The sequence below is a fragment of the Polypterus senegalus genome, chromosome 3, assembly GCF_016835505.1.
Source record: "Polypterus senegalus isolate Bchr_013 chromosome 3, ASM1683550v1, whole genome shotgun sequence".
In the NCBI taxonomy this organism is placed as follows: domain Eukaryota; kingdom Metazoa; phylum Chordata; class Cladistia; order Polypteriformes; family Polypteridae; genus Polypterus; species Polypterus senegalus.
This window is the reverse complement of record NC_053156.1, coordinates 66,959,409-67,031,497: the sequence shown is the minus strand read 5'-3', so window position 1 is coordinate 67,031,497 and position 72,089 is coordinate 66,959,409. Positions and strand designations below refer to the sequence as shown.

Below are 72,089 nucleotides of genomic sequence, written 5' to 3'. Positions count from 1 at the left end.
GTGCAATAAGATCTATTTTTTATCACTAATAAGATCGTTGATAAAAACGTTTTGTTAGTTAAAGCTCTGACATTTAATAGTGCCATATTTAATGTTTGGAGGTGCAGAGATGAGTACTATGTGCGTTATTGTTATTTGGAATAGGAACTAAATTATTATTATTAGCGCTCTGTGTATATTTTTGTTTAATCTGTGATCTGTTTTATAGTTTTAATACATTGTTCCTCTAAAATAGTGATTTTAATTAGATTATTGGAGTTTATGCCGTATTTCCTAGGTTTTCTACGTGCATTGAGATTGCTTATTACAGTATTAATGGTGTGAACTTTAACGGAAGACTCTATTAAACATTCATCATGTCCTGGCACAGCAGTATTATTTCGGAAGGGGTTAAGAGCAGAGATAGATAGTCAAGAAAACGAATTACCTTCGATATGTTTTCGGAGAGGACCCGGCGCGAAACTGTTCGGATGCAGGCCATCACGCTTGAAGAGACGCGCCTTTCCAAAAAGAGATTCCAATTGTTGATGAAGCCGACATCCTTCTTCTTGCAGAAACCCTGTAGCCAGTTGTTCAACCCTAGCAGACGACTGTAGTACTCGTTGGATCGTCTGACGAGAGGTAGTGGACCCGAAACGAAGATCTTTGCCGATGGGGTCCTCTCCTTCGTGTCTCTAATCAGAGCTGCGAAGTCAGCCTTCAGGATTTCTGATTGTCGGTGCCTTATATCGTTTACGCCGCATGCAAGACGATTGATCCAACTGCCCTCTCCTTGTGTTTCTCGTAGACTGCTGGCGACGTTTCATTACATCTCGGACACGAGCACCGGGAAAACAAGAAACAAACGATTTTGCATTAGGGCATGCGACATTAAGGTTTCTAACGATGGAATCACCTACCACTAATACATCACCAGGTGCTGAAGGCGAAATGGGGACGCGTAGAGGGTCAAACCGGTTCTGAGATAAAATGCTCGCCTGTGCCGATGGAGGTGCTCTGGCCTTGAACCCCCGCCTGCATAGCTGAAATCCACCGAGGTCAGCAGCGGCGTCGCTCCTACGAGACGCGGGGTTGATGTTTCGCCGGTTCCAGATGGCAAGGACGGTTTATCCAACAGCCGGGCCTTCAGATTTCTCAGGTATTTCCGTCGGGACAGGAGTTTCTGAATCTTTTCATCAAGTGCTTGGAGTTCCTCAATTACGATTTCAACGCGAGTTACCCCACTGTCGGCCATTTTCTACTTCGTGCCCTAGGAGAAATGAGAGAGAGAGAGAGAGGTTAGAGATGGCGTGCGCCACACTAAAGTGTCTAAAGGCTACCACCTTCTATTGCCCCATGGTCCAGTTCTGATGTTCCTGTGCCCATTGGTGCTTTTCATGATGGTCAGCATAGATGCTCTGCCCAGGCTGTGGATATGCAGCTTCACAATTGCACTAACATCTTTCTCTCCTGACCATCATTCATTTTTCAGCAATTTGTGCTTCACTTGCTCTTCAATGGGATTAGATCATCCAGGTTAGCCTTCACTCCCCACACACATCAATGAGCCTTGCACACGCATGACCCTGCTGTTGGGGCACTTTTGGTAGGTAATAACTGTGGCATACTAGAACCACCCCACAAGACCTGCTGGAGTTGTCTAGACATCACAATTTGGACCTTGTCAAAGTCACTTGGGTCCTTGGACTTGCCCATTTTTCCAGTTTCCTACACGTCACCTTCAAGAACTGACTGTTCACTTGCTGCGTAATACTTCCCACCCTTTGAACAGGTGCCATTGTAATGAGATGATCAACATTATTCACATCACCTGTCAGTGGTTTTAATGATATGGCTGACTAGTGGGTGTATACGAATGAGAGATTTCAATTTTTGATTTTTAATGAATTTGAAAACCTTTCTAAAAATGTGGTCCTTTTCCCATTATGGGATTTGAGTGTTGATTGATGGTCAAAAATGGCAGGTTTATCCATTTAAAATTTAAATCCACAACAAAATAAAGTGAATTATTGTCACCCCCCGAACTTTAAAACTGTTTACTCCTTCTGACAATCTCGTAAGGCTCCAGCCCCAGAGACCTCCCTCATTGTAGCTCCACCACTTGACCTCCTTGCTTGTTGTAGTCAAATGAATTCAACAGCACAATGCAAATGATTTTTAATGGGTAAAATATGAATCATTTTAAAGACGTTCAACTGTACTCCTGTTTTGATCTAATTTATGATTTTATAATTTTAATATTAGTATATTATTTTATACTATCTTTTGATTTCGAAGAAAATAAGTTCTACTGTTTAACAATTAATGTGGTAGTATTGTGTGAATATTATTAAGTATCCAATAATAACTTTATTATTTAGACAAATTCTGAATATGATTGTAGAGTTCTGTTGAGTGAGATGCAGATGCTGGTCTTAAAACGAGGGGGGTCTGTGGGGCTCGAGCCCCACCCAGCAGTGCATGGCTGGCAGTGTAAGGTACCATTCAACTTACAGATTCAGTTCTTGTAAGGTCTGTAAACAGTTCATTTGAGCTACATTTCACAGGATTTCTATAAAATTAATGAAACGTGTGAGAGACAAAATCATATGGAAGTGGTACATCCATCCCAAATAAAAGCACAGGTGCCCCAAGATGCCCTCAGTACCTGTATGGGTCTCCTGGATCCATCCTGCAGGCTGTTGAACCATAGGAGCCAGTTCATCAAGCAGTGATGAGCCACTCTGGCTCTAAGCGAGTGTCCAGCATACATGGCCTGACATCAGATTACATAACTACAGATGGTTGGCCAAGCCCCCTGGCCCCCCTTCTTTTAGGGCTTGGCTTGGGTGGCCAACCATCTGTAAAAAAAAATACTTAAAAATAGAAGCTTGTTTAATTCTGTAAACATATTTGTCTGACTGTAAAAAAAAATTAAAAAATTGTTAAGACAGCAACATTTATTGCTAAAACAAGGCAATGTATATTCCGTAGTTTTCCTCTTTAAAATGTACAGATACATTTGGATGCGACTCTTCAATGTGCCTGTTAAGCTAATATTAGAGCGCCCCACACACTGTCAAGATGTAAATGTGAGTGCTTACCGTATAACAAATGACACCATGGACGACCAAATAAAGGCAGGCATTGCTCTTTCCAAATGGCTTGGACTAAAGAGCCAAAGAGTATGCAATGAATACGTGTAGCTAGAAGAAACAGTAAAAATGTGTATTGTCTGTGGTGCCAAATGACTTTTTCAGTTGCTTATGTTGGTCTTCTATATATTGAAGGATTTATAATCTTATTATATCCTTTATGTTATCAGACTACACATTTGAATTATATGCAATTCGTTTGTATGTTAAGTTCAGAAATTTTAATACTGCATACTGCTTTAAGGCATCACCAACAAAAGCAATAATATCGATTGTATTATTTCATATTGCTGGTGCAGTGCTCTTGGCTGTTAGGTGCCAATGAATTCTTGCTCTTTTCATTATTTAGGCAACACTATGTTCTTAAAAAGTGTTGCTGTTGCCACTGTAGTTGGAATTCTTATGCTCATTCGTCCTCATTTGCAACTTGCTACACTGCTCACTTGGCATGATTGAATGCCACTGCATTCTGTTAGAACAATCTCGACGAGAACAAGCTATTCAGCCCAACAAAGCAGCCAGTCCTATCCACTAAATTCTTCCAAAATAACAGAGTCCAGTTTTGAAAGTCCTTAAAGTCGCCTCATCTAAAATACTACTTGGTAACATAATCTAAGTGTCTATGGTTCTCTGTATAAAGAAAAACGTCCCAAAGTTTGTGTGAAATTCACCCCTAACAAGTTTCCAGCTGTGTCCCCGTGTTCTTGATGAGCTCATTTTAAAGTAACAGTCTCGATCCACTGTACTAATTCCCTTCATAATTTTAAACACTTCAATCATGTCACCTCTTAATCTTCTTTTGCTTAAACTGTAAAGGCTCAGATCTTTTAATCTTTCCTCATAATTCAACCCCTGTAGCCCTGGAATCAGCCTAGTCGCTCTTCTCTGGACCTTTTTTAGTGCTGCTATGTCCTTTTTGTAGCCTGGAGACCAAAACTGCACACAGTACTCAAGATGAGGCTTCACCAGTGCATTATAAAGGTTGAGCATAACCTCCTTGGACTTGTACTCCACAGATCGTGCTATATAACTTAACATTGTTAGTCTTCTTAATGGCTTCTGAACACTGTCACGAACTTGATAATGAGTCTACGACTCCTAAATCCTTTTGATAACGTGTACTTTTGATTTTCAGATCTCCCATTTTGCTTTCAAACCTAACATTTTTACATCCTATATGTAATACTTGACATCTACTTGCATTACATTTCATTTTGCTGCATATCTACCCAAGCCTGTATGCTGTCCAAGTCTAGATATCTAGAATGTAGATATCTGCTAATCCACCTAGCTTAGTATCATCTGCAACCTTAACCAGCTTGTTACTTATATTCCTATCTAAATCATTTATATATTGTCACGCTTGGGTTACACAGTTGCACAGATTCATTCAGGGTTGTCAAGAAACATAAACTTTATTCATAAACAGCAAAATAAAGCAGAGGATATCTGGGGTAGAAGAAAGACAAGGCAAAAAGACTAAAGGACAGCTGCTATACAGGCTTTTAAATGTTTGAAGCGCTGTGTGAGAAGCAGATCACGTGGTACAGCAGCAGCAGCAGCTGATTGAGCAAAGAGGAGGCAAAAAACTATTCGTTTCCCATTGTATCGCCATTTAAGAGGGTGTTTCGGAGGAGCAACTGCTTCTTCTAGGGGTGTGTTCAGCCCCCTCATCACACCATATTAAAAATAGCAGCGGCCCTAGCCCTGACCCCTGCTGGTCACTACTCTTATCAACCAATTCTAATAAGGTTCCTCACACCATCACCCTCTGCTTTCTGTGTCTGAGCCAATTCTGCACCCATCTACAAACATCACCCTGAACTCCCACTTCTTTTAATTTGATGCCCAACCTCTCATGTGGCACCTTTATCCAATGCTTTCTGAAAGTCCAGATAAATAATATCATATGCTCCACTTTGATTGTATGCTTCTTTTGTTTCCTTATAGTATTCTAGCACATTAGTAAAACTGTTCAATCTTATCCTTAATAATTCCTTCCATTAATTTTCCTGTGATGTACATTAAGCTTACTGGTCTATAGTTGCTTGGATCTGCAACTGTCACTCTTTTTACATAACAGCATGATATTTGCCATTTCCCAGTCCTTCAGAACTTTCCCAGAGTGCAGTGACTTCCTAAAAATATGCGCCAAGGTTTATATATGTACTCAGTAGGCCTCCTTAAGAACTCGAGGGTACACATGAGCTGGTCTAAGAGATTTGTTTTCTTTCAGCTTATTTAATCTGAGCAGCACTTCTCCCTCTTCATTTTCCAACTCCCTCAGTACTTCCTTAGTAGTCGCGTTTACCTCTGGCAGGTTATCCACTTGCTCACTTGTAAACACCTCAGAGAAATATACGTTAGAGCATATCATTTCACTGTCTGTATCTTTTAATTCCCCTTTACTACTTTGTATTTCTGATGCACTTCACCTCCTCTTTGACTGATCTTTTACTACTAAAATACTGAAAGAATCTCTTTGGATCTTCCTGCTGTATTCCTCTCCCAAGGCCTTTTAGCCTCCCAAATATCCTTCTTAATTGTTGCCCTCCTGTTCCCATATGCACTACAATTCACATTGCAGTTATTAATCTTATTATTTATAAAGCTGTTTTCTCTTTTGCAGCTTTGTTTTCTTCTCTTTATTAACTCACTGCAGTGTTCTTCCAAATTTAGTTTGTAACTGTCCTGCGTTACATGCGAAACATTTTTAAACTACTGCTCCTTGACTGTATTTAACATACAAGTGTTAAAGGAGAGAGATAACAAAAAAAATAAAAAGTAAATAAAACTAGACTCTGGTTCCTCTCTGGGCCTAGCAAAAGATATTTTGACCACCATGTCTGGCAGGCTGGGTGGGTACCACTAAAACACTCTTCAAGTCTAACCTCCCATTGTGCTCTCTTTCTCTAATGACCCTGACAGTTTTCAGAGCTCAGATAAAATGTGCCAGGGTCACGTTTGTGGATGGGCTGATTGTGCTCTGGCTAAAGGACAGTAAACTAAAAACCAATGCCGCCCCCTGGCAGACGGGGGCTCTGAGGAGAACCTTCTTCTTGGTCCCCCCTAAATCCACTGCATCATATCACAGCTTTATTTTGAACAGTAAATATATACATAAATAATAAGTAAACAAAGAAACACACATCACACAATTAACTATAACTTTTTAATTGGTTTATTTTATAAATGAAGGAATAATAATAATAACAACAACAGGCCGGGGCAGCAATGCACTGTTACTCTTTGTTACTTGATATAGCCAAGAGTATCACTTGTTACATGTGAGAAAAACAACAAAATCTTAATACTATTACCATTACTACTAATAATAATAACCATAAAAATAGCACTACTACTACTAATAATAAAATAAAACAATTACTATTAACAGTAATAAAAATACAACTACTACTACTAATAATAATAATAATAACATCAACACCTGTCCTTAATGTAGAGATGCCACTGCATAGAATTTGTTGAAGTTACTGAAAAAAAATGAAAATCACTGCAATGTAATTTTATTGATAAATCAGTGATGAAAATCATTGGCTGTGGCTGACACATCACACCGAGTCACGCAAGTATTGTGTCCCTATGACCCTGAACTTGATTAAATAAGAATGGCACTGTCGTATAACAAATGTCCTAACATATTGTTCAGAATACCTGGTACGTTATGGAAATTCAGAAATTGTGTAACAATTATATTTATTACACGTGGGATTTTTATCACAGTCAGAGGAGGTACGATCTACAGATGAACTATGTGATGGGAGTACAACACTGTTGTCATGTTTCACTGAATGAGACAAACTTCTGGAGATGTGCTGGGCACCTCTCAGTAATCAATTCTGTATTGAAACATTGTACTCAATAAATGATTATTTAATGGCATCACAGGAGGTGGACAAACTTCATCTTGGAAAGCTGTAATGGCTGCCCATTTTCCACAATGACAATCAAAATGCCTTACCTAGACATTAAGCCTTGGCTAAATGAACTTCTATGACAGAAAGTTTGAAGAAAAAAATTTCACACCAAATACCAGATCAGGTGCATCTTGTGGAGATCAGTGCCCAGTTCTTTTCCCTTTCAAACAGATTCCAACACTTCTTACCAAACGTTTCCTCCAAAAAAGTGTGTTTGTGATGGACACCTCTGTGATTGATCAAGTGTTCATGAATGTCAGTCATTGGTGCCATCCTGGAGGGCCGCAGTGCCCATAGAGTTTCACTTTAAATAACTTTTTAATTAGAACCTGTTTATTTACTACTAAAGCGAACTGTTGATTGGACTTATGTTCAATTCAACTTGCTTTTTACAATTCAGAGCCCTTTATTACCTGTTTTAGTTATAAACTGCTGCATTAAGGTTTTAATTTTGCCTGCTTTCTTAACCAGCCATCAGTTAATAATGAGGTGCTTCCATTTAAACCTCTGTATGTGCAGCATGAAGTATCCGTGTTTTGAAATAAATACGAAAGCAGGGAAGGACCAAGAGGAGCAAATCTATTCCAGGCCTCAAAACCATATGGATGATGTTCTCAGAAAGTGAAGCATCTTAAACGATTTGTCTCAGAAGAATGAAAGTGCCAACAAGCCATGTAATTAAATAACTAGGTCCATATCTGCCACACTTGACTTCTAATAACGAAACTGGTTGATGTGAAAACCTGCACCCACTGTGGATCTCCAGGACTGTAACTGAGGAGCCCTGGCCTACCTGATATGCCAGTTAGCATATAAATGCTCTTAGTTAAACTGACCAGTGTCAAGGCAGTCCTAAGACCTCAACATTGAGACAGCTGTACACTTGCAATTTGGAGAAGTCCACCAATAATCTTTTTTTTTTTTAATTCAGAGATGAAGATTTTCTGATTATCATTTTGATTTTGTCTGTTATAATTGACCATGCACCCATCAGGTTGATTTTCTCTATGATTTCTGCAGGCTAACGTTGGATATTCCTCTCATCTGTTTGTCAACTGGACAATTATAATGTTAATGGACTTGATTATTCATCTTAATCAAGCTGGTCTTGAGCTTTAGCTTGCATTCAGAGTTCTAAATGGCCAATCTGTGTTCTTGATATTCATTTTGGACAGGTGTTTCCTTGTTGTCACTTAGCATTGTTATACTCCTATCACAATGAAATATTCCCCTATAGACATCCCACCCACTAGACAACCCAGCTATATGCTGAAAGAAACTGGAATGCCAAGTACAGAATGACAAAGTGGGCCCAAAGGGGGTTGGCTCTTCACTGCATGTCACTTTCCAGGAATCTGAAATTGTTCTCCTTCTGAGCCTCCTTGTATAGAGCAATGACTGGAAGGACTTGTTTATCTAGAAATTCGGGGAATTTAGAACAAAAATATTGAAATGAGTTCTTCTTATTTTCGTATTGTTTGATCTCATCACTATCTCTGTCATAGTAGACTACGTCTATCTTTTTGATACCCCCAAACATCCACATGTAGTACTGCCACTTGAACCTGAATTCTGCACGTGGTTGTTCTCCTTTAGGAGTGAGGCACTTTGATGACTTTTCCAGCTCAATCAGTCTCTTCTCTCCAGTGGTAATGCAGGTATAAAGGATGCAGTCGTGAGCAACCAAGCATCTGTATGTCTTATGTTCCCACGTATCTATAAATTCCAAGTTGGATCTGATTTTAGTTCTTAATTCCTCTTTCCCTGAATTTGTTGTATTAGACGCCTTGTCCACTTCACGCTCCAGCCACTTTATTAATTTTTTTGCTTTTCTTTCATTTTCCTGTGCCTCATCTTTATATTTTCTGCCTTTTTTATTTCCTGCAGGACTCTCTGTTTGTTGCTCTTCCTGTTCTGTATGTGTATGCTGCTTGCTGCCCTGTCCAGAATCAACATCATTTTGAACATCTTGTGTGTATGTTGTCCCACTGCTCACTCCAGATTCTACATTTGAATTGGAGCTTTGATCGTTTGTCTCTTGCTTGTCACTGACAGCTCTTTCTTCGTCCTCGGTTTCTTGTTCATTTTCTTCTCTTGTTTTGGACTCAATAACCCTTTTTAAACAGTAATTTTTTTACAAGTTCCCAGTGAAAACCTTGTACTTTATCCAGCTTTGTGCTAAAATATTTGGCTTTTCTCCAGTTCAATAACCAATTGTCTTTTAATTTCACGGATTTCAGGAATTGTTTTTCTTCTTCTACTTGATCGGCTCCCACCATCTCCTCTAGCTTCTTGATCAGAGACACACTGTTCTTTCTTGCAAAATTCCTCCATCTGGGACAGACTGAATTCAGCTACAGAAGAACAGAAAGTCAGAATCATTATCATTCTGTACACGATTGCACAAATTCCACAGGAATACATTTACTTGCAGGGACTTTACAACTTGCATTGGGATGCATACTTAGGAAAGACAGATGCTACACTACTAGGACAAAAATGAAAAGTAGGACATTCCAGTGTAAACAACACGAATGACAATGGAAGTTGGGACACAATTGTTTGTGCAACTACGAGAACATTTCTAAGCACGACTGTAAGACTGCCTCATTTATCTGAACAGAAACAAGATGCTGTAAGTTTAGTTACAGGGAAAATGTGGATTGCTTTGTTGGACTTGCTTTACTTGATATCACAATTGACTGTGAAATGAAAATAAAATGAAACAGAGCTTAGACTCGTAGTGACGTCTGAGCATATGCTGCTGGAAAGCACTTGTGGTGCTGGAAAGAGCTGCTGCATGTGTTTGAGAAGGTAATGACAGAATAATTGTGCAGTGATTTCATCTGTAGGCACCATTTACAGTCACCCTGTATAACGCCACTTTACGCTCAGGCGATGTTTCAAGTACATCGGACGTGACAACAACTGATACTTGATGACTGCATTCAGCCTTTCCAATATGTTAACTGTGTGTTTGAGTGATTATTTACCTTATTCATTATCTTATTGCATGGAATCACCAAGGGTCTGAACCTATCTGGAAGCATCAATAAACCCTAGAGAGAGGAGCAGGCTACCACAGGACCACCTCATTCATAACTAAGCCAACATGTTTGGTTGAAGTTGGTGGAGACCAAGTTAAAAAGAGGACACAAAAGCATGCAAACCCCAAAAAATCCAGAACCCTGAGCTGAGCGGCAGCCATTAACCACTCACATCTGTTTTGCTGATGTATTTGTTACAAAATGCAGTCAGGATAGAAGGTGGTTACTTACTTAAAATGGTTCCATCCACTTGGCTTGCATTTGAAGGATCAGGAATGGAAGAACTCAATTTCATATGCTTGCTTTCTACAGGCAAAAAAATGTGTAAAATAGCTGTAGTATTTTCCTCATAATTTACTAGCTTGTAATGGGCACGTGTCTACCATGAACTGACACAATCAGCTATAAAACTGCATTTGAAGGAGCTGTTAGAATGATATAACAATACTGTATACTGTACCTTGCACAGATTCATCCTCAGTTTCAGCTTTTCTTTTTTTGAGTGCTATGAAGAAGAAATGTACAATTATTGAAAGCTGTCAGGATCGCTTTTAATTAATGCTTTGATAAGCTCAGTGGGTCTCAAACTAAGTACTGGGGCCTACTGTGGCTGCAGGTTTTTGTTCTAATCAGTTACTCAATCAGAGACTCAATCAACCCCAGACAGATTCTGAGAAACACATCAGTTTGATTTTTGCTATAGCTTTAAATGCCTAACTCTTTTTTTTTTTTTTTGCTGTTTTCCTATTAATTTGCTTTTTTTCTGTGTATTTTACTCCCTAAATTGTCTCCTAATAGTGACGATTAACAGCAAACAAATCAGAAAGCCAGGGAGATAACACAGAATCTTAAAAGGCTGCAACTACTTCAGCGTCAAACTCACAAATGTGTTCATTAGTAAGTAATGGAATAATTACCAGAATACTTGGAGAAATCAGACTGAAAAATCATAACAATGATCCAAATATTTAAAACCACATTAAAAAACAAAATACTAAATTACTCTCATTACATCTTGCCTGAAGAAGGGGCCTGAGTTGCCTCGAAAGCTTGCATATTGTAATCCTTTTAGTTAGCCAATAAAAGGTGTAATTTTGCTTGGCTTTTCTCTTATTTATCATAAATCAATGATTAGTAAATAAAATTAGTTTTCAGATTGCCGTATTGACCCCAAAACACAGAAACTGGGATCTAACAGCTTGTTTAGCTACATGAGTAGTCCAATTAAAACCAGAATTTGATTGCAACAAAAAAACTTGCAGTCACAATGAGCTCCCAGCAGCACTTGTCTACCTCAATGTATAATTTTCAGAAGAAATAGAACTGTAAACATTTGCCTCCATAGTAAAATGGCCCAATAAATCTTATCTGCAACTCTCTATTTTAGTTTTTATTTTGATGAAGATATCTATTCTGCTTTTCAAAGACAGAGTCATTTTAATAGCATTTGTCCCTAAGTTGACCAGTTGTGATAAACAATCCTGCCTGTATTCTTTCCTGAAGTCTCACATATTTTGTACAGTTTTCTTTTTTTAAGTAATTGTATTTGAAGAAAGTAACATAATATACAATCAATCAAATAAAACCTAACCAAAACAAGATTTTTCTATTTTCTTATGTCAATCACCCACATTCCCCTCCAATTTATTGGCTTTATTGCCAATAGCCTTCTGCAGTTTTTAAGTCCTTCATATTTACTGTGTGGTTACCCCTATAAAGGCTCTGCCTGCTTCACTTCTTTTTAATTCTCATAGTCCTGTTATTATCTTTTAAAACTTGAACTGGCCATTTGTCAATCAATAAAGCAATTGATAACTCTCTTAACCTAAACAGGAAAAAGACCATGTAAACAGTCTATATTCTTGCCTAATTTTCTTAAATAATTAAAATTACAAATTATTATTATTTTTATCTTTACTATTATCTGTTGTAGCCCTTCTTCCTTTTGTCACTGATAATGTTTTCAACCACATGATGTCAGTTTTTTAACCACATGAAGTCAGTTTTTTGGTGCTAAGTTTATAAATTTAATTAAAACTATTTATTATTTCAAACCTATTCCAACCCTTTCACAGGTGAGCTAGACAAGGGTGTCCTTTATCTCCTCTCCTTTTCAGTCTTTCCCTCGAGCCTTTGACCATTTCTCTTCAGGTTTAATTACCCCCATAAATATACATAAGCATTCCATAAAAATGCCTTTATACAGTACGTGTACAATGTCCTGCATTTCTTAAGTAATGCCCTTCCCAATAAACCCTGATCTTACTCAAGTACTCAGATTCTTCAGTGCCTATTGAAGTTGTCTCAGAGTACAAAATGAACTGGTTCAAATCTGATCCCTTTAAACCATCTCTGTCAATGCTCACCTCTCCTACCCCATGACAAATTCATTCAAATATCTCAACTTTGATATTTCTAATTTGGTAAAAAAAAATATATTCACCTCTAATTATTGTCATGCCATTAAATCATCAAAAATTCCATCTCTGCCTGGTGACATCTTACTACCTTTCCATTCATTTAGCCATTTATAAAGAAAACATTGTTCCTATATAAACTTTGGTAGCTCAACGCTCCCTCTCTCTCCTATCAAATACCTACCCTCTCAAAATTTCCTTGGACACCATATTAAGCATGCTGCCTTAATCTGAGATAGTTCTGACGGAGGAGTGTCACCTCGCCTGGCCAATACCCTTAGTCCTATCTGGAGTTTCCATGACACTCTTGCTATTTCTCCTTCTGGACGTCCAAGCAAACACAGGTTTCCCCCCTCATCTTCTTCATCAGTCTGCCGGACCTCTGCAAGTTCTTTCTTAAGTAATCCAGCAGAGGTGTTTTTTTCTGTGTACAATCAGACTGCCACCAGACTCTCGCTGGACAGCCCTACTTTCATTTTTGTTGATTCTTGGAAATCTTTAACTTGATTCTTCTTGAGATCTCAGCATTGAAGATCAGTTGAATATCTGTCCCCATTATCAGGCTTTTCTTCTTGTTATGCAGTCTTAATTGCAATAATCCCTAAGGATCTTTGAGATTCTTTAGGTTACTTTTTGAACAAATCACTTTTAGGTAAAGAAGAAACTAATGGTTTCAACATTAACATAACATTTGCTAGTTATACTCACTGATCTGACAAAAAAAAAACACATTACTTTAACATGGCTTTCTCATAACCTCATTGTAGTTTAATCCTGATGCTCTGTGTATTCAATTAATTATCATAACTATTCATGGTTGCTCCAAAATCCATACTAACACCTATTCTCTCTCCTGTTCTCTTTCTGGTTTTCTGTGGTGGTGACCTGCGCCACCACCACCTAATCAAAGCACCATGATGATGGATTAAAGCACTATTGATGGATTAAAGGCCAGAAGTCCACGTGACCATCATCATCAAGTCCTTCCATGAGAACCCTAAAAACAATGAGGATGGATCATTTATGTTAGGTAAAATGCCCGGGGGGGGCTGGGTGGTCTCATGGCCTGGAACCCCCGCAGGTTTTATTTTTTAACCAGCCGTCTGGAGTTTTTTTTTTTGTTTGTTTTTTCTGTCCTCCCTGGCCATCGGACCTTACTTTTATTCTAGGTTAATGATTTTTGTCTTATTTTAATTCTTACTTTGTCTTTTTTCTCTTTCTTCATCATATAAAGCACTTTGAGCTACATTATTTGTATGAAAATGTGCTATAGAAATAAATGTTGTTGTTGTTGTTGTTGATCTTGGCATCAAAGAGTATGTTGCATGGTGATTAAACATACAAGTAAGAATATTACCATACTTTATACTCATGACAATAAACTTACATTAAACTAAACAGTTCCTCTATTAACTAGCTCATATTTCACAATGACCACTAGATTCAGACCCTCACTGGTGAAATCTGCAACGGCTAGTTATCAGATACAGAACTGAGCTACTACAAGAAAATCCACAAGGGGTGCACCAGAAGTGGGTATCTTGGCCAGTTTTATGACCATTAAATAGGACAGGAACATCTGGCAGCTATATTTAATTGATCCACATTTTCTAAATTTGGGACACAGCTAATGAAAATATGAGGAATATCATCAATTTGCATATGGAGAACTGAAAATTGTTAAGGCTCTATGAAGTAAGTTTCACATTTTAACATTGTCTTGGATTTCTTTTGCATTAAGGTGTATTCTACCAAGTTCAGGTTTATTGTCATGTGTAAACAATACTGTACTATGTGTACATAGTACAATAACTTATTACTTGTCTGTCTTCTAAGAAAAGTTACAATAATACATAACATTCACAAAAATGTTGTTAGATACATTACCCCAGATTACCTTGTCTTAATACAGAGACTTTTCCATGTAAATTAGCAACCTCTAGAGCTTCAATGGTAACATCAACACCATCTTCACCATAGACATTTTCTATAAGGTTTTTGGTGTCTATGCAGTCTGCTTCCTCCAATGAATTGTAGGGTATTTTCTTTTGGGACAATATATCTTAAAACCGTTTGAAGTTTTCCTTCCCAAGATTATTTAGGCACTGCAAAATAATATCTCCATCAGAGCTCATCCTTAGATTATACCCTGCGGGGAACCAAAAAAAAAATACAATGATGAAACTTCTTACAAATAAAAAAAAGGATGCTTATGTCCACAACTATCAAGCACCACAGAGGAAAAATATAGCTTTAACTGCCTCAGAATTGTCAGAGTGATGCAAATGTGTTCCTATTCTTAGGAGGTTTAGCGTGTGTCTCAGTCTTTCCATCTCAGTTAAGATAAGAATTGTGTGCGCCATCCTACCTTATGTTTTCCTTCTTATTCTCCAGTTACTTTGAATATTATTATCATAATCGTTGTGATGATCGTGTTTTGATTAGTATCAAAAAACTACAAAACATCATCATGAGTGGCAATTTACAGCAAGGATTGCTATAACATCATGAAGGATTTCATTGTCAGATGTGAATTCCTACCCTCACTGGTGCTGGGACTAGGATGACTTCATAAATAATTCTTTATGTTCTACTCTGAGGCAGGACAAATTCTTATCCTAGTGTGAATTTTAGTGCAATTCCTAGGAGTAATTCTGAGATGTTTGATAAATACAAATCCGGATATAGTTTTTGAAAAACAAATTTGGAAGAATATAAACTTTCATATTTAGCCTTCCCACATGTAATATATTTAGAGATATTGCAACTTTATGGACTTTTCAGAACTACACCATTGCACTGTACTTGGTCCTGGCCCATATTTACTAAGCATCTCAATTCCTGGGAACTGCATTAAAAGTCACACTTGGATAAGAATTTATCCTACCTTAGAGTAAAGAAATAAGAAATATTTATGAAGCGAGGAGTGAAAGTTAACATTTGTGAATGAACGACTTCATGCAATACGTTTGTTTTACAATTAATGCTCCAGGGATTGATCCTGCCTTGTTCCCAGTGCTTACTGGGATAGACTCCAGCTTCCCTATGACCTTGCTCAAAATAAAGTGGGTTTAGATAATGGATAGGTAGATAATCCACAGCTATACTTTTAGATGAATTACCTTCTCACTGTTATGGCCAAAGGAAATGCCTTGTAAAGTAACAGTTACTGGAACTACAGCCACAGCTATTTTTGTGCCATTTCTGCAATCACATTCACTCTTCCAGTGTTTCTAATCGTCTTCCACTGTGGTGTGATGTGCCTCTCTCCATCACTACTGCTGATCTACTGTGAGGGTTTGTTTATTTTTTATGCCATGGATGTTTTCACCTGCCTTCTTGAATGTTCCAGGGCTTGTAAAGTGTAACACAAATGTTCCAGGGTTCGTGGAATGCAGAGCTCAGCATACCTGTGTGACATTTCTCACAGGTGGAGCAGTGGTAGTGCTGCTGCTTTGCAGTAAGGAGACTGTGGATGATTGTGGGTTCGCTTCCTGGTTCCTCCCTTTGTGGACAGTGCTTTAAGTACTGAGAAAAGCGCTATATAAATGTAATGAATTATTATTTCAATGTCATTTACCCATCCAGCACCACTTATCTTCAGGGTAATATGCTTTGCACTACAGTGCTGTTTTCACTAATGACCACCTGTGTATTGATACGGTGATACTGCTTAGGATTCACATATTTACTGAGCCATATTTGAGTCAATGATTTTTATGTGTGTGCCAATTTGCATGAGTCCAGCTTGCTTTAAAATTACTTTAGGTGGAATGGTAGGGAAATGTATAAATCTGCATATCACCTCACAAGTTTTAAGTGTATTTAAAGCTTGATGGAAAATTCAAGAAATGGCTGGTTGTGACATACCCAAGTCATCACTATTGCAAAGCTGCACTTTACACAAAACATTATCAACACTTTCATTTCGGCTAATAAGGCCTGTCTTCTCTCTGTACGTGTAGTGATCACATAATGTACAAGATTTGTTTCAAATATTATTCCATCTCTGTCAAATCAATATCTTTTTATGGGTCCATTGTTGTCCAGCGTTTTCCAAACATTCTACCTTTCCTGAGATGTGTGTGCCTATTTTTGCCTGAATGCCATCTTCTGGCAGCTCATTCGAAGATAGGACAGCTTACAAGCTCCCCTAAATCCTGGTGAAGTTAGGAGTAGTTTCCTAAATTAGGAAAGTTGATGAAATGATTTTACTCCTAATCCTGAGAGTGGACCAAATCTGTACCATTTTGAGAACTGTGAGGATCATTTTCCTACTCTGAAATACTTGATCAATAAGGGCATAGGATTGCTCAGACTTCACACATTCTCTTTGTTTAAACAGTTGTTTAATTTTTTTTTAATGTTTTTATTACTGCCTGAGTTGTTTTAGTTTGGAAGAGGGTTGATTGTGTAACATTTTTTGCTTCCATGCCTAGATAATGCCAAATACTAAAAGATGAATGTAGTTGGCATGCCAGTTCATCAGCCATGCTGACACTCATACTCACAATAAGGAAATCAAGTGGCATCAATCAATCTAAAAGCTTGTTGCCTTCAGACTGTGGCTGGGTCTACACCAGAAACCTGACTTCTGGTCTCCTCCAGGGCCGTCTTAATGCATGGGTACTCTGGGTATTTACCCAGGGGTCCTATGAGCATAGGGGCCACATGCTAATCTATGTATGTTGTGACTTGCTGTCAATAAATAAATACTATACTAAACTATAAATATTTGTTATCGTGTTACCAGTGGACTTGATTTTGTATCACGGTCACCTCTGCAGCCTCACGTAATGTATGTGTACAGATCTCACGCACTACATAACGTAAAAGCGTATATGTTAACGTCACTTCAACTCAATTCAAATGTTTGTGTTGAACACTTGATTAATAATAAATAATTCATAGTAATTTCATACTGTGCCATCACCGTCTGTATTGTTTACCAATTGAGCATCATTTATATGTTGAAATTTTTGTGTTGATTAATCTTTGCGGTATAGCATGTTTTTTAATGTTTAAACACTGATTTTATTGGAAGTACCAATACAGTAAATAAATATAGGTTTAATTTTATCGACCATTTACATTGTTATTCCTGTGAGTGGTTGTGTACAGTAGGTAGGGGTCTCAGTGCACTGTTTTGCCCGGGGGCCTATAATGCTGTTAAGACGGCCCTGGTCTCCTCCAGTCATGCAAATCTTCAAGCCCAGAGCCTGCTCCCTGGCGTAATACCTACTGCTTTGGTCCCCTCATTCCAATCATGCAAGGTGACATTACAGGTTGGGATATTTGAAGCATTTATAAAAACAGACTGCGCCTTAGTATTAGACAGCAAGTCGTAATGTACCAAGCCTAACATTCATGTCATACAGACCCATTGCCCAAACGAAATCTTAAGGTGGGCATAGACAGACAGACAGACAGACAGATTTGTCCCTAGGAGGAAATTTGGCAATTTCTGTGGGCTGGCACTTGTTACTATTTATTTCCAACATAAAATTATCACTCAAAGGCCAAACTTGAGTTAACCAAAGAACAGGACAATAACTGCAATAATGTTTTGAACACCACAGTGGATGCTGTAGTCATAATATGTAATATTAATTTTTGCTAAATATCATATTGAATTGAATGCTATACTGCATAGAAATTGTATACGCAACATCAGAGCAGACCATTCCCAAAAGAAAAGCAGAGATAAAGTATATAACTTGTAAGATGGTCTTTGCCCACATTATCCTCCGCTGTGAACAAACCTGGCACTTGTGATTTAGTCTGATTGTGTGTGTTTGGCATCTCCTTTGTGGCCAATACTACAGCAAACTGTGTTACCACTTATTAGCTGCAATCTGTCACCTTCAATGTGTGAATTTCCACTGTAATATCAGAAGGCAGAGTCATTTCTAGTCATCAAAAATGTATCCTGTTATTTTTGAAAAATAATAACCTCTGCTATGCAGTTATCAACTATAACACATTCCTGACTTTACACATATGCACAAGTTTCCACCTAATGTAATGCTGAGTAACTACCAGTGTAGAATAGCCAGTATGGACAGGACATCATGGTTGCTAAAAGGTTGTTAATCAACAACAAAGAAAATCTTATTTAATTCCTTATGAATTCACAAGTATTTGGGATTTTTAACATTATTTTTTTTTAAATACAAAAACTACTTTTCTCATTAAAAATAATCCTTAATGGACAGACTTAGCAGTCTGGTAGTGCAGGCACTGCGGTGGGTTGGCACCCTGCCCGGGATTGGTTCCTGCCTTGTGCCCTGTGTTGGCTGGGATTGGCTCCAGCAGACCCCCGTGACCCTGTATTCGGATTCGGCGGGTTAGAAAATGGATGGATGATAGTGCAGGCAAAGCCCCCTGAAGCCCACCTAGAATGACGGGTCTAGTGTGATGGTGGTGTAGAGCTGTAACAAAGGCTTGATACCAGACCAAAGAGGAGGACTTTAAGAAGTGTGTGTTAATGTGCTCAACTAACAACTAAAGGAAAAAAATCTTCAGAGTATAAATAATTATATGTCCTACATTGTCTCCCAATTGTTTTCTTTCTAGTAAAGGGAAGGAGAAAAAAATACAAAAACAAATAAACCACATTTACTTCTCTTCCTTACAGTCTCCTCTGCATGAGCCAGATACAGGATTTAAAGGGTTTCCTCCTCTAAGCTTTATACCTTATCACTTAATAATCCAAAAACCTTAACTAAATTTAAATCAATATATGCACACACATTAACAATAAATATATAATAATAAACACAAATTATAAATAAATTAAACAACGACAACAATGCAAAGCAACAAATACAAACACTCAAACTGTGTATTCCATGATTTTACAGTATATTAATCCAGAACTCCCTTGAAATTCTTTGGTCTGCTGTTCAGCCACAAATCAGTGGAACTGAAGACCAAGAAAATGAGAAAAAAAAAGTAGTAAAGCTTACATTTAACAGATAACCATAGTATAACATATCCTTTGTTTTATTGCTTATAAAAGCAGTGATGGTAGATCAAATCTTTATGGAACATTGAAACACTTAAATCAGTCTGACTGGAAATTAACATTACACAATCAGAGAACTCAGTTCAATGACAGTGTCTGAAACATCACACCATGAAGCCCATTGAAGAACCCCGACTATTGTTGCAAGTGTGATGCGATGCCCTTAGTATTAAAAGATAAAAAACATAAATACAGTATAATTAAAGCTATCAGTTAGAATACCCCATACAACAAACAAGAACTTTAACATATGGAACAAGATCGCTCACTTACTGTGGTGTCCAGGCTCTTCTTAGAAATATTCTCATTTTGCCAGTGGTGGAAAGTGATGAACTACATTTACTTTTGTTACTGTACTTGAGTAGATTTTATAAGGAATTGTACATTTAAATGTTTTTATATTGAAATACTTTTACTCTTTAAAAAAGTATATTTATTTAGCAACAATTGTACTTTGTTACATTTCCAAGGCAGGCCATTACAAAGTATAATTAATTGCCTATGCTGAGTTCACAGTGGCCAATTAAAATAAAATTGCATGTAGAAATGTCAAGGTTGTAAGTCAGGATCTGGAAATGAAAAGTATTTTAGTAAATGATATAATGGCTGTGCAGTTTTCTCATTTTTTCTGGCTCGGCAAATGGATGCATCTCAGTAAATCACAGTTTAATGGTCCATATTATTGGATAAAGTGGCCCTGATCCTGCCTTAAATCTCATCCACAGTGACTGTATGTTTTCTGTTGCACATGGAGACAGAGTTGCCAGGTCTTGAAAATATTTACATCCCAAAGACAGCTGAAAACCCACCCAAATGCCAGTGTGGTCCATCCCAATACATGATGCTGTCCATATCCTAGCCCCTAGGAGTTTTGACACAGTCACCGTCAAATGTAGGAGATGGACCTTTCGGAGTATTATCTCTTTTGGAGTTTTCAGGTTGTTGACAATGGTTTGGGTTTGGCTAATTTTGAAAAACTTGCACACCACCAATCAATATTTTTCCATGCACAACAATATCAAAAATAGCCCAATTTAGTAAAAAAAATCTGTGATCTGGCAATCCTGTATGGATATGGATATTGATATGGATATGGAGATAGATAGATAGATAGATAGATAGGAAAGGCACCATATGATTGATAGATAGATAGATAGATAGATCTGAAAGGCACTATAGATAGATAGATAGATAGATAGATAGATAGATAATAAAATAAATGGTACTGTACATCACTGGTCACATTTGTAGTGCTGCTCAGTCTCAAGGACATAAGACAATTATGCCATGTAAACTGCATCCTGAAAACTAAAAAGTTACCTCCAGGAAGTAAGTTAATTTTTAGACTTGCAGAGTTTTTAAAATACAGAATAGATTATTTTAAATTAGATAGCTACGCTGGAGAATACCATAATAAATTTCTGATAACCACTTCTTGTTACAAAATGAATCAGTACCCATTTGTCAAAAGGGTTAAGCTAGTATAACAGGCAACATCATTTTCAAAGAGATTGTCCCTTTCACTGAGTAATGTGAGGTGCACTTAGCACACACACCATTTCTTAAACATGTATAGTGTGCATTTTTAAGTTTGCAATATTTAGAAGTAATTTTCTGTAGAAGAAAAAGGGCTCATGCAAATTGACACACAAACACATATTTCAACTGAACAACTTGACAAAATATAAATATAAAATAGTTCTACTTATTCTGCAACACTTGCCTACATGTTTTTTTTTTTCCTTTTTCATACACTCATGTATTTAAGCAGGAGTGTCCAACTCTGCTCCTGGTAGGCTGCAGTAGATGCAGGTTTTCATTCTAACCATCTTCTTAATTAGTGATCAGTTTTTGCTGCTAATTAACTTTGTTTGCCTCAGTTTTAAGTTACTTGACTCAGACCTCTGAGTTGTTCCTTCTTTCTTAATAAGCAGCCAAACAATAACGAAACACAAAACAAAATTGGTTGAAGTTTGAAGCCCTGGTTTAGCTGGCCATCTGTTGGCTCATTTCATGTCTCATTTCTGTTTGGCTGCCATTTAATGAAGTGACAAATCAATTCAGAGGACTGAATCTTTAAAAAGAGGGCTATTAAAATGAAGGGAAAAGAATTAATTAGCAGTGAGAACTGGTCACTGATTAGGAATAGGGTTAGATTGAAAACCTGCAGCCACTGCAGCCCACCAGTACCAGAGTTGGACACCCCTGTTTTTGAGGGTGTGCACCACAATCACAATAATTTTAGTGTAGCTTGTTCATTGATGTTCAACTTTGCTCTTAGAGATAACATATTAACTGTGCTTATAGTTTTTAAAATGTGCTTCTTTATGCTGGTTCAATGCAGATTGTACTTGCCTAATGTCAACAGAATTTAAAACTCTTTTATCTACAGATTTTATTTTTTCTCCAGCCGTCTGGAGTTTTTTTTTCTGTCCTCCCTGGCCATTGGACTTTTTACTTTTATTCTATGTTAATTAGTGTGCTCTGATTTCAATTCTTACTTTGTCTTTTTTCTTTTTCTTCATCATGTAAAGCACTTTGAGCTGCATCATATGTATGAAAATGTGCTATATAAATAAATGTTGTTGCTGCTAATGTACTTGATTTATAAAACTATTTCTCTTCACTGGAGTTTTTGTGGTTCAAACGAGTCTTTATAACTACATTTAGAATGGTCAGCTGATATTTAGAGGCGATTTTGATTACTTGCTTACAATGCATTAATTGCCATGTTGTTATTTTTTGCATGTATTAGTATTTGAGGTGGTGTGGTGGCTCTGAGGGATCTCAGTTGGAAGGTCGTCAGTTTGAATCCTGTAAATGCCAGAAGTGATTCCACTCCATTGGGCCCTTGAGCAAAGCCCTCAACCTGTAATTGCTCCATCCTGGGTGTGACATCGACCTGCATCCAGCCCCGCAGACAGGTCCTCCAAGTTGCAGGGAAAATGTGATGGTTGGTGGCAGGACTGGCAATCCCTCACACAGCTCCACTCCATTGTAACTAGTGTGGTGCTGAAGTGTCACCCATTGCACGGCTGTGCTCGGGTCCTAATTTGGGATCCTGAGGTGGTTCATTGTGTGGTGGGTGCGGCAATGTGCTATATCAGTACATGCTGCTAACCTCTTGATATCTGAAATAGACAGGTTACTTCAGCAATCTGCACCTTTAGTGTAATAGGTGGTGACATGTGCTGTTAATAACTATTTAATACCTGACTAAAGAATATATCAGCCTTATTGATTTCAAACTGTAATTAGTATAGTGCACATGTAGTAATAAAAATATATTGACTTGTTTTCATAAATTTAAATCTCATTTCAGGGAGGGAGAGTATGAGGCAGTTGATGAAGGACCCAGTTTCCTAGAATTAGTCAATAATAAATGCAGTTTCAAACTATTGTGACTGCTGTGCTGTTTATTTGGATTTTGGCTTAAAAATTCAAATGTTTCCACATGTTGAAGCTGAGTATAAAGCTGCAAACAAATATGAACCTGGATCATTGTGAAATATTTTTTAGTTGTCTGTTTTATTCAGTCGATGTGATTACCCGGCTGGTAGTCATGACCCGAGTCTTGAACTGCTTCCTTCTCCCATTGCTGTCTCTCAGCGTCCATGGGATGTCTCGCAGTGCTTGGCCACTCCAATTGCACTTTGCTGCTCAGCAGGAGCTACCCTACATCTGGAGCACCACTGCTCTGCACAGGGCTTCTTCCCCAACTGCCATGCCTCCTCTCAATCTCACCAGCTTAGCTTTTATCTGGACTTCTCTCTTGTATACCCCCATTTGACTTCACCTGTGACATTCTGATTTTGTTTTTATCTCTCAATCTAATCTATTCAGACTCCTCTTATCCCAGTGGGTGCAGGTGTCTTGACTAAGACTCACAGGATGTAAGCGAGGAAACTGGCAGAATGGATCGTGCCTGCATGTGAATTTGTGATCAGCCAATTTCCTCATTAAACACCCTGGCACCACACAGCTTTGCGGCATCAAGCTCAGGCACTCGGGTAAAACTAGAAACACACAATGCCATGGACCCCATGATGTATAATGAGGCACTAGGCAGCACTGGAAAAGAAAAGTCTAAAAACATACAAATAAAGCAGCAAATATTTAAATATCAGAAAACATATCTTCTGTGTTACTGATGCATGTTTGTGACAACGAAAAAGAGAAATAATAATTTTATTGCAAATTACTGGTACTGTTTTTGTCATGGTAAGGATGCTTTCTATTCTCTTGTGTCAGTTTTCACATAAATAAAGAATTAAATCAAAACAAAACCAACTACAAGGCATGAAAATTTACTGTGATGTAGTTTTTCAAAAGAAAATCATGCCCTGGGATGTGAAAGATTATTGTGTAAGAAAACAAAAGCTGAGTTTGCTTTTACACAGGGCTTTTTATATAATGGGTGAAACTCCTACTATTGCTGGTATTTGTTCAAAAATGACATGTGTGAGAGATGGCCATCAGCAGTACTTGCCCAGGGTGCCCTAGGCCGGAAAGAACCGGGGAGATAGCATACACAGGGAATTCAACTCCCATGGACTGCCACATGGCAGCCCCTCTGGGTTCTGGCGGTGCCATGGATTCCCACCGGGCACCAGGGTTCCATGGGTGCCACTAGGGGGTGCTGTGGAGACTTGGGAGCCCTACTTTGTGGGGCTCCAGCTTTACCTGGAAGTGCTCCCAGGCCAAGCCTAGGGCACACCGGAAGTACTTCAAGGGACAATTTAAAAGGAGCTACCTGCCTCAACTCGGAAAGCCATAGTCTGGAGGAGGTTGACAAAGTTTGAGAGGAAGAACGGAGTAGGCAGTGACCAGGACAGAGAGAGAGAGAGAGAGAAGAAAACAGAAAGACAAAGTATTGCTGTGTGCTGCTTTGGACTGTAATTGTGGTATCATAATCTCTTCCCTGTAAGAGTTTAACACAATAAAATCCTGTTGTTCATTTTACACTTGTGTCTGATCCTGTATATCAGGTGCTTGGGGAGATGGAGCACCCTGTACATTCCTCACATGTATAAAAAAACTATTTTACAATGTGTGTGCAATTACAAGACATGGCTAAACACTTGACAACTGTCTTGAATGTATTGAGGTAGTTTCTTGAGCTTTTATTTTCTGGTGATACCCCATGCCCCATGTGTCTATTGTAAAGCACCAGAGTGGGCAAGATATTTTTAAAAATTTATTGAAAACCCCAACTTCAAGAATGAGCTTACCATTAATTTCCCCAAAATTACAAACTCCAATTCTAGTGACATGATGATCACAAATGCATTAATCATTTTCGTAGACTATTTTGTTGAACTGATTATATCAATTTACTTCAAGAATTATTAGTTTGATCGAAATACAGTTTAGTTATTAGTTGAATAACTGCATTTGCTAAACCTTCCAAAACTGGTTAAACAATAGAAGCAGAAAATGGGGTGGCATGGTGGTGCAGTGGTCAGCCTCACAGAGCCAGTAGGCTTGGTTCCAATCCTGCATGTATCTGGTTACTGTCTGTGCAAGGTTTGTATATTCTTTCCATGGGTTTTCCTCCTACATCCTCAAGATGTGCATGCTACATTAATTGGTCCCATGTGAATGTGGATACGTGTGCCATGTGAATGGACTGTTGCCCTGTCCAGGGTTGCTTCATACGTTACATCCACTACCACTTGGGATACACTCCAGGTCTCGGTGACCTTGATTTTAACAAACTGTGCACACTCCCAGCACCAGCAGTAACTGGAACACATACTGTATACAAAGAGCAGTAAAAAAGAAACGGAAAGGAACAGTAAACAAGCTAGTTGACTGTAAAATGTCACTGCTTTTTGAATTTGACTGACATTTTCAGAACAGGCGACAGCAGGATCAAATCAGATGATTTATGAATTTGATTGACATTTTTAAATGGTGGGTGGTTGAACTGAATGAGACCCAGCTCCAGATTCTTCTCCTCTCTAATGATTTGGTAATTGACTCCAGTCAACTAATTCACTCACTAATTTGTCACCATTTTTTATCACAATGCCTAATGCTTGCATACTTTTTGATCATATCATTTTAAATTCCAGTAAGTGCAAATGTGTCCTGAATATATTAAAAAACAGAAAACAAAACAACAACGTAGCACACACATGTGCATAATACATGGGGCTCACCATGGTGATTAAGGAGCATTGTGAAGACTGAGGAGGATCTCTGCCAAAATTAAGATCTGCAATGCAGACCACCCCTTATAGAAATAGGGTCAGATTAAGCCAGTGGTTCTCAAACTGTGGGACGGACCCCGCTAGGGGGGCGCGAAGTAACAAAAAGGGGGGCGCGAAGATGTGAAAAAAAAGAAAACAAGAATCAAAAATATGAAAAATACATCTACTGAAACCAAAACAAATTAACTTAAACTACATACTGAAACTAGAAAAATAAATATTGAGTTAGATAAATGTCGATAAAAGTTAAGCAGGTATAATAAAATATGCATCTATGATATATCATTAATTAAAAAAAAACAAATTGGTATTAGTGGGCTCCTTTAAAAAAAAAACGTTAGGGGGGCGCGATTAAAACTATTATGAAAACTCGGGTCGCAAATACTTAAAGGTTGAGAAATGTTGGATTAAGCCAGGATATTACCATCTGAAGTTTTAAGACAAGGCAGATTCCTTTATTAAATTTCACTTTATTTTCACTTTCAGATTAAACAGTACAGTAGTCACACTACTAAAATGTATTATATTAAAAAAATGTAAAAACAGATTTTTAAGTGACACGATTTTATTCAAAAATGCACTAAAAACTAAAAAATATATATTGTTGGACATATGTGACTAAAAATAAAATCGTGGGGCACCTATAAGAAATTAATTCAATTAAAATGTATAGATTCATAAAAGTGAAATTTCAAACTAGATTAACTACACCTCGTATAAACGTTGATTAAAGTATATAGGATCATGGTTACAAATGGGTAAATTTCAAATTATAAGTTATTTGTTTTATCATTTAAGGAATGCCAGAATGCCACAACGCCACACCGTCCTCGGCATGTTACAGAAACCTTGACTTGGATGAGAAGATGATTTGACAGAAATGACATTAGCGACAGAGTGGACTGGAATCTACGATCTTAAAGTGAAACGTAACATTCATTCCTGCTCATTTCTCATTTCAGAAAATCCTAAGCACGGTGAAACTTTACGCGTGTGAAATACTGGAAATATGAGTTTGTCTACTGGAGAATTGAACCTTAAATCTTTCTTAGAACAGCCCAACACTTTATCCACCAAACCAATATCGCTAAATCTCTGAAATAGGTATTTCGCCAACTATGTATATAAATGATAATAAATTGGTAAAATTAAAAAAAAAGTTGGTGTATATTGATCTCGAACCTTTGACCATTTGATCGCATTCTGTTTAACTGTCATATAGAAGTAATTTGCCAAAACTTCAATATCAATTAATCAAAATGATTTTCTTTTTAAATTAATTTTTTGGTCTTGAACCTTCGACCGCTTGATCGAAAGTCCAACTAATTTTTCCTGTATATGTGTATTGGCCAAAAGCACAAAATACGAGGACTGTCAATTAAATAGCGAGACTAACACAATAACCCACTTGTATTTATATAGCAATAGCCCCCTTCGATATACTGTACTCCCCATTCGCAATTTGTTAGTGTTAATAGTTTCAGCTATCATTCGGACACCGAGTCGGCGATGTTTTCGAATCATCTGGCTAATTGTTTCTAAATTTTCTTCGGTTCTTGAAGTGGAAGGTCGTCCAGTGCGCTCATCGTCTTCCACGTTCTCAAGTCCTTTGCTGAACCTTTTGTGCCACTCAAAGACACGCGCACGACACTTGCATCCTTCCCGGTAAACCTCAGTAAGCATTCGAAAAGATTCCATTGATATTTGGTTAAATTTTAATAAATATTTTAAATTGACACATTGCTCAACTTGTAAACTTAGCATGATTCCGGCACACCAGGGGAAGCACAACTGAATTAAACGGTGACTGACAATCAACTAAACGGCACAGAGTGTTTCCGTTTATTGTGCATATTTGGACAGGTTTAAACCTGCATGGCAAGGGCTCATAATCAGTTCTCGCTGCTTTGTTCAAGAGATAGAAACAGAGTCTCGATATTTAGTAGACAGACCTCGTATATGTACAATCGCTAAAAGTTTAACATAAGGAAATGAGATATCCCGGGTCAAAACCGATTAAATATTGCATTGTCACCGGAGATCACCATGCATGCAAAGTTTGAAGGAAATCAGTTCGGTAAAAGTGGGTAAAAAATGTATCTCAGAATTTGACCCAGACAAGCAGAGAAGGCAAGTTGAATAGAATCGTGTAATAATAATAATGATTATAATAATAATAATAATAATAATAATAATAATAATAATAATAATAATGAAGAATATTTGCAGTCGAGTCACTAAAGCATTTATAAATGTTAATTCAAAATAACCCTGCAACACATAAAATATCCACAACTCTCCTGATATGAACCTGAATTAACTTTCTAAACAAACAGTACAGACCCATAACGAGAATAAACTCACCAGTGAGCACTGATGTACCAACGTTGAGAAATTACCTTAAACTACTGTTTCAAATGAAGCGGAAACGGCAGGTTTTATTTCTTCCAGTAACTTTGAAATACAGAATGGAGTCAGTGTTACTGATGCAAACTAAACAACTCGTTTCAGTGAGTCATACAAGTAGATTCCCGCGGGCAACAGGCGTGCAGCAGCGCATGCGCCGTGTTGTTAGCGGGTTTCGTTTCTCGTCTGCAGTGGTCGAGGAATCCTTTAAACGACTTAAGTAAAGGTGCAAATAAACAAGCAAAAAGTACTGTAGTGAAAGTTGAAATATCCCTCTAACCTTCTACTTAAGCAGAAGTAAGTACAGACGTGGCCAAAAGTTTTAAGAATGACACAAATATTAACTTTCACTAAGTTTGCTGCTTCGGTGTTTTTAGATCTTTTTGTCAGATGTTTCTATGGTATACTGAAGTATAATTACAAGCATTTCATATGTTTCAAAGGCTTTTATTGACAATTACATTATATTCATAATTTGCAGTGTTGGCCCTTCTTTATCAAGACCTCTGCAATTCGCCCTGGCATGCTTTTAATCAACTTCTGGACCAAATCCTGACTGATGGCAGCCCATTCTTGCATAATCAATGCTTGGAGTTTGTCAGAATTTGTGAATTTTTGTTTGTCCACCTGCCTCTTGAGGATTGACCACAAGTTCTCAGTGAGATTAAGGTCTGGGAAGTTTCCTGGCCATGGACCCAAAAGTTTGATGTTTTGTTCCCCAAGCCACTTTTGCCTTATGGCACGGTGCTCCATCATGCTGTAAAAGGCCTCGTTCATCACCAGACTGCTCTGGGATGGTTGAGAGAAGTTGCTCTCGCAGGATGTTTTGGTACCATTCTTTATTCATGGCTGAAAACCAATACTTGTGTCATTCTCTAAGCTTTTGGCCATGGCTGTAGGGTGTATTTTGGTTTGGCCATTGAAGCACCGATTGTGGACATGTGCAGCATTCTGGACAGCATATGGCCACAAAGGTTTAGGCAATCCCTTTCCTATCAACAGACATCTATCTGCCCTGTGCCACTCTGCTGTACCATTCTGATGGGGAGAATAAGGGGATGAGGTCTCATATCTAATACCTTTATTCCTCAAGAGCAATTGAAAAGCTTCTCCTGTGTATTCAGAACCATCATCTGACCTTATACAGTTGACTTCACCATAGGAGGCACAGGCTGCCAACACTGTTTCTGATTTGTTTTTTTAAGAAAGTAGACAAACACTGCCCCTGAGTAGTCATCTGTAAATAACATTACACATCTAAATCCATCAATAGCGACTGGATCAATTGGGCCTGCTAAATCAGTATGTATAGCTATAGGGGAGGACAAGCTTTAGCATCAGGTTTCTTATTTCTAGTGTTGACATATTTTCCCTCAGTGTACACATCACCATCTATTTTTGTCTTATCATTTGTGATTTTCATCCCATTAACAATACCAGGTAGCTTCAACACATCATCAGCATTACAGTGCCCTAGAGTTTCATGCCATGTCTCAATATCGTATGATAAATTGACTTTATCTCTATCTGCTACACTGTAAAAAATGTCAGTAAATTTAACGGTACAAATACTGTAAATGGTGAAGGTAAAAGACCTTTTGCGAAAAAAAGGAAAGTTGCCTTATGTTCTACTGAAAATTACCTTTATATCTTAAACAATACATTTCATTATTTTTTACAGCCAAGTTCTGTAAAATCAATATTTTTCTACCTTCAAAATATGCTAAATACCGTTTATTGATGCATTACAGTTATTCTGAAAAAAATCTGTTCATTTTACACTGTAAAACTGTTAAATAACGAAGGTAAAGAACCGTAAAATGTAAAACGGTAAATCACTGTTTCAGTAAAACCGGCTACGATATTTGCATAAGGACACGCCCCTTTTTACAATATTGTTCCTGGTGAACCGCATACCTTTGAATAGTAGGGAAAAAAACTTAAACTAAGCTAGCAGATTTATTTTTCCCCACGTGCTGAAGGTTTTTTGAGGTTATGGAAGCTGATTTATGGTGGGTTGTATTTGATAAGTAGGACACCATACACCACAAAAGAGAAAACTTCCCTACCAGGCAAGTGGCGTAACTTCCTTAAACATTGAATTGTTTTCAATGGGTATAATTAAATGGCATATGTTTGTTATTAGTTGTTGTTAACTAACTGATGCAAACTATGCACTTGGGTTTGACCCTGTCAATGTTTATTGATTGTTTATTGATTGTCATATTTTTTTTTACACAACATGAATTTTTTGGTTATGGTTAAACATTCCCTTCTGTTTAAATAGCTTTTACTACAAAATTATACTAAAAATATTGTCACCTTATTTATTACAGTAAAATTTTGGCAACCCAGCTGCCAGTATTTTATCATAAATTTAACATTATTTTTTAAAGTGTACCGTAGACCAAAAACATTGTTACCTTCTTTTTTACGGTAAAATCCTGGCGACCCCAGCTGCCAGTTTTTTACCGTAAATTTTACTTTTTTTTACAGTGTATGTCATTAATAAAACTATCATTACACAGTTTCTGTTGATTTACTGTTCTCAGCTAATACTGTCATTCATGCTCGTTTATGTCCATTTTAATGTATCAGCTCGGTCTGTCCCTCCTTGAACTTCACAGTGGCACTGTTAGTTGTAGCTGCTTTCACAGAGAATGTGTTTTGTGGATAAGATGGCATAAACAGAGCCTGCCTTCTCCAAAGTGGTGTTTTCCTCTACTGTTCTGTATGTACAGTATATCTCTGCATCGCCTCATTTTGGTGCAATGTTGTTCCTTCTTGTTCTGTCAGATCATTCCATATAAGTGTTTTTGGATCGAAAATCTCATCAAATCTGATAAATTTGTCCTTCTCTGTTATGATGTGGGATGTCGCTCCACATTCCAACACTGACCCCTTTTCTCCGTTCCATTACGTCAAATGTTCCGACTTATTTGAAATGTGTATGTATATTGTTCTTTCTGGTCCCTTTCACCTCCTACAGCCCATTTTTCTTTATCATTGGGTTTTTGTCTCCTCTACATCATGTCACTGTGTGTCAGACTCTGACGGTAGCTACACTTCTTGCTGCGTTTTTGAGATATTCTCTCACTGTGTCCTGTCTTACTGCATTCGTAACTTGTAATAGTCCTCAGAGAGACACCTACCTTCATTACATTGTCTGATTTTGGTTTAGCATTACATTTCTCTGTCTCCTCATAACTTCGTAGTTTGCTCTTGAACTAGATGAATGTTATATCGTTGTCATTTTGCGTAATGTGAATAGTGAAAGGTTTGTATGATTCCAGCAGACCCTTCGGAGTCATAGCTATTATTTGTCCATCACTTTCCATTTCTCAGAGCCATTACTGCTTTTTCTTCTCAAATGATATAATCTGTTACTGTCTCTTCTGACATATTTTGTAACCAAGTAAGTTCAGTATACTGTACAGCAAAATAATTCTGGGCTTACTATGACTGGTGCCGTTATAAAATTGGTATGGCTTAACTTCAGTCACCTGTCGTTTCTCTCAACATTAAAGAATGGTTTTTATCATCAAGGAAATTAATCATCTTGGCATTAACACTCTTCATTCTTATCTTCATCTGGGTTATCAGTTTCTTTCAGGGTTAACATCCGATAGTGTGCAAGGCATTTCACCTCCCATATCGAGTAATTATTTTTATCTCCATCAAAAACTAATATTTACCATCTGTTTCCTATGTTGCACCTGGGCCCATAACCTGTTGGATTTTCCATATTTAGCAGAGATACAGAGGATGTTTTCTGAATAAAATCCTTTTATTACTTTACAACTCACAAACACATGCTCACAGTTCTGTACTTCGTGGATGGGTGGAGAATATGCATAAAACCTACAATACCCTGCACAGGGTACTGGTCAGCCAGTAACACTCATAGCAGAGCATAATTCAGAATAGACACATGTATAATGTCTTGTATAAAGCCTCCAGCGTCATGGGGCATGATAATAGTCCAGCAGGCACCCAGTACTGGGTACATCCCCCCAGCGCTACAGAATGCATGCAAACTGATAATAAAAACTCATAAAGCAATAATATGAAAATTTAAACCAATAGCTTAAACATGGAAATTTCTATTTATGTATTCCTGTTGTAAGGGATGGCATCCTGGCCAAGACTGCACAAGGATCTTTACCTGACAGGAAGGTCAGTATAATGGAAGGACAGGGAAAAACATCGGATTTGGGTTATATCTTCACCCAGAATGCTATATGGCAGTGCCCATGGGTTACGGTATCTTTACGGATGCCCACCTGGCATATTGGGGACAGCCTTGTTAAGTTCCATGGGTGCTACAAGGGGGTGCAGAAGGGATTTGTGCCAGACCCGGAAGTGCTTCCTTCAGGTTATGCCATGGCGCCTGAAGTACTTCCGAATCCGATATAAAAGCAAGCCGTCCGGCCTGCTCCAGTGAGTCACAGCTTGGAGGAAGTAACTCAACACTCACTGGAAAGAGGTGGAAGGATAAAGAAAGGAGAAAGAAGGAAAGGAAGAATTGTGTTGGGCTTTTTCAAAATTCAAATGACCTTGTGTTGTGATTTGAAATTTTGCATACAAGTTGATAAATATTTTGTATGTCTTTATTTGTAACTTAGGCAAAGTAATGTAATATTAGTGTTACATTAGTGAGAAGCATTCATGTTTATCCTCCCTCCCTTTTAGGAATGGGTCTGTTTGAATTTTTTTGATAGGGTTGGGGGAAAGTGCCTCAAACCAGTTTGGCAAGTGTTTCTCTGCTAAAGTCTCTCTTTAAAACCCCCACAGGAAAGCCAGGCTGCCTAATTGCCAAGCTTTACCTTAACATATGGTTTTAGGGGCAGGTGTGAAGGTGTTCTATTCCCCCATTGGTCTAAAGTATGGCTGTTTGGAACTGTCTTGTATCAAAAGCCTTTAAGTACCACAACGTCCTATTGGCTCTAGGGGTTGGACAGAAAACCTATAAATTTGCTCACTCCCTCACTCTCTCTCTTACCAAACTGATGCATGAACTAAAAAGGACAACACAATGAAGAGCACAGCTCGGTAGCCAAATTAAGACAGGCATGTGGCCTTTTATAAAGGAAGCTGACCACAAAATGATGCCTTAACTAAAGACATTTTAAGTAACGAACAAGTCTGTGTGCCGTCTGAAACTACACATCAACATTTTATCAGGTTGTATGGTTGCCAATATTCAAATGTACTTTGCATATTGTTATTATTTTTGAATATTATCAATAACACATTGTTTAAATTGTAACTTAACTCTTGCTTGTCTTTTACTATACCTAACTGCCTGAGGTTATAGATGTAGAAAGGAAGGCGGGGAGAAGTTATATGGTACAATACCTTAGAAACAGTGGTAAGTGTGGGAGATTTGATGCATTCTGATAAAGGCTGCATATTAATAATAAAAAAGGGCAAAGTAGAGCAATATATTACTCTACCAAGACAAAACAAATTAAAAGATGTTTTGTTTAATAAATCACTTATTTGAACTTGGAACTTGTGTCTGTGCATTCGTGTTTGGTGTTTGGGGTACTACAACCACCCCTGTCATTTACACTATCTTTGGTTGGTTTCTTCCTAATACAGTAATTCTAATAAAATTCTTGAGCATTTTCTTTTCCTATCTTTAACTGATTTCCGAATGTTCAATCCACTATTACCAATCTATGTTTGGTAGATAGTTCTGCTCCCCTGATTGCTTTTGACATCATACACTGCATACCACATGCTACTTGTATAAGTAACTAGCAGAATACCCGCGCTTCGCAGCGGAGAAGTAGTGTGTTAAAGAAGGTATGAAAAAGTAAAGGAAAAATTTTAAAAATAACGTAACATGATTGTTAATGTAATTGTTTTGTCATTGATATGAGTGTTGTTCTCATATCTATATATACAGTGGTGTGAAAAACTATTTGCCCCCTTCCTGATTTCTTATTCTTTTGCATGTTTGTCACACAAAATGTTTCTGATCATCAAACACATTTAACCATTAGTCAAATATAACACAAGTAAACACAAAATGCAGTTTTTAAATGATGTTTTTATTATTTAGGGAGAACAAAAATCCAAACCTACATGGCCCTGTGTGAAAAGTAATTGCCCCTTGTTAAAAATAACCTAACTGTGGTGTATCACACCCGAGTTCAATTTCCGTAGCCACCCCCAGGCCTGGTTACTGCCACACCTGTTTCAATCAAGAAATCACTTAAATTGGAGCTGCCTGACACAGAGAAGTAGACCAAAAGCACCTCAAAAGCTAGACATCATGCCAAGATCCAAAGAAATTCAGGAACAAATGAGAACAGAAGTAATTGAGATCTATCAGTCTGATAAAGGTTATAAAGCCATTTCTAAAGCTTTGGGACTCCAGCGAACCACAGTGAGAGCCATTATCCACAAATGGCAAAAACATGGAACAGTGGTGAACCTTCCCAGGAGTGGCCGGCCGACCAAAATTACCCCAAGAGCGCAGAGACGACTCATCCGAGAGGTCACAAAAGACCCCAGGACAACGTCTAAAGAACTGCAGGCCTCACTTGCCTCAATTAAGGTCAGTGTTCACGACTCCACCATAAGAAAGAGACTGGGCAAAACAGCCTGCATGGCAGATTTCCAAGACGCAAACCACTGTTAAGCAAAAGAACATTAGGGCTCGTCTCAATTTTGCTAAGAAACATCTCAATGATTGCCAAGACTTTTGGGAAAATACCTTGTGGACTGATGAGACAAAAGTTGAACTTTTGGAAGGCAAATGTCCCGTTACATCTGGCATAAAAGGAACACAGCATTTCAGAAAAAGAACATCATACCAACAGTAAAATATGGTGGTGGTAGTGTGATGGTCTGGGGTTGTTTTGCTGCTTCAGGACCTGGAAAGCTTGCTGTGATAGATGGAACCATGAATTCTACTGTCTACCAAAAAATCCTGAAGGAGAATGTCCGGCCATCTGTTCGTCAACTCAAGCTGAAGCGATCTTGGGTGCTGCAACAGGACAATGACCCAAAACACACCAGCAAATCCACCTCTGAATGGAAAAACAAAATCGGAATGGCTGAAGAAAAACAAAATGAAGACTTTGGAGTGGCCTAGTCAAAGTCCTGACCTGAATCCAATTGAGAAGCTATGGCATGACCTTAAAAAGGCAGTTCATGCTAGAAAACCCTCAAATAAAGCTGATTTACAACAATTCTGCAAAGATGAGTGGGCCAAAATTCCTCCAGAGCGCTGCAAGTTATCGCAAATGCTTGATTGCAGTTATTGCTGCTAAGGGTGGCCCAACCAGTTATTAGGTTCAGGGGCAATTACTTTTCACACAGGGCCATGTAGGTTTGGATTTTTTCTCCTAAATAATAAAACCATCATTTAAAAACTGCATTTTGTGTTTACTTGTGTTATATTTGACTAATGGTTAAATGTGTTTGATGATCAGAAACATTTTGTGTGATAAACATGCAAAAGAATAAGAAATCAGGAAGGGGGCAAATAGTTTTTCACACCACTGTATATATATCTCTATCTATCTATATCCATATATATATATATATATATATATATATATCAAAATACCCGCGCTTGGCAGCGGAGAAGTAGTGTGTTAAAGAAGGAAAGAGAAACAAAAGGAAACATTATGAAAATAACATAACATGATTGTCAATGTAATTGTTTTCTCACTGTTATGAGGGTCGCTGTGATATATATATATATAGCAAAATACCCGCGCTTCGCAGCGATGTCGTGTGTTAAAGAAGTTATGAAAAAGAAAAGGAAAGATTTTAAAAATAATGTAACATGATTGTCAAAGTAATTGTTTTCTGTATTTGGCGGCAGGGTCACAAAGTTGTTTTCGGTAGCTGCATCAGAAAATGTACCACGACATCTGACACGCCTCCTTTTTACTGTTTTCTCACAGCTTGGATTGCTGCTGTCATAATGGGTTTGAGTCTACATATATATATATATATATATATATATATATATATATACACATACATATCCTCATATCTATATACATATATACATACATATATATACATACCTATCTACATCATATATACACACACATACATACATACATACACACACACAAATTATATATATGTGTATGTATGTATGTATGTATGTATGTATGTATGTATCTGTGTGTATATATATATATAATGTAGAAAGGTGTGTGTATGTGTGTGTATATATATATACACATATATACAAACATACACACAGGTATATATATGTGTATATATATGTATGTGTCTATATGTGTGTGTATAGCTTTGGTCACTGAGTGCAAAGGAAAAATAATAAAATATAGTCTATAAGTTATTAAACAGTAAAACATTAACATTTTAAGAAGTACAGGTACATTGAGCACTACTGGAGTGGTTGCGGGTAAACTACATTTTAAAGACTGTGTAACAAAACAGGTAAGTAGTACTAACAGCAGCTAAAATGTATATGGATCATCTCTCGGTAGTAGATCCCTTTTGAAAGGCGCTACACGATGGCTGTGGTATAGAAATGACATTTTCTATGTGAACGTTCAAATTTCTGCCTCTGGTAATGTGCCTTACCGGCATTACCAGCAATTAAAGAAAATTAGTTTTGTGTCCTCTGCAGTGTTAAGAGAGAAAGGCTTTGGTTTGGGATAAAAGGAAAAAAGGTGTAAAGAAAGGAAAGTTGCCTTTTTCTTTTATATAGTATAGAGATGTGTTCGCTGACGATATGATCGCCTTTTGGGGACAGTCGGTGGGTCTTGTGTAGACTGGTGAGGCGTCCCGCCATTAATCGGCTATGATGGCACTGTCAGTCCTCCACTCGTGTGCGTGTTTCATAATCCGAGCTGACGACCTCATAATCGATATCGTGCAAAAGAAAGTGTGAATCGCCTTAATATTAGTTTGCCGCGGTGTAGAAAAGGGGTCCCGTGTTTGCACTTGTCTGGGCTATAGCGCAGGGGGAGGATGAAAAAATTAAAAGTGCTCACTTTGACTTAAGGCAGAAGCGCAGTCAGTGTCTCAAAGGCCAGCACAGCTATGCGCGCGCACCGGCTGCTCGACTTTTGCTGGGCAAGATACCCCAGTTTTTGCAGACACGTTCACGATATCAAAAGTTTCAGCACTCTTTGAAGGTCATTCATATATATATATATCAAAATACCCGCGCCTCGCAGCAGAGAAGTAGTGTGTTAAAGAAGTAATGAAAAAGAAAAGGAAACATTTTAATAATAACGTAACATGATTGACATTGTCATGAGTGTTGCTGTCATATATATGCCTGCCTGAGTAAGTCACCCTCGCTCTTACTTTTTTACCGTTCATTTAATCATGGCTAGTGGCGGAAAAATTATAAAATGGAAGGAGGATGGCTTTACCAAAACAATTATTGATGGCGAATCGATTATTCATAAAGCTTCAATTGGTGATCTGTTTTTCTGTGTTAACCTCATATTTTTTCAAACTTCTTCTCAAACCAAGGTGGTGCGAGGGTAAAATGAATCGGGATGCGCTGATCAATGTAATCGGTGTACCAGGAAATAATGCATTGACAAAAGTTCCCCTTTGCTTGTAATGCAAAGTTTGATTAAATGCATTATTTTTTAACGCGTTATGGAGCACATGCATCGAAGCTTCTGAGCTGTGCTTGTGCTAAGAAAAAGAAAGATTTTAAAAATAACGTAACACGATTGTCAATGTAACCTTTTGTAAGTAGTGTCTGGAGGATTCAGTGTGGAGAAACTCTAGAGACAGCGTGTGTATTAACTTGTGGATTTTTCTGTGAGTATTTGGTGGCAGTGTGACGAAGTTGCTTCGAAAGATGGCGTTAGCCACGGAGCTCAGCTCAGAGCGAAATGAGGTAAATGGGAGGGGAGATGATGATGTGACTCCCCCACCCGCCTTAACTGTCAATCCCCCACAAACACAGTCTCTTGGAATTTGCATAAGCATACCCCTACACCTGCAATTTTAACTTAGTTACAAAGTGATCAAAAATCTCATTTATATCCTGTGTCTTCTCATTAAACGTATCCTGCATTACCCGTGGGCATGACAAACGCCAGCGGCAGCCTGTCTATGAACTTAATTTAAAGTTTAGGTTTACACCTTGCTTTCTTTCCGAAGTAGCAGCACTCATTAATATGGTAGTATATGTCACTCGCTTGCTTCTTATTGTTTCGCTGCCTTCTCAATTTTATAATGCATGTTTTCTTCAGCGCTTTTTGGAGGTCTTCCTGGTTTTCTACGCACTGCATTGACAGTCAGTTCATGTGATTACGTGGCAGGCGTGATGATGTCACATGAAACTCCGCCCCCCACGGCTTTCGAGCTCAACTGCATTACAGTAAATGGAGAAACATACCTTCCAGTTATGACCATTACGCGTAGAATTTTGAAATGAAACCTGCCCAACATTTGTAAGTAAGCTGTAAGGAATGAGACTGCCAAATTTCAGCCTTCTACCCACACGGGAAGTTGGAGAATTAGTGATGAGTGAGTGAGTCAGTCAGTCAGTCAGTCAGTCAGTGAGGGCTTTGCCTTTTATTAGTATAGATGTACTCTATCATGCTCTTATTATAATATATATAATTCTTTTGCTTCAAAAGTAATTTTGTGAATTATTTTGTGATTGAACCAAGAGTTTTCAGTTAGCATCTAATTAGTTATATACCAGTCTAGCATTCTTCGCCCATTCTCATTCGCCTCTCCTTTTAAACTATGTTCTACTATTGTTTAACATCCCCGTTCTTTCTTGTTACTATTATGGGCATTCCAGTCTCCCATTGCAATTATGTGCTTCACTAGATATCCATAAAATGCATTCTTTCCATCTGCTACAGTATACTGTTTTCTTTTGGTGCATAAATGTGTAATAGTCCTACTGTCTCCTGCAGATTTAGGTTCATCATCATTATTATCATTATTATTCTTGGATTTCTAGGTTCCCATCTTGTTATCATCTTTTCCATCTCACTGTTAATAATTATCCCCATTCCTGCCACAGCTCTGCTTCCTATTTCAGATATTCTTAGTATTTGGGTCTTGTACTTTTCTAATTCTTCTATGTCTCTCTTTCTTAACCTTTTCTTTGCCAGTGTTTGTAACCAATTTGACAATCCAGTTTCAAGGCTCATTTTATGTCTCTGAATCATTCTTACCATTAGTCTAACTGGCCCTTTGTCCATGGCTGCTTATTATAAATATCCGCAGCAATCCCGTTCCTATGACTACCCCTCATCCGCCATTCAGAGGACATGCACTTTAGGAGTGTTGTCTCCAGAGGGCTTTATATTTATCTGAAAATTTCTCATATATACTTAAGTCTGAGGCCAATACAAACAAATTGAACTTCACTTATGCAATTGTTTGTCCTAAGAAATTCTCAGACTGGTTTATCCAGGATATAGAAAAGCAAATTAATTAATTTTATTGACCAATTTAATGTATAATTTTATAGTGGTTATTTCATTCAATTACTACTATAATGTTAATTCAAAACATGGCTATAAAATCTATTATTGAACCTAAGAGGCACATTAATGCCACTCCAGTTCTTACATTGCTAGACTGTTAGGATTAGAGCTGATTTTAGAATCCCCACTTTTAATGTCTGAATTTGGCCCACTGTAACTAATAGGATGTATTGATGGCCATACTTCAGACCATACACTGTCATCTTCAGTCTTAAAATTCAGAAAGTAAATAGAGCTGCTTACCCTGCTAGTTTTACAGTAGCTGCTGTTCATATTGCTTTGTAGTAATTGTTATAGGCTTTAGCAGAGTGAATGATGAGGCAGGTCACGTTTGAATAACTGGGGTGCTAACCAAACAAAACTCTGTTTAATTTCAACAAACTTCAGGTCCAAAATGAGACGGCACCTTCCGGGAGCTCCTCCCTTTTATACCGAGTGGACTGGAAGGGGCGGGGCTCCCTTGGCTTCATTGACCTGAACGGGCGGTTTCTCAAGTCTGTGAGGGAAAAATGTGACAAGACTGTTAGTGACAACGCCCCCTCTTGTCCCAGGTTGGTACCACATGCCTTAGGTGAGTCCTGGAGGTCATCGTCTGACATACATACGTGACAAAGCTCTTGCTAAACTTTCTCTTGCACTTCTCAGGTTCCTTTACTTTTGTCTAAGAGCCTGCATTGGTATAAAACAACCCATTTTAATTTCCAAGACTCTCAATACTGAACTGTCCTTTAATCATTGCATAAAATAAGAAAATTAACTGAATAAAGAACTCAGAATGTGAACTTTGTGAGCTAACACTGATTAACCTGCTAGCAATAAAGACACCTGAGTAAACAGCCAAAGATTACAAAACCTGGACCTTTTGATTTAAACTCTCCTTAAACTTTTAAAAGCTGAACTCTTTAATCTCATTCTAAACACACTCTGTGCATATTTTTAATGACTGTTATAGATTGATTTTAAATTCTTTGTCTTTACTGACTTGAACGTTGTATCTTTTAGATCACACTTTTAGAAGAATCATAAACAAATTGTTACAAATACATTTTGTAACAGACAAAGACCTGAGGTAATTAGGATCTGAATGGGCAATCAGCCTGAGAAAGACAAATCGTTATTGATTATTCCTTTAATCACTGTTAATTTGAGGCAAAGTTAGGCCTTAAAGTTTGAGGTGCATGCTGGGCAGGAAGGAAAGCAGAACAGAGCAGGAGAGCTGAGAAGGAGAAGAGCCCACAGACATCTATCAAAGTTCTCTGCATGCTGAACACCAATCTGAAGTAACTCTGCACCCTCAAGACTCATCATCCATCACCTTTACTTTCTGCATAAGCATTTTCAATAAGACTCTTTTTCAAATACATTTCTTAACATTTAAAGTTTCTTTTCAAATATATTTCCAATTTTATCTACCATTGGTTTTATGGTGTTTTTACTAATCTGGCTTTATAATAATATTAATTTTATACTTTTTGAATGGGACAAAAAAAGTATATTGTTAAGAGTACCTGATGTGGGTGACTTTCGCATTCCCGCTGGGGTTAGCAGCTGAGAAGTGACGTCTTCAATACAGAGCAGCGCGGTGAGTGGGCACCTTCAGATCTGAAGACAACCTTTTGGTCTGCTTGTGCAGAACTTGTAAGTTTCTTTACTTGAGGCAGCTGTCCATGTGCAAGTAAGAATGTACACATAAGGCACTATAAAGCAGATGTCTAACACTCATATGAACAATACAATTAACAGTAAAACGAACGCAGGAATCTTTATAATAAAATATTCAGAATAGAGTGATAAGTGCACCTGGTATGGATGATTGCTGTACTCCCACAGGGGTTAACAGCTTAGAAAAAGATGTTTTCTAACATTAGCAGTGTGGTGAGTGGGCACCTGCTTTGGTGACTGGCACAGATGTAGCTTAGCCATTTGTCTGTGTGAAAGAAAAAAAATACTACTTGCAAGCTACGAAGGGTTAAGAGGCGTTTTGCTCTAACGGCAAGTTATTCATAAAGGCGTCTGTCATAAGACAGCGTGCAGTACGCTGGCCGAGGACAATTTCCATTTTCTTTAAGAACGCGCCTATTTGACACAGGAAAGATGACCTTTCCTTCTTTAGAGTCTATCTGACAAGTAAAAAATTAATAAGAACAGATGGCCCATTAGCATAATAAAATAAAATCCTTAAGTAAACAATATTATGCTTTTTGATTAAGTAACGGGAAGGGGGAGGGAGAAAATATAAAAAAGCCAATTGAAAAAGGAAACTTTGCTCTTCTGCCTTACAATGTAGAATCCATGTACTCACCTGTGGCTGAATTGGTTGAACTATTCCTGTGTTCATCGGGGGGTTTCTTCCACATGTGCTTTTGCTGAGCTAGTAAGTCTCTTTGCTTAAAGCAGCTCTCCACGTGCAGTTAAGACTGTACACATGGGGAACCATAAAGCAGGTATATTAAGGCAACATTCCACATTAATACAGAGCACAAGGTACTCAAATGTATCACCTACAGAAAAGCAGCCACACTGGAGATGACATGGCCTCAGACTGGTACGTACAAATCTGAATATCTGCGCCAGATCATCAAGTAGTGATCACTGTGTACCCAAGTGTCCAGAATGAATGGGCTGAGATCAGACTACACAACTATAGAAGTGACCATTGGCCAAAGGTATTCCGGTACCCAGTACATCTTTGAGGGCATCCTTGTGTGTGAACATGGGAGTTTTTAATGGACGATCTACCATTAATACTGAAATCCAACAACCACACTCTACTCGAATTCTGGATAGTGCACAATATCTCTATTTCAAGTAAAAGCCAAAACAATAAAACTATGACAAGGCATTATTTTTCAGTTTATTGATAAAGTTTGTGAAAGTGCCCACAATTCACCCTTCACTTACTATTGGGGGCACCAACTTATCTCCCCTTCTTAATTTTTGTGTAACAAATTGTGCCAGGAAATATCGATTTATGACTGGTTTTGAAATGCTTTTGTATGATTTCTGGTCTTTTAGCTGGTTGAATAAGAAAACCTTTATCGAGTGTGAAGACATGGGGGTACACAGCTCCCCAAACACCCGACACAACAAGTCTCTGCAACACAAACGTTTATTTTTTATGTGGGGAAGTACTTTTCCTCGCTTCCCACTGCAGCAGCCCAGTACAAACAGTTCACAAGGGTAAGGCACCAACATACCATCCCTTCTCCTTGTCTTTCTCTTGCTCTTCTCTCTCCGGCTCCACTCCTCCTGGCAGCAAGCCACCTCCTCCTGACTCTGGCTTGTCTCTGCCAGGCAGTGGGCTTCTCTTTAAGCCGCACCCAGGAGCTTTCCAGGAGGCTTGTTAAGGAGGTCTGGAGTTACTCCCAGGTGTGTTGAAGGCCAAGAGTAGGGCTGTACAGCTCCCACAGCACCCCTGGTAGCATCCATGGAACCCAACAGGGCTGTGCCAACAAGTAGCAACTCCCATACAGCTCTGTGGGAATCCGAGGTACCATTGCAATCCAGGAGGGGCTGCCAAGTAGCAGTTTGGGAGATAGCGCCTTTCAAAATTCATCTCCCCCTGTCCTTCCATTATGGAGGTGTCCCGGGCAGGAAATGGTGCTAGATGCCATCCGTTACACAAGTTTATAAGTTTCTCAGTGCTCGGGTGGTTTCACAGAGATTGTTTGCATTTGCAGAGCATACTTTTACAAATTTAGTTTTTCTATTAAATGTTGGTGGAGAAACTTTTAAAATCTAAATGTTTATCTGTCACAGGTTAGTACTTTTAATTCAAGAGGCACAAACAACGAGAAGTATGTATGCTAAACCATTCACTAGCTGTGTGGTTACAATCCATGTTACATACAATCTGGGAAACCGAAGTACTGTATCAGTAGCTTACGTAATTTTTGTCATATTTCCTCTCATGTGAAGGGCTGGAGGCAATGCTCTGTCCCAGTTCCTTCAGAGCCCACAAAGATAAGAGATGGTGAGCACTGAGTAGATTTTGTTTTTCTTTGCCCAGAGGAACGACTGCATACTGCAACTAGAATTTGAGGTTTCTCATGGTGATCCTGTATTGCTAGTAGCAAATACATCAGCTAGTGGTACATCAGGTAGTGATTTGTCAACTCTTTACTTCAGTGTGTCAAACGTGTTGCTTTTAAGTAGGTCTGTTCTTCTTGCCTACCTAGCTGACTTTTAGCAATGTAGAACTCTGCGGAGCACCCAAACCCAACTCTGTTATTGTTCCACCACTAAGGTCCAGGACTACATTACCCCTTGAAACATAAGAGTCCCTGTGACATCCAAGGCAACAGAGTTACTTCTCTGAGACAGAACTTGGACCCACATCTTCACTGTTCCTGGTAGAGTGGAGAGCTAGTGCTGACAGTGAGTAATAAAGGAGGGAATGGACATTTTGCCATTAGTTTCTTTGGTGCAAATAAGCTCAACCATTTGATTGATAACTGGTTCCAAGCTTTGTTCCTTTAAGGTTGCCAGAGGTTGAGTTACATTCATTCTTGTCATTGACCAAGGCAAGACAGAGAGATTTCAGAGTCTGAATATGCCAACACAAGTGTCATTTGACCATAATTAATATTGCCTCATCATATTGAGATGTAGATGTTTGCAAGTCAGTAAAGTCACTGGAACAATTGCAGAAAAAGATCTGCTCTCGCCATGTTGATGTGCAATCTACCTCTACGACTGGCAGAACGTGTGAAGTTGACCCAGTGCTAAACATCAAATTAACTGCTCTTTTTTCTCTTGTTTGAGTGGTTTGTCCTTCCATCACTGGTTATGGTGTGTGTGTGTTTGACTGTGGAAAGTGTAGGACTTTCGTCTGTGAAATTAAAGAACCATTTGTCAGTGTGTGCCTCTTGGAAAATACATATTCAGTACCATTTAGATATTCATATTTAGGATCCTGCGGTGGGCTGGTGCCCTGCCCGGGGTTTGTGTCCAGCCTTGCTTCCTGTCTTGGCTGGGATTGCCTCCAGCAGACCCCCGTGACCCTGTAGTTAGGATATAGCGGGTTGGATAATGGATGGATGGATATTTAGGATCATAAAGACATTCCAAATATAAAGATACCTCATGGTCTATGAAATGTCTTGTGTTTGCTAACATGCAAGTGTTAAAGGAATGGGACACCAAAGAAAGTCAAAGTAAGCTCTGCTACCTGACTGGGCACAGCCACATACATTTTTGACCCCACAGCTATCAGGCAGGTTAGCTAACCTGCAGTCATGTGAAAACGTAAGTACACCCGATGGAAATGATTGACATTTTCAATGTGTTTATACAGCCAAACAGTAGATCTTCATGAAAACAGTGCCTACAGATAAAGGTGCTAAACATGAATAAAAAAAACACAGAGAAAATCTGGCTTTTTATTCACTTATTCAACAAAATTATCAATAGATGTAATGATCTGCTGGGGAAAGAGAAAGTACACCCTTGGCCTTGAAAGCTGGTATCACCCCCTTTAGAAGAAATTACTTTTTGTAGATGTTTTGCTCTCCAGTCTCTAACATCGATTCTCTGAAATTTGTTATCGCTCCACCATACAAATTCCTTTGCTTGCAAGATGTTTGTGAGATTTCTTGTATGTACTGCCTGTTTCAAATCCCTCCACAACATTTCAACCAGGGTTGACTAGGCCAGTCCATAACCCTTCATCTCTCGTTTTTGTTGAGTTTCCTAGCGTGCTTTGGATCACTAAAGTATTGAACGGTGAATTTCCGGTTTAACTTCATCTTCCGGACAGATAGCCTCACATTCTCCTCAAGCACACTTTGATAGTTGACTTGATCACTGCTAGCTTCCAACACCCAGAAGCAGCAAAGCAACTTTAAACCATAAAATTTACACCACTGTGCTTTACATTTGGTATGAGGCTGTAGGCAAAGATTTTTAGTGTGCCACTGTAATTTGCAAGAGTTATTCATACACATAATTTTATTTACAATATGAATATTAATGACAAAGTGAATAGGATGGGGAGACAAGATGAGGCAAGTGTTACATAGTACTGAAGTGCTGATGTGCCATGTTTGGTCAATATTATGGCCAGGGTCATCAGGGCAGCTATTTTAAGGTAACCCAAGCAAGCAACCTATGTAGTAGCCATGCCTGTCAGCAAACCAATTGTACCCATGTTTGGAGGTTGCATTCTCAAAGAGAATGTATAAAAATTGAACAACTGCATGGAACTCCCGAGCTTACCCATGGACGGATGGAAGACATTGCTCCTGCCTGTGCCCAGGACAATGCTTTCCAACACTCTCAAAGACCGGACAAGCACCAGTCACAGGAAACCCCAAGTACATCATGCTTTGGTCAAGTATAACTCTTCTTTGACTATTATATCATTGTGAGTGTTAAACCAATACCAAACAGAAGTAAGTATAATCTTCCATTAGTGTTACTGATTCTTTTGATCACTGCCGTACAACTAGGGAATGATGTGTATACACCCTAAGGAGCTTCTAATCATTGACACCTAATCTGGAATTGTAATTTTATGGATTAGAAGTTGAAATAAATGTAAGGGTGTCAATTTATATTATGACAATGAATGCACCATGTCAGTTCTACATACGTTCTAACCTCCCATCTCTTCTTTGTCCACCAAGCCTTTACCAAGAGTATTTCCGACTCAAAATAAAACAAGGCTACAGGGTCACCAGAGTAGTCCACTGGAATCTCATGGTGCCCCTTGAGTTCCAAATAGCTCTCTGAGAGACAAGTATCTCTGGCAGCTTCTGCTACCTTAAAAAGTGTAAAATTGTCACAATCTTCTAGTCAGGGTCCGTGTGACATCACTAAATGAGCTTGAAGGTATTGACTTCTCTGTTGTCAGTCCTACCAGACCTCACTCTTAAAAGTCCAGCATGGTCTCAGTTATTCTGACCTTTGTTAATATAATGGTGCTGGAAAGAGGCAGCAGGCTGCATGTTGGTTAGCACCTACAAATAAGAATTTCACCACACTCTGTACAGGCAACTTAATTTGATCCTATATTGCTTTCTGTTGCCAAGGCAGGCATTCATGTCTCTTCTGTCAGAGGTACCCTACACAACTGGATCTCTAGTTGGTTAACCAACAGGAGACAAAAAGTACAGATAAGAAGAGAATGCTCTGCATGGAGCGAGGTCATCAGTGGAGTCCCTCAGGGGTCTGTCCTTGTACAATCACTTTTTCTGATTTATATTAATGACATTAATTCTGGTATAATTAGCAAACTTGTCTCATTTGCTTATGTGTTAGCAATGATCACCACTAATTGTCAGTATCTGGATACAATTTATGGAGTAAACTCTACAGAAATGCAATAAACGGAAATGAAATAAGTGTTTAAAATTGAGGCAAAGTGAACGCATTGCCGCATTTCTTCTAAATGCAAATATCATACTCAAGCACTTTTCTGAATGCTGAATAAGAAAAGAAAAAGGACAGCTAAACAAAAAGACTGATGAGATGTAAGAGAATCACTGATAAGTGAAATTATTTGGAATGAAAGCCTGTAGCCACAGTGGTACACCTGGACTGAACTTGGGAACCCCTGCTTTAATGGATTCCCATATTCAGCAAGTCTAACAATGACATTGCTAGAAATTAATCTTTTCTAAACTAACTTTAATGTTCAGTGTGATCTCTTTTCTTAGATGTGTCTTGTGGAGATACTTCTACCGTTTTAGCCCATTCTCTTTGATTCAAAGACTTCGTCCGGTTTTCTCCAAAGGAGTGTTTCTGGTGAACAGACACCACTGTAAATTATCTAGTATTCATTAATGACACTGGGCATGGTGATATGCCTGCTGGCAAATATATAATCTCTGAGAAACTCAGTAGTGTCACTGCAGTGCTGTGATATCAAAAATAAGACAATCATGCATTAGTAATTGAGAGAAGATCACAGAATACTGCGGGTAAGCTCCTTTAAATTCAGAAATACTGTATGTAAAGAAGATTTTCTGACACCGATTTTGAATTTGTTTTTATAATTCATCACAGACCCACCAGAATGATTTTCCATGAATTCTGCCAACTCAGTTATAATGTTAATGGACTTATACTGGAATTATTTTTTTTCTTAATCAAATTGAAATGGACCTATTCTTTACATTCAGGAGGCTGTAGTTGGTCAATCTGTGCTATTCAAATTCAGTCCGGACAGGAGTATCCTTGTTATGACTTAGCATTGTTATACTTACATCAATATGAGATCTCACATCTTATAAGACTCGAATGCCAGTTTGATAAAAAAAGTGCTCATGCGTGCTTGGCTCTTCACTGCAAGTTATTTTCCAGAAATCTGAACCTCGATCAATGAAATTATGTTAAATAAAGAATAGTCGTGATCACCATTAAAAATGAATAAAATAATGGTTGTCCTTTATTAAAATAAGCCTGAGTGAGCCCACCATGTGAACAGCCCAGTTTTCTATGACAAGACTTTAGAATATAACAAAGCAATGATCTTAAGCCTAGTTCATTTACATAACATAGTAAAGAAGCATATCAGTTTGCACCAATTAGAACAAAGATAAATGGTATAATCGTTAACATGCCGTTTTCTTAAGGTTTCAAAATAGTTAAACAGATTAAAAGTTTTTGTGAAACATGTATATCTAAATATAAACATATTATATAAACTTACTTAAGTATTAAGTATTAACTTTCATTATCGTCTTTGTAATTATGCTGAATACAGATGGTACAGAATATTTTAATACACCTACCAGGTATAAAAATATTTTGAAAATTTGTAACTGTATTACATTTATTCTCCCATGCTCAACACACCCAATAGTTAAACAGCTGTATCTTAAAAGACTGGAATGCTGAGTTCAAAAAAAAAAAAAAAAAAAAAGTAAAAGTAAAAAAGTGCTCACTGAGGTTTGGCTCTTCACTGCATTTAATTTTCTATGAATCTGAACTTGTTCTCCTGCTGAGCCTCTTTGTAGAGAGCAATGACCGGAAGGACTTCTTAATCTAGAAACAGGGGGAACCGAGTATGAAAATTTTTAAACCAGGTCTCCTCATACTCCGGTGAATAGATCTTATCACTATCACAGAAGACTACATCTGTCTTTTTGAAACCCTCAAACATCCACATGTAGTACTGCCACTTGAACCTGAATTCCTCACGTGGTTCTCTTTTATTAGTAAGGCACTCTGATCGAGTATTTTCCAGCTGAATCAATCTTTTCTCTCTATCGATAATACTGGTATAAAGGATGCAATTGTGAACAGCCAAACATCTGCATGTCTTATGTTCCCGCGTATCTATAAATTCAATGCTGGATTGGATCTCATCTTTTATTTCTTTTTTCTCTGTCTTTCTTACTTTAGCTACCTTCTCAACTTCCCATTCCAGCCACTTTGTAAATTGTATTTCTTTTCTTTCATTCTCTACTGCTTTGTTTTTATATTTTCTGGGCCTTTTGATTCTTGCAGGACTCTCTATTTTTTTCTCTTCCTGTTCTATAAATTTATGCTGATTGTTGCCCTGTACAGAGAAAACATTATTTTGACCTTTAATGGATGATTGCTTGTCAGTGACCTCAGTAGTAATTCCATGTTCAAGAATATCTGGCTCTCCCTTTGACTGTTCTTGATTTATTGGTGTAACATTGCCAGTACCATACTCTGCACAATGGCTGTCATCTAATGTACTATAATCATTAGAACTTGAACAGAACCCACTATCTTCAGGTTCACAATTTTCTAAAGTAACATCTGAGCTTATCAAACTTGTCTTGCTATTCAGACTCTTGTTGAATTCTGTTTTTTGCTCTATAAATGCATATACATCCTCCTTTTTATCAAATTTGTGCTGTACAGTTTCTAACTCCCTATTAGACATACAACTGAAAGAAGGATTTATTCTGCTTGTGTGCTCTTCAAGGTTGGGAGAAACAGTTGCCTCTTGTTTATTAAGACTAAGTGCTTTTCCTTTAAAAACTTGATCAAGTAAAGAAAAAGGGTCTGTTAGAGAAGTATCCTTTTCTTGAGTCCTACTTTCATTTTCCTCTTCTATTTGAGTCTCCTTGTTTTCCTCACCCCCATTTCTGTATTGTACAATTTGAGCCTCCCCTACTACTGAATAATCTTCGTTATACTCCCCAGTTTCCTTATCTTCTTCTTCAAATGCCAGAGACATTTTGTAGTTTTCTTCCTGATACTCCTTATCTTTATCAGTATCTTCCATCCCTCTACCAGAACTTAGTTTTTTGCTAATTGTTTTCGACTTGTTAACCTTTTCAAACAGTTGTTCTTCTAACAGTGACCAGTGGAAATTTTGTGATGCATACAGTTTTCTACTGATTTCTTTGGCTTTTTTCCAGTTCAATAACCAATTTTCCTTTAATTTCATGGATTTTAGTAGTCGTTTTTTTACTTCTACTACAGATGTTCCCAACCTTTTCTTTAGCTTCTCAATCAGAGATCCCCTGTTCTTGCTTGCAAATTCCTCCATCTGGGACAGACTGTATTCAGCTATAGTAAAAGAGAGGATCATGTTAGCTCTCAGTGAAATATGAAATTGTGTTCTTAATGTGTACAATTGCACTTATTCCACAGAAATAAATCAACTCATTGAGATTATAAGATTCTGAATGAGTTGCATCACATTACTACAAGAATCAAAAGTTGGGCATTACTGTGTAGGTAACCAGCTAGGGCACTGTTTATTGTGTATCAGCTAGGAAATGTATGTATATATATATATTATAAGACTAGCTCATTTATTTCAGCAAGATGAAATATCACCTTTAAATGTAAGATGCTGGTTGCCTTTACTTGACTTTGTTTTATTTAACATCACACAAGTTAGTAAAGTGAAATATGAAATGAAAACCCAACTTAGCTATCTAGTGACAGCTAAGCATGTGTGGCAGGTTCCTAGACAGCGCTTACAAGCATGTGGTATGTGCAGGTAATTGCAGAACAATTGACCAATGCCTTAATCTTTACATTTAAAATGTTTTAAACACTTTTCCCCCAGGTGCTAGTAAAGTAGACTGGACAACAAAGATGCAAAGGCTGAGAAATGCAGCCAGCAAATAAAACCAGTGTTACTGTTTGTTTGATTTATTCATTCTCTTTTCTCATTTCTAAACCAGTGAAAGTTCACCAGGAGTCTGAATCTAGCTAGCAGTATGAAACATGAGGCAGGAATTAAACCTGGATAGAGCTCTAGGCCATCACAAGGACCACCTCACTTACATACCTACACCTACTCATAAGCTGTTTTTTGGTATGTGTGCAGAAGACTGATTATAAACATGACACAAAAACATGCAAACTTCGAACAAACAGTCACTAGGTTGGGATTTGAACCTGGGACTCTGGAGCTGAATGGCAGCAACACTAACCACTCACATCTGTTTTGCTGGTGTTTGATGCAAAATGTAGCCAGCTTAAATTGTTACTTACTTAGAAAGGGTCCATCCACTTGATTTGTATCTGAAGGATCAGGAATGGAAGTACTTAACTTTACATGCTTGCTTCCTGTGAATGAACAAAAAGAAAATCTAAAATAACCAAAGTATTGCCTCATCACTAACTTGCAATGAGCATGCACCTACCATGATGTGTGCAAACTGAAACAATCAGCTGTAAAAATGTCTTTGAGAAAGCTGTCAAAATGTTAGAACAACATACCTTGCTCAGGTTCATCCTGTGTTTCAGCTTTTCTTTTGAGGACTGTGTAGAAATAATATATGATTATTGTTAATATAAAAGTATCATATTCAGAAGATATGGAGACATGGAGGTACAATAAACATGTGGCTCCATGACAAAAATGAGTAAATGAATCTTACTTATACTCCCTATTTAATTTACTCTTGTCTAAAGTTGTGTTTTTGTTTTACTTTATAAAGACACTTAAATTGTTTTAGCAGCTAAGGCAAACATAACACAAGACACCTATTTCAAGACGTTTTCAAATGTAGCCATCATTTACATTATATTTCTGAGTGACTTGATTTTTTGTTAAGTCATTGCAACAGGCCCCATGTGCACGAGAAATGACAACCAATGAGCCAATGAGAAATACAATACATAAAATGTGGTTCAGCAAAGAAAATGAATTATTTCCATTAAATAAAAATGAAGAAAGCTTTGTTTTATCCAGTGTTTCATGCTTGTCATTTCACAACAAAATGGAAAAAGGAAAAATGATAGACAGAGATTGTAGCTGGACACACTATACCAGGAAATCATTCATACCGCCACAGATACTGTAAGACAGCATTTTAATTGTCTGTCAAACTGCAGTGAGTTGTGAAGGAGTTGTGTAATCTGCTGTCTCCTGCAATTCATAGTCATGTTATCTGTCATCCAAGGCCATGAGATGCAACAACTGCAATCATTTTGTTTGATGTTCTCTCTGACTCAAAGTTTTATAGTGTGTTATCTAAGTTGTACAAGTTAACCTACTGTGATGCACAATTCTGCCTGTCATTAATTAGTTAAAAGCCAGTGATGTGTTTGTTTTTGTGCCTTCTTTCCTGCTGTCTTCAGCAGTGATGCTCACATTTCATACAGAATTTTTCTATGTCAGCCACTCACAGTCCAATCCAGTTTACTGTTAGATGTGTAAGTGAGTTAAAGGAGTGGATAGATGAGAACTACTTGTCTTTGAACACAGATAAAACAGAAATGTTAATTATTGGAGGGAATGATGCTGATCACTACAATATTCCGCCATTATTTAACTCAGTTGTAATCACCATTAGTTTTATTAAATCAGCCGCAATCTGGACATTATCTTTGACAATAGCATGTCATTTAAAGCACACATTACAAAACTATCCAAAACATGTCCCCCAACTTAAAAATGTAGGAAAATTAAGGCATTTTCTAAATATGCAGTATACGGAGAATTCATGCATTTATTTCTTGTAGAATTGACTCATGCAATGCGGTGACCACTGGCTACTCAGATCATTTATAAAGATTTCAGCTAATCCAAAATGGTGTTGCAAGAATTATTACAAGAACAAGAAAATATAAACACATAACTCCAGTTGTTAAATCAATACAATGGCTCCAGGATAACTTTAGAGCGGATTTCAAAATCCTTCTTTCAACATATAAATATAAAAGTGCCTAGATAAATGGCCAAAGCCCTGCTTACTTATCTGAATTTATCATTACTTAAAAACCTGAGCACACATTTAGATCTCAAGATGCTGGTTTGCTTATGATTCCAAGGCTTAATAAAATAAAAGTGGGTGGTCAAGCTTTTAGTTACAGGGCCCTGAATCTGTGGAATGGTCGGCCTGCTACTTAAAGAGGTATCCCTTCAGTCTCAGCTTTAAATCCAAGCTGAAGACTTACCACTTCAGTTTAGCATACCCTGACTAGAGCTGCTGATTAGCTGTGCATATTGCCATCTCTATTGTTAATCATTAATCCTAAAATATACATAATACAATAAACTGTTACTAACTCTCACCTATTCTGTTTCTCTTCTCTGTATCCTCATGTGGAGATTTGTGCTTCTGCTCTACTGCCAAGTTGTCTGCCTGCCTAGGGGAGGCAACTGGTTGACAGAAGTCTCCAGGGGCCTCATGCAAAATGGCGTGCACAGAATTCACACGAAAAATGGCGTACAGACAAAAGCGGAAATGTGCGTACGCACAAAAAAATCCAAATGCATAAATCTGTACGTATGGCAACTTCCATGTTCTTATGCTACATAAATCCTGATCAGTGTGAAAAGTAACGCATGTGCATGCACCTGCCACCCCACCTCGTCTCCTCCCAGAATTACGCCTCTTTGAATATGCAAATCAATATAATTAGCACTTAAGTTCAGCATTCTGTGAAAAGACAATGGCAAAAGCATGGGGGGAAAATAGAAGAATATCAGCGAAGAGCAAGTGGAAGCAAGCAAAAACGTACTATTTGTTGATTTAAACAGTAGTATAAACAACAAAAGGAAGTTGTTTGAGGGACAGTGTCGGAGAAACTCGAAAGTTCAAGTTCACAAAGTTGCACAGTGCCTGAAATAACAAAGAACTTGTCAGATATCAAAGTCACTGTGAAAAGGCGAGTCATAGCTCATAGTGTCATATGGAAGCTTATTAGGGTACAGAGAAAAAAAAAGGCACACAGTGGGCAAAAGGCACGAAATGTTAACTCTAATCTTGAAATTTCCACTTTAATCACATAGTTTGTAGAACGTCATAAACTTCATCTTAAAATAGTTTAAATTTACTAGTTCCTCAAAATCCCATCGTAACTAAAAGTAATACGTTAAATGCTTCGTATTCTATGTGTTCTTCTCTGTGTGCAGTGGTGGTTTTTGATATGGGCGACATGGTGGTGAGGGCGGCATCTTGGGCATCGCAGGGAGGAGAGGGGATTCTCTGGCTGGCTGGCGTGGCATCTAATAACCAGCTCGCAAAATAAAACAAAATAAAAACAAACAAACAAACACAAAAGCACCAGACATTATGATTAAGACTTTTAATTTGCACCAATGTGTTTTCTAAATTCTATCACACCCATATATGCGGGAAGTGAGCGCGAGGGCCCTCGGTGCGCCTGCTTGCTGCTGCTGCTGTGCTGGAGTCTCACACACAACTTGTTGAAAGGGGAGGGGGTGGGGTGCTTCCAAGCACATTTTATTCATAATATTGTCAATCCAAGCCCATTATGTCACAATTAATTTTTCCTGGGTTGTGCGGAATTGCAGAAATTGTTAGATGGGCGCTCCTTGCGCGAGCAGCATAGAGCAGAGTACAGCAAACAGGAAGAATAAATCCTCCTGTGTTAAGCGGACGCCAGCTCAATGCGTGTGCTCCCTTTATTCCTTATCATAGGTTAGTAAATTTGCCATAATTGGAGTGCACATTACAGGCTTTAAAACGGTAAAATATTGTCAATGAGATTTTGAACATGTTAATAAAATTATTTGAGTTAGAGTTTTTTTGTATGGATATACAGTGGTACCTTGGTATACGTCTGCTTTGGAATAAGTCCAACTTGGTATACGTCCTGTTTGGACACAAAAATTTTGCTTGGTATACGACCTTTGTTTGGAATACGACTCACGTGCTAACCTTGTTTACCTCTCTCGAGACAAAGCCACGACTGCCCACAAGCGGTAGTGCGCCAGTTGGTAGCATTCAGTGAACAAGCTGCGCTATAACTCTCTTTGAACTTTCACGTGTGTGATATAGCGGGTCCACAGCTCCTGTCAAAGTCCAGCTTTAAAATAAATAATCACCGCGCGCTCGCAGCTTGGTGAGGGGGCGTGGTGGTTATGTGGCTGAAGGTTGTCAATGTGGGTGTTTCTCACCAAAGTGCACTTGTGAGGGACCGTCCGCATTCATGATTGTTCCTGGGGCTGCTTATCTTGATAAACAGAAGCGCGAGTCAGCTAGAAGGGCAGTAAAAAGAAAGAACGGATGAGAGGGTGAGTGAGTGAGAGAGAGAGGGCTGCTTATCTTGATAAACAGAAGCGAGTTGGCTTGAAGGGAGTAAAAAAAGAAGCGGGGGCCGCCAGGTAAAAGGCACGGGCTTTTCTTGTTTTAAAGAATGCTTCCTGCTGTATTTTAACCGTTGTTTTAAGAAGACTTTTTCTATTGTTTTAACCTCCACGTTTCACTTCTGATTTTATGGATTATTTATTGGAACTTTGGAGACTGCACTTTAATTTGAACACCTTGTTTTGTTAATTGTTTTAATAAAAGCACTTTGCACTTTTTCCCCATCCCCTTGCTTTACCGATGAGGTTAGCAGTGAGGCACATTACCGATGGTGTAGGGTTCAAGGACTCCCCGGCAGCAGATGGGAGCATACAGCAAACCTGCATTGTCAACGTGATTTTGTGTTTTTTTCATGTAAATTTGAATTGATTGTTGAAAAGTATGAAGGTGGCATGCGTATCCGGGACATGGCTGTTGCATACCGTTTGCCGAGAACGACGGTATCTACGATTGTGAAAAACAAAGATGTTATTAAAAAGTAAAGTGAGGTAAAATTTTCATTTATTTCATCTAATTGCTTTTGTATTTATGTTTTTTAGTATTAGGCAGTGTTTAAATTATTTTATACAACCCCATCAATGTATAATATGCCAATAGCAATAGGATTTTATTTTTCATGGGAACGGATAAATCATTTTCCCATTATTTCTTATGGGAAAAATTTGTTTGGTATACATCCTGTTTGGTATAAGTCAAAGGGTCTGGAACGAATTAAGGACGTATACCAAGGTTCCACTGTATATGTTTGCATGCTAACTTACTAATGCAAATGACTCGCGTAGTGGAGAGTGGTAGGCAGGGAAAGTTAACTCTAAATAATAAACTGACTGCAGCGCTGAGAGAAAAGGTTTATGTAGTTGTTAGTGACCTGGTGAACTGGTGACTGGAGATGTTACTAAAGTGAAAATTCTTTACACTATAACGAAATATTTTGGTGCTGTATAAATGTGAAATTTGATTTTATCTGTGTTAGACATTACATTTCCAATAGTTTGTTTTATTGCACTGATTTTGTTCAGTGTTTATTAGAACGCTGGGGGGGCACCGGGGGGAGGGGCGCGATGGGCACCAGAGGGGGTGTTCGCCCAGGGTCCCCAAACAGGCTAGGATCGCCCCATCTGTGTGTGTGAATCACTACATGCTTCTTAAACGGGTTTCTCCTCCTCTGATAGGACACAGAATTCATTACATTCATGATATTACAGCTCTCTGAATAATTTAAATACTGAGATTTATACTTGATATCATTTTCATGATGATAGGAATTAAAGCATGTATTAAACATGGGAACACGGTGGCACAGTGATAGTGATGAGCTGGCGACCAGTCCAGAGATTGTTCCTGCCTCCCACCAGATGCTTGCTGTGCCATGTGCGACCTTTGATGAAATAACTTATTGCAGCCTACTCTCTCTTTCAAACATACTAACCCAATTCCTGTTCTTCCTTTTCTTTCTCCAAGTAACCAAATCGCCACACAATCAGTTTTGTAATAGATGTCAATTAATCTGTAAGCTTAGAACACCGATTCTTCAAAACTTTCAAGGAACATTGAAATATTTTCGTAGTACATGTTTAATTATTCCATCCATCTGTCCATCCAATGTTACGCCAGTCCCAGCAAGAATACAGCGCGAGGCAGGTACAATCCCTGAACGGGGCGCCAGCTCGTCGCTAGTGCTGCAACACCGTGTCCTCACAAGTTTAATTATTAACAATATAGATTATTTAAACGTTAAAACTTTCTTTATAATGTAATAAGCATACTTTGCTGCATTTCATCTTAAAAATGATATTGTCATCATATGTAAATACAAGCTTTATAAAGTGGCTCAGGTTGTGCAATATTATAATTGTACTTATAAGGTCTACAAGGAGCATTTGGACTGATTGAGTGCGTTTATAGTTCTTGGGATGAAACTGTTTCTGAACCGCGAGGTCCCTACAGGAAAGGTTCTGAAGCGTTGAGGAGCAGTTCAAACAGACTGTGGGCATGGCTGAGGCAGCATGTGCTTGATGCTGTATACCGATAATTCTCTTTCTGATCAGCTGCTGTAGAGTTGCGATTCCACACTCAGATGCCGTGGGAGTGGTGAAGTGAGAGTAACAATGCTAAAGCAGCTATGGTATTTGGAATAGTTTGGCCATTCTGTGGACCATTATATTGTTATAGGTTAATTACAATCAAGGGCCTCATGTATAAAAGGTGCATACGCACAAAAATGTTGCATATTCCCGTTTCCATGCTCAAATTGCGATGTTTAAAGCCTAAACTTGGCGTAAAGCCACGCACATTTTCATGGTAGCTAAATGCTTGGCGTACACAAGTTCTCCATTTGGTTTTGCAAACTGGCGGCACCCAGCGTCAAAGTAGTGCTACTGTTCCAGTGTGGTTTCCCTTTCTTTGTTAGATCCACATCCCTGACGTGGCTTTATAAATACACTGAAATTAACCACATATTGTTTATTAGTTTAATGCATCTGATTGTAATTAACCTGTAACAAAATAATGGTCCACAGAATGGTCAAACTATTCAAAATACCATAGCTGCTTTAGCGTTGTTACTCTCACTGAACCTTTTTCTTCATCTTCAACTGCTCCCGTTAGGGGTTGCCACATATTACTCTCACTGCACCACTCGGAGTATTTATATCACTGTATCTGAGTGGGGAATCACAGCTCTACAGAAGCGGATTGGAAAGAGAATTATCTGTATACACCATCAAGCACACGCTGCCTCAGCCATGCTGTCTATTGAACGCTTCAGAGCCTTTCCTCACGGTTCAGAAACAGTTTCATCTCAAGAACTATAAATGCACTCAATCAGAACATCAAGTGCTCCTTGTAGAACTGTTTGTACTTATTAGTACAATTACCTCACTATAAACTTGCAATACAGTTATAATATTGCACAACCTGAGCCACTTTATAAAGCGCATATTTACATATGATGACGATATCATTTTTAAGATAAAATGTAGCAAAGTATGCTTATTACATTATAAGATAAAACTTTAACTTCATTTAAATAATCTATATTGTTAATAAATTAAACATGTGAGGACACGGTGCCGCAGTGCTAGCAAGGAGCTGGCGTCCATTCACAGATTGTTCCTGCCTCACGCAGGATTCTTCCTGGGGCTGGCACAACACTGGAAGGACAGATGGATAGAATAATTAAACATGTACTACGAAGATATTTCAATGTTCCTTAAAAGTTCTAAGCTTATAGATGGCTTACAGAGCTGATTATTTGGTGATTGGGTATTTGGAGAAAGAAAAGGATAGGAATTGGAGACAGTACTGCTGCAATAAATTATTTCATCGAAGGTCGTGCACGGCGCAGCAAGAATCTTGCGTGAGGCATGAACAATCACTGCGTCACTGTGTTCCCATGTTTAATAACATGCTTATGAAAATTATATCAAGTATAAATCTCAATATTTTAATTATTCAGAGAGCTGCAATATCATGAATGTAACGGATTCTATGTCCTGTCGGAGGAAGAGAAAGCCAGTTTAAGAAGCATGTACTAATTCACACACATAGAGAACATAGAAGAGCATATAAAAAACAAAGCATTTAATGTGGTACTTTAGTTACGATGGTATTTGAGAAACTAGTAAATTAAACGATTTAAAGATGAAGTTTATGATGTTCTACTTTAATGACAAATTAAACTATGTGATTAAAGTGGAAATTTCGAGATTAAAGTTGACATTTCGAGCTTTTTTCTCGCTGTGTCCCTATTTTTTTTTTTCTCTGTACCCTAATAAGCTTTCATATGACACTCAGACGGTGGGCCACGACTCACCTTTTCACTGCAACTTTGATATCTGACAACTTTTTTAATTTCAGGCACTGTGAGACTTTGTGAACTTGAACTTTCGAGTTTCTCCGACACTCTATGTCACTCGATCAACTTCCTTTTGTTGTTTATATCAGTGTTTAAACCAACAAATAGTAAGTTTTTTCCTTGACTCCACTTGGTATTCGCTGAAATTCTTCTATTTTCCCCTGTGCTTTTGCCATTGCCTTTTCACAGAACACTGAGATTAAGAGCTATTTATATTGATTTGCATATTCAAAGAGGCGTAATTCTGGGAGGAGTTTGGGTGGGGCAGCAGGCACATGCATGTGGATTACTTTTCACGCTGACCAGGATTTATGTAGCGGAAGAACGTGGAAGTTGTCGAATGCACAGATTTATGCATCTGGATTTTTTGTGCATATGCACATTTCCACTTTTGTCCTTACGCCATGTTTTAGTGTGAATTCTACGTACGGTGTTATGCCTTAAACTAATAAACAATATGCGGTTAATTTCAGTGTATTTGAAAAAGCCGCATCAAGGATGTGGATCTAAAAAAGAAAAGGAAACCACACTGGAACAATAGCACTGCTTTGACGCTGGGTGCCGCCAGTTTGCAAAACCAAGTGGAGAACTTGCATACGCCAGGGATTGAGCTGGCGTGAAAATGTGTGTGGCTTTATGCTAAGTTTAGTTTCTATACATCGCGATGTGTGCGTGGAACCAGGTGTACGCAACAGTCTTGTGTGTATGCACCATTTATACATGAGGCCCCAGGACTCTGACTGTGTTTGGCTTGTGTGACTTCTTTTCTTCAAACTAGGTCTAAGGAATAAGTAGTAGGTTTCATATTAGAAATTAAAGTTATGACTTCCTGTTCTGTCATCAAATTAAAAATTCTAAAGCAGTGCCCGGCAAGAGAGGAACTGTACATGTAACATCTGGATTGTGAAGTGACATTGAAATCTGGAATCTTGTATTGTCAATTTTCACATTAAAGAAGTTTATAAAGTCTGCACTACTAATGCATGTAGGGATTTTGATGCGGCAAAAATTATTAAAGAATAAGAAAATACGAACACATAACTCTAGTTCTTAAGTCCTTACTCTGGCTCCCAAATAATTTAAATAAGATTTCAAAATCCTCCTTTTAACATATAAAGCCTTAAATCGCCAAGGCCCACAAACCTGAACTCATATTATGATCTCAAGATGCCAGCCTGCTTATGATTCCAAGGATTAATAAAATAAAAACGTTTTTAGTTACAGGGCTCCGAAGCTGTTGAATGCTCTGCCTGCTACTATAAGATGTGCCCCTTGAGGCTCAGCTTTTAAGTCCCGGCTGAAGATTCGCTACTTCAGTTTAGCATACCCTCACAAGAGATGCTAATTAACTGTGCATTTTGAATCTCTGTTGTTAGTCATTGGTACTAAAATATAAGGAATACAATATTATAAACTTTTACTAACCCTGACCTATACTGGTTCTCTTCTCTGTAATCTCATGTTGCACTCGATGCCAATGCTCTACTGCCAAGTTGTTTGCCTGCCTATGGAAAAGTCATTTCAAATAAAGGAGCACTGGAATCATCGGGTAGAATGGTTCTTTCACCAGATTGGTCGGCCTCGCACTGACTCAGCTGCAGATTGGCCATGGGGGGCTGGCAGCTTGTTGGCCGAGGTCTCCATGGGTCTGTGTTTGGCTTATCTGACTCCTTTTCTACAATCTGGCCGTGGTTCTACAATTGACTGATGGACAAATATTGTTTTCATTTAAGTTAATTAGTTTCTATTTTGTTTTTGATGTATTTCAACAAATCTGTATCCTAATATGTGATAGTTTTGCATTTAGTAAGTGATATGATCTATTCTTAAATTTTGCCTTGAGAGTTGTGCACTTGGTGAAGAGTTCTATGCAAGAGCAAAGTAGTTTGTACTGCTGTATTATATTTCCGAGGTGGCAATGTTAGATTGGCCATTTAACTCTATGAAGGGGAATACAGTACTTGTATTCTGTCTTGTGTATTACTCCTGTTTTTTTGACTACTATTGCATGCTCAGCCTACCTGGAATTGGGTCTCTCTCTAAATTGCCTTCCCCAGGATTTCTTCCACTGTTTTTCCCTACAAGGGTTTTTTGGGGAGTTCTTGTCTTCTTTGGTCAAGGCAGAAAGGCTGTCAAAAAAGGGGCCTTTCAAAGCCCATTGAGGCATTTATTGTGTGATTTTGGGTTATACAAGAAATAAATTGTTGTTGTTACACTGTTTATCCTTGGATAAAAGTGCCAGCTAAATAAATCCTGTTAACAGCTCATAAAATGTTAACTGGTATTGCACTGGACTACACTGTGTTTATGGTAATTAACCCCTCAGTATCTCTCAGATTTGTCAGAATACTTTGTGATCAAATCAATTTTAGGTAAGGAAAATTCTAGGGGTTTCATGGGATGTTTCAAAGTTGACATGAGACAAACTTAATCTAAACTAAGCCAAACAACAATCACTAGATAGAGATCTCCACTGGTAGAATTTACGATAGCATATTATAAGATACAGAGCAGTGTTACTAAAAGAAAGAGGTATACCGACCATCTCTACGACTAAGAAATAGGGGACAGGAACAGCTGTATTGTTATGGTTGGTCCACTTCTGCTGGAGACACAGCTAAAGAAATTTTTTACAATGTAGTCTATTTACTTCTACAGTACTGAAAATGATAAAGTATGGTTTGTAGTAAATCCATGTCACAGTTTTTGTCATTAATTTCTTACAACCTCTTATTTTTATTATGGAGTACATTGCAACTTATCGGTTTACAAAAACAAAGTTCACAGAAACAATTCCTGGAAAACTATGTCAAATACCTTGGTGTAGTTTATTGGCTGCATCATTACAATTAATTTTTTGTAGAACACGAATAGCAACATCAACACAGTCTTCACTGTAGAGTTCCACTAATAGTCTTCTGGTACTTAAGCGGTTAGCCTTCTCCAATGATGAGATGTCCAGGTTTTTAATACCGTTGTAGTCAACAGATGATAAAGAGTCTTTGAACCATTTAAAATCGTCATCTTTTAAATTTCTTAGGCACTCCAAAATAAGGTCTGCTTTAGTACTCATCTTTGGATTATTCCCACTTTCTTGACCTGGTATTCTGTAAAAATGAACACAGTTGAGAAGCCATTGATTTTGAGGAATCATTGACCAGAACAGAATGAGCTCTATAGAACATGTAACATATTTGCAGTCAATGTTATGTTATGCATATTTCAAAACTAAATCATTGCCCTATACTGGTTCAGTTTAGCATTTAAGGAAATGAACTGCTGAGATTTTTTTATAAAAGACATTTAATTTATAAACTGCTATATTTATGATTCTCCTCCCCACATTGTTTGCCTCTGTTCTCAAATCCATGTCATTCAATTTTTTTAAATTTTTTCCCCAACTTTAACTGTACGTCTGATTCTCTCATTCCTGATCCTATTATACTTTGTTCTTCTACAAATCCATCTATTTTTATAGCATCCAGTTTCCTTTCCTGACGTCTATTAAAAAAAAAAAAAAAGTAAATCCCAATCTAAGAATGAATCCTGGTTTGCTATAGCACAATTTTTGACCAGGGATTAGCAGGTGCCAGAACACCAGATTTCAGTTGGCTCACACGATTCCAAATCGGTTCATCCGGATAAATATGCATTCACTGCAAAATTTAAAAGCCCTTATGAGTCAAGCACTGAACAGCTAATTAATCATGAACTACAAAACTGAGAAAGAGAGGGAAGAAACTTCATGCCAGCAGAGGAAGAGGTGTTTGTGTCAGTGCATGAAGGTTATCTGCACATATGATAAGAGAAGCAACACAGCAGCAGCTGCCACCAAGGGAAGAGAGATGATGAGATGAAAATCGCTGACTGAGTGAATGTATAAAACAGTTAATCAGTGGGATCTGTGTAAAATTTGTGTGATGAATTATTTTACTGTACAAAATATAACCATTGCAATATTACTTTACTTGAAATGTTATATGTCCTCAACTAAGCATTGCATTCTGGTTTTGCAACATGAATGATGTTAAAAAAGTCTGACACCTTGACATTAGGTGTTCACCATACACAAGTCCAATTAAAAGGTGGAGGAGAAGTAAGATCTCCTAATAATAATAATAATAATAATAATCTGACTTCACTGTCTATATTACAACAAGCTTTTGCTGTCAGGTGTACTGTACACGTGCGCTTGCAAAACACAAACGTTACCTCTGTTTCAATTAGTAATGGAAGAAGGAGAAATACACCCTACTAGCAACTGAATTTGTAAATTTGTAAAGTGTTACCAGCCTCAGGACTAGGGCAACCTGTGCCACGTACAAGCCATTGTTGCTACAGGATGTAGCTGCAGCAGTAAGGGGCCAAAAACATAAAAGAAGACCTTGCTTAATTTTATTCTGATTTGCCCAGAGGTATACAGTATAACTGCTTCAGTTTCTGCCCTAGATCAACATGACAATTGGTTAAACAATAGTATATACCAATTTCCTTTGGTTAACAATTGTGTATATACAATAGTGGTTAAAAAACAGTACTGTTGCTAACTATCAAGAAGTACAGATACCACTGTATGTTAATCAGAAACCAATGTCCACGGAACATATTAATTTTCAAAATAAGTCAATCCAAACATTTAAGGAAGCAGTGCTGTATGTTGATGAGATACTAATCAAAGCAGTTTCATCTTCAAAGCAGTTCACTCTTTTCCAAGACCAGTAAATATCTGTGTAATGTAGACAGCCATCAACAATAACCTGTAAGAGAATTATTCAGGAAATGTGCGTGCTCACTTTTCTCAGTCTCAAACAAAGGGTGCTACTTACATGTTTTTTTTGTTTTCCTATTTTTTTTTTTTGACCTATAAGCAATATACAGAACTGTCCTTTTCTTTAAAACATTGATTTCTAGTCCATTGCATAAGCAGCACATTGATGCAAAGGGTGGCAACACAAGCCACCTTTTTGCACACCTCAAGAGCAACCACACACACTAGCACATATGAGCATCAGAAAAGACAAGTCACAGTTTCTTTTGATAAGCCATATGACACAAAAGTGAAACGAACTAAGTTAGTTTACACTCAACAGCGTATAACATATGCCTGTACTGCATCTCATGTATTTGATGTAATACAGTGTTTTTCCAATCTGCAACTCCACAGACCGGGTCCAGATGTCTGGCAGAAATTTCTTGCCGGTTTGTGAAAGTTACTGCAACTTATACGATTGGATCATGTAATGGAGTAGCACAGTGCTGCCTGGGACGACGAACATAGGTGACAGTGTGTAGGGATATAGATTGTCCACCAAGGAGCTATAGAGGGAACAGGTTCATTCTTTTGACGACAGCACATTTTTTTGCTAGTATTGCGTCACCTCACCTGTCGACAACATGCGCATACTGTCTGCAATTTGCTGTGGTATTTCAGAAAGCAAGTTATTTCTTGTGACATTGTGCTGTAAAACTTTAAACCAGCGTGGGCAAAGTCAGTCCTGGAGGGCCACAGTGGCTGCAGGTTTTTGATCAAACCCAGTTGCTTAATTAGAAAACAATCCTTGCCAAAAATTAAATGTCATAGCTTGTTAGTGCTTTAACTCTGCCATGTCAGGTCATTCTCATATCCTAATTTTTTTTTCCTTTCTAATGATATTATTCAAATGATTTGAAGGCTAAAACGGAGGAGTAATTCTCAATCTTTCACTTTTTTCTCTTTCCTTTCCTTCCAAATATTTAATTAAACCAAATAGTGCATCATCAATACACACAGGTGTAAATTGTAACAAGCTAAATGGAGAACTGCTGCTTTCCTTTGTCATTTGCAGCTTATTGCTAATAAGGGGCAATTAAAAATTGAGACTACAGCTGTTTAAGACTAAAATAAGCAATAAGGGTTCAAAATCTTAAGGAGCGAGACAACTAAAATGAAGCAGAAGTGTTACTTGAGCAAGAAGTACTCCTTATTAGGTCACTGGGTTGGAGCAAAAACCTGCAGCCACTGTGGCCCTACAGGAACGACTTTGCCCAACCCTGCTTTAAACCCTTCATAAAGGAAAAAAGAAAAACAACAAAACCTTTAAACCTTCTTTAAAAGCAAAAAAATAGTCAGAAGAAATGTAGTGATGACACCAAAAGTAAGCCAAGTACAAGTGCTTAACGTTTATAAGAAACAGTGAAAAAGAAATGTGTTGATACTTCGCAATGTGCAACAGAAACCACAAAAAAGAAAAGGCAACTTTGTTAGGCATTACGATAAGGAGTACTTAAAGCTTGATTTCACTGTACCCCCTAGCAGTGAAACAACACCACACCAATTAAATTGATAGTTGTATTTTCTACTAGCTCTATGCACAAGAAGATGTTTTCAGCCCTATTACTGATAAAAACCAGAAAGAGAAACCAAATGAATGTCAATGCAGCGCTTAATCTCTCAGAGGCAACACTGCAGCCATGGTTATCAAGTATTCTTTCAAAGAAGTGACAGCAGATTTTGCACTAGATTTATTTGAATACTGCTCTCTAAAAATTTCAGTACTGTTCTATTATACTCAATTTCAATTTTCAATTATTTTATTAGCATTTTTTGGAATTGATCTTGCCAGCATGCATGCTACTGAGAAAAAGCTCCAAAGCTGCCTGCAAATGGCTGATGCAGACAGTAAGTATGATCCTCTACAATGATGGAAAACCAATAAAAACAATTTTCTTGAGTGTGTCTGTCATCTTACAAAGAAATACTTATATATTCATGCATCTAGTCCTCTCACCTGAAAGGGCACAGGTGGAAATATTGTTACTTGGCATAGAGCAGTGGTTCCCAAACCCGGTCCTGGGGACACCCCTGTCACTGCAGGTTTTTGTTCCAACCAACTTCTGTTTTTCATTGAACCCTTAGCATAATTAAGTGAGTCATTATTTCCAAGTTTCTGTGTTTTGGAGTCAATGTAGAAATTACAAAACTAAGTTAGGTAGATTTTTATTAAAATGTAATAAGCAGTTATATGGGTAATAAATCTTTTTTTTTAAGTGGTAAACAGTATTTTCAACCTGATTTTCATTCTGCTTTTCGAAGTGCTCTAGTTATTTAATTAATTATTTACTAATTAGCAGGTCTGTCACTGAAGTCATTACTGCTTTCATCATCCTGCGTGTGTGCTATGCTGGTTGTTAATTGTCACTATTAGGGTTAAATGAAGGGAGTAAACTACACAGGAAAAGGGGAAAATAAAAGAGAGTTAAGCATTTATAGCTTTAGAAAAAAAGATATTTCTAAATGTCTTATAAATTATAAGTCCATACTGTTGTGTTTTTCTGAATGCAGAAAAAGAGTGAAAAAGACCAGCTAATTAAACAAGATCAGTTGTTATCGATTATTATCACCAATTGTGAATCTGGTTGGAACAAAAACCTGCAGCCACAGTGGGTCCCCAGGACCGAGTTTGGGAACCACTGGCATAGAGCATCACTCAAGTCTAAGAGTATAAATATGTGTGTCTTCCTGTCCCACGATCTGTGACAGTTCTCAGAATGCTACATGATCTCTACATCTGCACTACAAGTAGTACATACTTTGTGTAGCCATAAACTTGTTTAAGTTTTATTTGATCCATTCTATTGTTTTTTGTATACTGTTTTGTCCATACTGTTTACATATCTGAAATCTTTGAAAAGTCAATAGCGTTAAAGTATCTGTCTGTGAGCAGTTTTTATTTTTGATGCAGTTTTGTACATTTAAACATTCTAAGTAGTGTCCAGTAGAAGTCAATTATAATGTCATTTGGCAAATGCTTTTATTACAAGATTACAGTTAAAAGAATACTTTATAATAGATAAAGTAAATAAAAGCAAATTCTCCTTCTGGAAATATTTTTTTTTGTCTGGTTAAATTTTGCAATACGATGCAAAGTTTGCAATACACCTTTTTTTACATAGAGTACTGTGCTTTGGAGACACAGTATTGTTTTTATTAACATTAAAATATTGATAATATAATATTGCGATTATTGGGTAAATATCATGATATTGAATTTTGTCAATATTGCCAGCATTACTGCACAGTAAGTTAAAAGTGGGGTCTTTAATGCTTAAATAGTCTTATTTGTGAATATTGTCAAATAACAAAAGCTAATTCTTCCCCTTCAGCTGTCTTTTGGCAGGATGACAAGGACAAAAAGAAATGTGGGCACAACCAGACTGGCCAGTCTTTATTCAACCCAAAATAAAAAAAAAAACACTCTTTAGTGACTATGGTAAACTACTTCTCTCAGTGTCCAGCCATCTCTGTTGTCTGGTAAACTTTGGCAGCTGGACACCTCTCTCCTTTTATTGTAGCAATGTTGTGCATGCAGACACCGGAATCGGGCCTTGAGAAGACCTATGGTCAGCTCAATCCTGGCTTTTGACTTGCACTGCGCATAGCTATAATGTTGCTGCGCTCAGGGCTCTGGCTGAGGGAAGGGGGTCTTCAGGTAGGGCAGACAGGGTAGCTTCTGTCTCCAAAAAGAACACCATCATATTGCACTGTAATAACATGTCAGAAGAGATAAATTCAGAACTTTCACATGGAAATCTGCAACAGGCAAACCACGCACAGCATGGTTACTTACTCTGTTCAATCTTGTGGAACAAAGTTGACTCACGGAACAGCCTTGAGTCATGCACAGAAATGGAGTATTTGGCCTAAAAGTTTGTAATGAGGTGTGCAGCGTCACAGATTATTTTAAGAATAAAGAAGAGAATACATGGATATTCATATGGAACATCTGACATATAAAGTTGACTTCCTGTTGACAGCCTCTTTTGTGTAAACTTGGTGCCTTAATACAGATGTGTGTCCCAACCACACAGAAAATGACATTAGGGAATCCTGTAATAGTTATTTAGCTGATTTATTTCCCCCCTCAGCAATCAATGAGTGGTAAAGCATTGCTGAGTAAATAGTATGGCCCATAATTTACTATACACAGCAAAGATTTAATTAAAAACTTTACATGCTATATTGGTTCACTTTATATATAATCAAATAAATAATCAGAACTGCTACAGGGTCTTATAAAAGTAATCATCCAGAAACATTACACAATACAGAAGTTAGGCAAAGTGCTCCTTTACAAATATCTTGAATCATAACCTCAGTAGTAACCCAGTGATCACTCACGGTAGTGGACAGATGATACCTTACTTTAAAATAAGGGATGAGGGGAGGCAGGTCATTCCACCGAAGGGCCTATCATTATAATTATTATTCACAAATACCACAGTGTTTGCAATGAATGTCAGAGCAAAGTGCGTCACATTGCAGATGTCATGCTGTACTAGACTGTTAAACTATTATTAAAATAAATGAGGTTCCCTGATGTGAAGCGGTAAAGATCTCTTCCCAGGGATGCAAGGTTGTCTTTTTGTGGTCTCATCACCCTCTCTCGACACAGTATTTGGCGAAGGTGCTTTACTTCGTAATCGATTCATTTTTCCAGGAAGTGGCACTTGGTAACTGAGCTCGTTTTCGTGGAACAAGCCAACTCCCAGACCCCCTTCAGAAAGGAGGATTTGTCTATTTTCCGCAACACTCCCAATACCCTTTTCAATTTTGTAATCCTGTTTGCACTCTACGCTGTATTTCTAGATTTATTTTTCATTCCCCGTTATTGCTAATCTGAAATATTTGAACTTCATACCATTTTAAGAGGTTTTAAGTTACTTACTTAGTTATTCCGTCTTATCCTATTATCGTTATAACTCACCCTATATGTTGCTGACGTTTGTCGCAGCCGAGCTTGCATCTACAAAAATAATTCAAACACTCACCGTTTTGGCGCGCTACACGGGAAGCAGGAAATAAATGGGTACGTTGTGATTGAAAACAATGAGAAATGACTCGCATTGGCTAGAACAGTGACAACCGGCCCTTGTTTCCTGGCAAATTAATTTGTAAAATAATCTCATTGGAGAACAATTCAGACTTAAACAGATTCAGAATAACATGCGTTAGACTGTGGCGTGCCACAAAATAGCCAATCATATTGTGACTTTATGGTAAAACGTTTTATGACGAAAACTTGGTTCAGGGTGGAGCTCGGGATAGAAAACAGATTGAAATTGAAAGTATATTGTGAGATTACAGGGGAAGTATAACTGATAACATTTTAGACATGCTGATGGACAGTACTACATGGAAATTTTATGTCAGTAAGATTAGTGATTAATGTAAAGAAGTATTGAATACATTCAGTCTATGTGGATTGATTGGGGTGCTACCAGAAAATCCTTACTGGATAATTATATCTGTTTAATAACTGTGCAATCAAGAATAAACCGCTTAGAGCAGAGGCTCTCAAACTGGGTCCTGGGGCCCTGCTGTGGCAGCAGGTTTTGATTTCATCCATATTTCCATTTAAATGCTTAGCCCATTTTAATAAAAAAAGACCAATTAAAAACAAAAGCTGGTTGGAAAAAAACCTGCAGCCACAGAGGGTCCCCAGGACAGAGTTTGAGAACTCCTGGCTTAGAGGTTATACAAGCATGTGCTGGGAAAATGTGCTGTGGTGCAACAACATTCACACCAGTTTCGACTGTTTTCGTTGAAATAGGACACTTACCATTAATACTGTGGAGAATGTCATTATTAATGATTTATTGGGTCAATTTAGGAGGGCATGGAAATGATTATCCTCTTAAAAATGTGCTGAGAACATCATAAAAAAGTTGAATTAATGTTGGATAAATGGGTTCTCATCTGGTTTGTAATAAAGGTTTAATGAGTTGTAAGATATGACCAACTGTAGCTACACCATATCTTGGGTCATTTCCAGTGACAATAGTTCATCTTAGTATATATGATTTATTAAAAGACATCAATCTGCTACACCTGAATGGAAGATTGCTAATTAATATATTAAGGAAAACTTTTGTGGAATGACATCAATTTTTACACATGTCTCTAATGGCCTAGCAACGGGCAAGGCTGGAACAGCTGTATATATGCCTGAATTTCAGCTAAAACAAAATAATTTCATATTCTGTAATTTATCACTATATACAGCTGAATTGTTGCAGCCATTTTAGGTTTACAATGGGTTGAAGTTGTTATACGTTCAGATTCTTATTCAGGATTGCGGAGTATTAAAATTGAATGGTCTTAATTACATATTGGATTTGTTATTGGAAGTTAATCAGATTTTATTTCAATGACAAAATATTGATTTGTATGTGTATTTTTGATGGATTCGTGCTTATAAAGGTGTTGAAGAGAATGAGAGGGTAGATTGCAAACTTGATTCTAGGTAAGCAAACCCTGCCTCGCCTTGCACACATCACTTCAGTAATTTTTATTTGGTATCATAACAGGAAGTCTTAACTTTAATTTATATGAAATATGTACAGTGCATCCGGAAAGTATTCACAGCGCATCACTTTTTCCACATTTTGTTATGTTACAGCCTTATTCCAAAATGGATTAAATTCATTTTTTCCTTAGAATTCTACACACAACACCCCATAATGACAACGTGAAAAACGTTTACTTGAGGATTTTGCAAATTTATTAAAAATAAAAAGACTGAGAAATCACATGTACATAAGAATTCACAGCCATTGCCATGAAGCTCAAAATTGAGCTCAGGTGCATCCTGTTTCCCCTGATCATCCTTGAGATGTTTCTGCAGCTTAATTGGAGTCCACCTGTGGTAAATTCAGTTGATTGGACATGATTTGGAAAGGCACACACCTGTCTATATAAGGTCCCACAGTTGACAGTTCATGTTAGAGCACAAACCAAGCATGAAGTCAAAGGAATTGTCTTGAGGCACAAATCTGGGGAAGATTACAGAAAAATTTCTGCTGCTTTGAAGGTCCCAATGAGCACAGTGGCCTTCATCATCCGTAAGTGGAAGAAGTTTGAAACCACCAGGACTGTTCCTAGAGCTGGCCGGCCATCTAAACTGAGCAATCGAGGGAGAAGGGCCTTAGTCAGGGAGGTGACCAAGAACCCGGTGGTCACTCTGTCAGAGCTCCAGAGGTCCTCTGTGGAGACAGGAGAACCTTCCAGAAGGACAACCATCTCTGCAGCAATCCACCATTCAGGCCTGTATGGTAGAGTGGCCAGACGGAAGCCACTCCTTAGTAAAAGGCACATGGCAGTCCGCTTGGAGTTTGCCAAAAGGCACCTGAAGGACTCTCAGACCATGAGAAACAAAATTCTCTGGTCTGATGAGACAAAGATTGAACTCTTTGGTGTGAATGCCAGGCGTCATGTTTGGAGGAAACCAGGCACCGCTCATCACCAGGCCAATACCATCACTACAGTGAAGCATGGTGGTGGCAGCATCATGCTGTGGGGATGTTTTTCAGTGGCAGGAACTGGGAGACTAGTCAGGATAAAGGGAAAGATGACTGCAGTAATGTACAGAGACATCCTGGATGAAAACCTGCTCCAGAGCACTCTTGACCTCAGACTGGGGCGACGGTTCATCTTTCAGCAGGACAACGACCCTAACCACACAGCCAAGATATCAAAGGAGTGGCTTCAGGACAACTCAGTGAATGTCCTTGAGTGGCTCATCGAGAGCCCAGACTTGAATTCGATTGAACATCTCTGGAGAGATCTTAAAATGGCTGTGCACCGATGCTTCCCATCCAACCTGATGGAGCTTGAGAGGTGCTGCAAAGAGGAATGGTGAAACTGGCCAAGGATATGGTGTGCCAAGCTTGTGGCATCATATTCAAAAAGACTTGAGGCTGTAATTGCTGCCAAAGGTGCATCGACAAAGTATTGAGCAAAGGCTGTGAATACTTATGTACATGTGATTTCTCAGTTTTTATTTTTAATAAATTTGCAAAACCTCAAGTAAACTTTTTCACATTGTCATTATGGGATGTTGTGTGTAGAATTCTGAGGAAAAAAATGAATTTAATCCATTTTGGAATAAGGCTGTAACATAACAAAATGTGGAAAAAGTGATGCGCTGTGAATACTTTCCGGATGCACTGTATATTCCCAAAAAATATAGTACAAAAAAAAAACTCAATAGATGTTCTGGCAGCACCCATTCTTAACATTTTCAAT

The 72,089-nt window shown here is 38.0% G+C and overlaps 1 protein-coding gene across 1 annotated transcript; it reads right to left on the bottom strand.

Annotated features, from left to right (window-relative positions):
• Window positions 1-48,027: 48,027 nt before the first annotated feature.
• On the bottom strand, window positions 48,028-68,821 carry LOC120525276. The gene is made up of 5 exons (XM_039747419.1): window positions 68,770-68,821; window positions 61,844-62,133; window positions 51,329-51,370; window positions 51,101-51,175; window positions 48,028-50,161 (listed from the first exon to the last, which is right to left on the bottom strand). The coding sequence occupies exons 2-5, from the start codon at window positions 62,097-62,099 to the stop codon at window positions 48,651-48,653; spliced, it is 1,884 nt and encodes a 627-aa protein (XP_039603353.1). The 5' UTR covers window positions 62,100-62,133; window positions 68,770-68,821; the 3' UTR covers window positions 48,028-48,650.
• Between the last annotated feature and the right edge of the window lie 3,268 nt (window positions 68,822-72,089).

What these genes read in the sequence shown, in the direction of transcription:
- LOC120525276 (XM_039747419.1), bottom strand. Translation starts at nt 62,099, where the DNA reads ATGAGTACTAAAGCAGACCTTATTTTGGAGTGCCTAAGAAATTTAAAA. An exon ending in AGCCAATAAACTACACCAAG is followed by an intron (nt 51,371 to 61,843) that starts GTATTTGACATA and finishes ATTTCTACACAG; the next exon opens with TCCTCAAAAGAAAAGCTGAA. An exon ending in AGTGGATGGACCCTTTCTAA is followed by an intron (nt 50,162 to 51,100) that starts GTAAGTAACAAT and finishes CTTTTACTATAG; the next exon opens with CTGAATACAGTCTGTCCCAG.